This window comes from Diuraphis noxia, unplaced genomic scaffold (genome assembly GCF_037042655.1).
Source record: "Diuraphis noxia isolate RWA-SAM2 unplaced genomic scaffold, SU_Dnox_SAM2 contig0004, whole genome shotgun sequence".
In the NCBI taxonomy this organism is placed as follows: domain Eukaryota; kingdom Metazoa; phylum Arthropoda; class Insecta; order Hemiptera; family Aphididae; genus Diuraphis; species Diuraphis noxia.
Genome location: NW_028301714.1, coordinates 15,403,198 through 15,464,145, shown reverse-complemented (window position 1 = coordinate 15,464,145; position 60,948 = coordinate 15,403,198). Strand labels below are relative to the sequence as shown.

General features: G+C 36.7%; 1 protein-coding gene across 1 annotated transcript; it reads right to left on the bottom strand.

The window, feature by feature from the left end:
• Positions 1-412: 412 nt before the first annotated feature.
• Positions 413-54,324, bottom strand: heca (hdc homolog, cell cycle regulator). The gene is made up of 5 exons (XM_015510929.2): positions 52,822-54,324; positions 41,640-41,739; positions 10,748-10,936; positions 7,108-7,296; positions 413-6,342 (listed from the first exon to the last, which is right to left on the bottom strand). Exons 1-5 carry the CDS (start codon positions 53,712-53,714, stop codon positions 6,190-6,192), a joined length of 1,524 nt encoding a protein of 507 aa, XP_015366415.2. The 5' UTR covers positions 53,715-54,324; the 3' UTR covers positions 413-6,189.
• Positions 54,325-60,948: the final 6,624 nt, after the last annotated feature.

Below are 60,948 nucleotides of genomic sequence, written 5' to 3'. Positions count from 1 at the left end.
AAAAAATACATTAACTTTATGTGCTCATTACTCTCCTTCGAAATTGGAAAACTTATAATTAGACACTCATTGTTTTAGGCCCTCAAATGGTCTGATATCATAATCAAAATATTCATATTTATTATTTAAATAAAATATTTGTAGTAGGTGATGATTTTAACAAAAACAAATCAAAAAATTCAGGTGAAACCGGAAACTACATGCGCCAACTGATTCCCTCTATAGTGACGCAAATACTCACCTATACTCACCACCATTAGCGCTTGGAAGCACATCCTTTTTTTTTATTCGAGATGAAGAACTTAAAAATGAATAGTCGATTATTAAGGATGGTACAACATAAGGAAAGCCGAAAGGAGTCACACAATTAGTAACAATAACATCAAACACAAATTAATAAATACGACGGTCGTGAATAATAAACTGTTTTATTCTAACAATGTAATCATTCGACATAATATAATGATAGCATATATAATATTAATTATTATTATTATTGTGATATATAATATTAATGATTACAATTATTATTACACAACGTAGTGCGATCTCCAGTCCCCACGTAAATTATATTATAATCATCCACGCTCTAAGTCGACTAATAAAAAAAATATATAATAATAATAATCAAAACAAAATATGAAAAATAAAAAACATAATATTATCATAAACTGCATAATATAATATAATATTATTATGTTAGACATTAAAATCATTCGCGGGAAGAGAAATTGGAATTCCTGGGGCGAGGGTAGTGTGTATTATATATAATATTGTATGTATGTGTATAATAGTGCACACATGAGTCGAAAAACGATACTAAGACGACACAGACATAAGTCGCCTTATATAATATATAATACACAAATAATTGTCGGTTACAAATCGCGCGCGACTAATACAACAGTTCATAATAATCATAATATCATATTATTATCGGGGACCATGAAAAAAAAAAAAACAAAACCGCACACTTTAATATTATTCTTGTCAGGAAAGTAAAACAATTTAGGAACATTCTTTTTCAAGGTATTCACAGAGAGCACCGCAGTGAAAACCCAAACACCGGAAACATCAGGTTGCGCGGTTTTCGTCGTCGTGTCACAGACGCGCGAAAAACACAACGAATTATGTTTTATTTATTTTTTTATAATCATAATACATAAATAAAATGTATCTCATGTTTATTATATGAAAGCAAAAAAAAAAAAAATACATAATAATAATAAAAAATACTCCTCGAGAAAATCTCTACAATGAATTGGTAATCTAAAAACGAATGCGTAACAAATTATCTAAAATAATATTAATATAAATAATAATAATAATAATAATCATAAAAAAAAAAATTGAAAACAAATAATAAACATAGGATGTTTCCTGCCACTTCTTTGACTTCTTGTTAAAACATTACCGTTTATATATAAATATAAATATATGTATTTTTATAATGTATATAATAATAATTTGAAAAAAAAATCGTGAGGGAAAAATCTGAGACCTGACCTATATATATATATATATATGTATATATAAAAAAAACAATCCTTCAATATTAGGCCTCATATAGTTTATTAATTTGTATAACACTAATCTCCGTTCTACACCAACAGTTTTACACTTCGGAATAAAATTCAACATTTTTTTTTTTTTCATAATATATAATAATATAATATAAATTTAGGGTCTAAAAACATAGTGGACAGTTGATTATTGTAATTTTTTTTTTATATTTTAAGTTTTTGTACTTTGAACTGACGATTTTTCAATACACATAAATAATATTATATATAAATATAATTATATCGTAACTATTTTATTAGTTAAAAATTTTTAATTTTATATTTTTTTATTAATCAAATACATATATATATTTATACATATATATATACTTGTTATCTTTAAATACCGTACACAATATTATATTAAAGTTATTATGTTAAAGTATAAATTTATATAATATAATCGTTATGATACATAATTCACTCACTATAATCTAAACACCCTAATGTCTATCTACATTTATACATATATATTTTTGAAAAAAATCTAAAATCATATTTTACTACTTTTTGTTTAAAGACTATGTAATTAAATAAAAAAAAAAAACGATAAAATATACGATGCACGTTAACGTAAGAATTTGAAGCGAAGACTATTTGAAAAAGATTTCGCTAAACGAAGAGAAGCTGGATTGAAAATGGGACAAAAACAAAACTCCTCATTGTAAAAGGAGTCAGTGTCTGGGGAGGGAGGAGATAGGTCGCTGACAGAACGATTATCTTAATACATTTTTTTTAAGTATCATACGACACACGCCAAAAAAGGTTAGTAAAACGTTATAAAATTGCAGTCACATAATAAATGAAGAGAGGAGAGGTGATCGTGAGAGTCACCATAGTGCGTGTGGGGTTGCAAATATGTGGTTAACGATTACACGTGTAGTACTTACGCGGGTCATACGACTAGATTAAATCCGTAAACGCTGCTCGGCCGTTTATTAGTCGAGACGGATGAGTGGCATTTGACATAATCGTCTTTTTTTTTTTTTTAAATACCACAATATAATCACCCACGACAAAATGTTTTATTTGAAAAAATGTATCATTTAATTGTTTTCATAATATCATTGAGCATTTATACAACTCGCGGGCCTATCATCGAGGATCGATATGTTTTACCCTCTTCTCGCACAGTCGTGATACGTAAGTACATTTTACAATTATTAACATCAAAGTTTAGGAAATTACTTTAGTGCCCGTCAGTAGTTTACAATCTCCTCCATTATGGCTCCAGACCTGACATACTAATTAATAACATATAAAGAGCGAGTTAAAATAAAATTGTAAGGAAAATAAAAATGAAAACCGTGACACCGTCACCAAAAGTTCTAACTATTGCTATATAACACACACAAAGAAAAAAAAATTAACTAAAATCAAAAATGCTAACAAAAAAGTGCTAAAAATAAAAACAAAATGTGTAATAAAAACTATAAAATAGGTAGTTCGAGTTATTTGTTTTAAATATATGTATGCGTATTATATATTAAATGATTTTCGATTTTTATTAAAATTTCGACTGTGACTAGAATGCAAAACTAAAAATTTCGAGTTCTTTTCTCTCGTTCATAAAAGTTATAATAAAAATAATTAATAGTAATAGAATTTATGTAAATTATCAATATTGAAGATAAAACTACTTATTTTATAGAAGGTATCTGTTGTTCTCTCTTATTTAATCCCTAAGAAATATTACACAAAACGCAAACCACTCCAAAAAATCTACAAAATATTATATTAAAATAAAATTCTCAACGCGATTCGAGACTCGATGAAAAAAATTAAAAGAAATTCCTTTACACATACATCATAATAATAATAACTAATATAATAAATAAATAAAATAATGATGATGATGATGATGATAATAATAATAATAATACACAATATAATAACTGTACACGGGGGAATGGGGGGTTAATATCTAATACTATAGCGATTACATAATATAATAAACTATAATATCGTAATACATGTGGTGAAAAATATGATATTATCAAAAAGTGAGTTTTTTAAACTCTCCTTTTTCTATCTTCTTTTCTCACTCATGTACACTATCTATACACTAACAAATGCGCTGTAACGAGTTAAACAAAATAATGTTTTTTTTTGTTTTTATAATTTTTTTTTTTTTAATGAACAGGTACAGACAGAGTATGTCAAAAAGAAAAAGATATATAGAATAATAACATGACGACAATCCAAACGCGTCGAACAAACAAAAAACTCTCCTAGAAATACGATTTAATTTGTTTAAAATAGTCAAAAATGTACGCCGATAATACAAAAAATCCACGTAATATTATATATAAATATAATATTGCTAATAATATCAATTAATGAAGTATTTCCATTTGTACGATCCGTTCCGTTTTTTTTGTTTTTTTTTCTCCCTTACTTTTTTTTTAAATTTATAAACCTACGCATTTAGACTATATAAATAATCATTAATTAAAAACATAATTTGTTTAATGTTGTACTATTAGTGCATAATAACAAAACATAAAGCATAAAAAAATCACGATTTACAATATATGTATACATTAACAATATCAAATAATATAAATAAAGGAAAGAAGTATAATATAGAAATTAAAACAACTCAACTTGGGCTAAAATGAGTTAAAAAAAAATTAACTAAAGAGTATTCATTCCCGTAAGACAAATGAAACTCGAGGTAGCTTAGGTATTTTTAAACAACGATTTGTATTTGTATTTTTTTCTTTTTTTTGTATTTAAACTTGTGTCCCCCGAGTTACTCGAAATCGACAAAAAAAAAAATATAGTTATACAATAATAATAATAACAAAAATTATGATAGTGATGATGGCGATGGAATTGAAATCAAAACGAAACACCCAAAAACGAAAAAATAACCGTATACTATATATTATCAATTTTAAATCTCGAGAATTTTGTTTTAGTATATATAATAATTATTAAAACAAACGATAAAAACTGTTCCTTTCATTGTTGCTTTGTTAATTAACATATAGTACGATTGGTAAACAAAACAAGAGGTAGCGCGTAATTGAGCATCAGAGGAAGAATACATTATAATAATATGAATAGTAATAATAATAAATATAATGTCTATAACCACACACGCGTCATACAACAAATACGCACGCACAATTCACCCACACAATAATAATAATATTAATATCGTTAGGCGATACGGTCGTGTGTGCGTCTACGTTCAACATACAGATAGGTAAAATCATCGTATAGGTTTCAAATAGCTCAAACGTGATATTTTTTATTATATAATATTATCCATATATCGTTAATAATAATAAATTACTTTAAATAATTGTACTCTACGTATTTATCATTAATTAATCAATTATATAATATGTTGTACTGTTGTTCTAAGAATATTACCATACACATAATAATATAAATAATAATAATTAAACCCGCCGGACGTCGACGAATCGACAACACCAGAACGAATTAATATCACACACCACCGCAGACGGACACTTCTTTGTCTGCCGCCACCGCCAACGTTGATGGTTAGCGAAAAATTGTGTACGACAACAATATTATTTATTATTATGAGCTACTCTTCAGCAGGACAGACAGCGGTCCGTGAAAAAAAAATTAATCGATCGCTAAAATTATGTTTTTTAAAACATTTACAACACTACTAAGACTCTAATTATATAGGAGATCGAGAAATAAAGCTACTAATGTTTTGCGCACACAGTCGTGTAAAATTTACTATAAGAACCAAAATTAAAATTGCTAACTCTTTTGACTTATTTTTTAAAATTTTGGAACTATACCTACAAAAAGAAGTAAAAATAAATTTCATACATACGTACACCAAATGCTGCCGACAAATCGTCCTTTGAAATCGAAAAACGGATGGTGGTGTCTCGTCGTAGTGACGGGCGGGCGGATGAGAAAAAGCTGTCGATAGGGTCCCGCTCGAAGTCTTATATAGGTATATAATAATATCATCCCATTACATAATATTATTATTATTGTACATAATTAGTATTTTTTTGTTCAGAATTTTTTTTTTTTAATTTTTTTTAACGGGGACCGCTGTACAAAATATTTTAACAAGAAAAAAATTACATTACGACGTCTTTTCTTTGAAAATCACTAACACCTAATAATAATAATTAAAATCTTAAGAATAATGATTATTTCAATGTTTTTTTTTTCAATAAAAAAAAAACCACAAACGTAATAATAATAATAATAATAATAAAACAACTACGAACAAATAATAATAATAAAGAACACCTTGTTTTTTTTTTTTTTGTTTTTTGTTTTTTGAAAATATGAAAATGCCGTTTTGGTTTATTTATACACACGATTGCATTTAAATAGTTCAAACCAAACCCAAGTGGTTGATCGCCGCCATGATGTCGTTGACTTTGGTGTCCCATATGGAATGGAGCAACTTTTCAATGGCCACCGAAGTGTAATCGGGAGGCGCGAGCTGTTGCTGTTGCAACTGTTGGTGATTTTGTTGCTGTTGGAGCACGGCCGGCGGAGTGACGGAGACTGAAGATGAAGAGGAGCAGTTCACCGCTGTTGCTGCGGCGGCGGTAGCTGCCGGTAGGCGGCCACCGGCCCCGACCATCGTGGCCGGGACCGTGGCCGTATGTTATGGCCACTGTCGGGTGTAGTATACCGCAAGCGGCTTGACAAAGTGATAATCGACGGAAGTGCAGTGCGGACAGGTGACTTTGCGGCTATAATCGCTGTAGAAGTTCAGTCGTTGGTGTGACAACATCAGTGCTTTCTGACAGCCGTTGCACTGAGGAAACACAAGTACGAAAATAACAATTTAGAAAACAATATATGCAGATGTAAAAGCACGCCTGCAGAGTGGAGCAGGTGCAGGACTTTGAAGTGTTTTTCGCCAATATTTTTCGCGTATATATACTTTTAGCAACGCTGTTAAGCTAGCGCATTTTGGTTTTTGAAAGGGATTTTAATTTATTTAAGGCGCTCGTAAAAGTATCGTGTTAGGTTAACGTGTACGCTTAACGTAAAATCACACACGTCTAGTTAAAGGTGATGGCGGAGATGACGTGCGCAAATTATTTTTCGACTTCAAAGGCCGTAGTAAAATTTATCCGTCCTACTCCGTGCGTAGAATCGCTTGCAGGTTTATACACAGCATCATTTTGGTGACGCAAATTAATTAGCTGAACGACGCGGCGAGGGAATTATGAAAGTCTGCTTAAAACTGCATAATTACTTTCACTTACACGCGACAGCCAATCCGGCATTTACCCCTTTTATACCAACCCTGCCCGCCAACTCATTTTCTATATATACCCTCCAGCCGAAGAAGGGTTGTTGTTATTGACGAAAAGAAATCGCTCGGTCCAATTATTATATTCGTCGAACAACTACCTACTTACTACTGAATTAGGGGGTGCAGTGGATGACAGGTTACAGGACAAAGATTAATTCGCGAAAAACCTTATGAAAGTACGATACTAAATAAGATTGTCTGGAGCGACATAAGTAATAATCACATAAAATTAGCATTGTACAACGTGTAGGTACATACCTTGAGTCGTTCGTTGCAACATGGCATGGCGGCAAACACGTCGTACGCGTACATGGTGCCCATAATGAGCGACGAACCGTCCCACTGAGTTGCGCAGAATCGGCAACACAGCTTCCGGTCGGCGTCTTTTCCGTCCAGACATTTCATGCAGACGGCATTCAGGAACAGAGCTCGTCCCTCATTTTTCACCTGCGGGCAAAATACAAAATAACGGACGGGCGTGAGACAGGCGATAAAAAAAAAAAAAAAAAAAACACTGCAACCAAAATTATTTATGAGCGGCATAAAAACATTATGCTAAAAAGTCTTGGATCCACCGAACCACCACCCCCATGTCAAAGTATTAAACGCGTAGCGGAGTTTGTCGAAAAAACTACCCCTACGGCGTAGCTTCGGCGATATAATAATAAACGCCCTTTTCACGCACCACCGCGGCGGACGAAAGTTCTTTATAATAATGATTTCTGAGCTCGCTCGATTATTTCTGTACACGATTCTTCTCATTCTCCCGAGTGTACTTTTTCTTTTAAGCGCGCACGAGTGTGTGTGTGTGTGTTCGTGTAGTAATACGCACACCGCACACTACTCTGCCGCTGGCGAAATCATTAAAAACGTACCAACGGTAGAAGGTGAGCACGACGGTGACGTGGCGGAAAGAAAAAAACCGGATGATTTTCTATCGTTGTTTTCCTAAGAAACGCGTGGCGGCACGCACTGCGAAGCGGAAACATTACGACGTTTAATGGGAAATCCGAAATCGACATGTTCGGAGAGAATGGAGAAAAAAAACTCACCGCCGACCCTTTTTCGAAAACCTATAACAGCGACAGTGTATGCGTGCGCGTGTGTGTGTGGTAAGGGATTGGAGCGAGAGAAGTTCCATTAGACAAATAACGAAAGCGATTTTCAATGTTTAAAGGGCAAACGAGGTTCAGTCTTAACTGTAATTACACGATGACCGGGAATAGAACACACAAACACACATATACAGAATACGTTGTCCGCCAGAGTAAAGAAACCGGCTCCAGATTATATACATGGGCATAGGTATATATTATATTGTAGACATTATAAGATTATATTATATTTTATAATTATTATGAGTCACATCGTGATTCAAAATTTGATTTTAAAAAAAAGTATCCTGTAGTCTATGTTATTTTTGTGTAGCAATGGAAGGTCTGACGAAAATAGACGACAAACATAATTTTACGTAAAAACGTAAAAAACCTAAACTAATACAATAATATATACATTATTATGCTATTCGTTTATTTATTGTTTTTGTAGATTTTTAATTAGTCGGGATAAAGAAGAAGATATTATGATTTTAATATGATCCGAGGCGACTTTTCGAGAATACCATGCTGAGTCATATACTAATAGTCATGTACTTAAAGTATATCGAGCATTTCAGTAAGATTTGGATATAAACGGAAAAAAGATCGTTCAAAAAAAAACTGAAAAACGATCTGCTATTAACGTCATTACGGGACTACTGTTTCGGGCAAAGTAGTACCATTAAAAAATTCCTTCGGAAATCTCTTTGTCTGGATATCTATATACATCTCTCTCGTTGTCTTCCGCTTTCCTCTCAGTGTTGTCGTCGATAATTGATATTAACGAGGTGTACGCGTCCAAAATACGAAAATAATTTCTTGTGTGTTATAGCCGCGTGCAGTGGCCAACAAAATCGACGAAAACGTGCAGTAACAACACGTCGTCGACGAAATGGATACGAAAATAAAACGACAACGTTGCGGCGGTGGCGGCGGCACGAGGCGGAGAATAAGAATGTTCATTTCGAAATCGAAATCCAACCGGAGGAGCACAGTGTGCAAACAACACTAACTAAACTCTGAGGGGAGGGGGTAGGTTTTAATTATAAACCTGGTAAATGTTTGCCTTTTTACCTCGTGTTTACTCGTGTGCCAGCCACAGAACACCTGCACACGCACACACACACACACACACACACGCGCGCAAACTCACAGTGAGTAGGTGCCCCCGCCGCTGTCGGTATATAGTATTATACAGGAATAATATGACGTCTTCATTGAGCTCCCTCTACTCATACTCTCGTATCACTCTCTTTGCCGCCAACGTCTCTCTGTAAACACACCGAATAAGACATCCCAAAAAACACCGAAAATCTTATACTTGTATATGCACATATTTATGCAACGACGGTTTTTGATATTGTGTAGAAAGACGAACTTTTTAATTGGAACGCGGGCGATGCACGCACTCTATTGCCGAAACGAGACGGATACACCGACAATCACCACCACTACAACCAACACTGACGCGAAAGCGAAGGTCTTTGTTGGCGATGATGATGATGATGATGTCTCGTTATTTGCGTTTAAAAAAGCCAACCGAAGCGTAATTAATTAGGAAAGCGAGCGGCTTAAAAAGAAACAGCCCTCGCGGAGTAAAAACTTGTTTGTTCAACACACACCACTCTCAATAATATAACCGGGCACAAAGTCGATATCGTTACTCGCAATTCATGGGAGGGTAAAAAAACAATATTTTCGAATGCTCACGTGTATACTACGCGAGACCGATAAACATTTACTTTATCCAATGCGAGTGTTCAGCGATAACATATATACATACATCCAAACCAAAGACAATACCTCTATAGTATTATGGCAGCATCGCAGAAGCTTTGGGAATAAGTGACGGATCACCATTGTAATGCATAATACGACGCGTCGTCGAACACAGCATATTGTCGTACGAGCTTAAAATATATGTGAACCGAGAATATAATAATAATATATTATGTTGTTTTATGGCTTTTAGGGATTTGTATGCAATGCACCGAGCGAAAACACGTCGAGCGAGGATTATCCCGGCGCGCGGAAACGGCGGATTTTTAGTCGAAACTTTTTTTTTTTTTCCGAAGGATGTGTATGGGGGGCGACGACGGCGTTTGTGTTTACCGTCGTCGTTCGGGGACAGAATAACCGTAGGGGTCAAACGTCTGGACCACTTCACTCCTCATCCATTCGACGACGGATTTACCGCGGCGGAAAGACCGCCGACGATTTAAGGGAGGAATCGGACAACGCACGAGAAACGAAACCGTTGTGCACGCGCGTGAAATATGCTTTGACAAATATTAGCTCGTCGCCTCACGTGCATGTGTGCGAGTGTGTGTCAACATTCACGCAGAACGCACACAAAAAAGGTCCTTCTTTACGGTCAAACGATCACGCCAACGCACACACATGTTTATAAGTCTTATTTCTATCGGTCCTTTCGAGAGCAAAGGAAAAAAAATACACATAACAGCATGGGTATATTTTACGCTGAAACATTTTTCGAGATTCCGTTGAGTATAATATAAGAGCTGCAGCAGCGAGGGTGCAAATACATCGAAGGATAAGTATTCCAAACGAAAATATTCGACGAAAGATAATATAATATTGTCGTATATGTATGATAATATCATACGACATAATCGACGTCGCAATCACGTCAATTAAAAACGGCAAAAAGAAAGGGTTTAAATGTCCGAAATATATAAATATACACGAATCCATAATATTTTAACGCAAAAAAAAACTGTACAGTTTTAGTATGAATTAAATGAATATTATTATGATTATTAAAATATTAAAATATTCACCTCGACAGCGTTTTTGTTATATTGCTTGGGACTGAGGAAGAATGTACCGTCCACCAGCGGATATCGGTCGAACACCAACATGACGTCCGAGCACAGAACGCAGTTGACTCGCGATTGGTTTTGAGCGGCCAACGACGACAAAATGAACGATCTGGTCTCGTCGTTTCCGTGGTTGCCTTCGTCTTCGATCTGAAAAGAGAAATTAATCACAAACGTTAATGCATCTCAACATATACACGTCATAATACACTTTATGAGCGCTGTGGTGATAAAGAATTCGACCGGAGAGAGATCTGCGACCGCCGGGAAAAAAAAAGTTATTACACCGATCTTATCTACCCACCCGCACACTATAGACTGTACAATACTATATATTATATTATATTGTTATTATAGACACTATACGTTAATCAAAATTGGTTTGGATTTCAATCAAGACGGATTACACTCGTTCGGACGCGACTTTTTTTTTTGTTTCCTTTTATTGACGTATGTGGCGAGTGAACGTCTGCTAGCTATACAGCATATGAAACTTATACGAACAGCAGCGGCAGAAGCTACGCAGCAACAATGCGTCTTGGCGTACCATTGTGAAAAACTTTTCCCCGCGCGCAAACGTAGAGTTTTTTGATTAAACCGATTACTTTTACCTCTGACCTGCAGCCGCACACCCGCCGCAGCTGATGCGAAGCAGCCTACCGAATCGAATAAAAGCAGTCCATTACTCTTTGCCGATTTTTTTTTGTTCCCTCTCTGTACGAGATTTTTCGCAAAGTATATTTGTTCAGGAGCCAGCCCGCTCCGCCACCCCCCCACGCTGCGACGTGAGGCGCGCAATTAGTAGGCCAGTTAATGGACCCGACCGGGGAGGGGGCGCGAGAGTGCAGTGCGTATAAACTATAAATGGAAAAATAGATTGCCAGTGGCAGACCTATTATTACACACTCACACATGTGACGTATCTTTGTATGTATATATATATATAAGTGTAAACGGTGGGTTTACACGGGTCGCTTTTAGACGTTTTTCCCGTTTGACGGTGGAGAGATTATATATATCAAAACTTTAATATACCTACACTTTTGAATTAAAAAGCTTTCGTAAACGTCACTATGTGTGTAAATATATATATATATATATATATATATATATATATATACATATATATATATTATATATATAATAGAACGCGGTTGACTATATATATATATATATATATATATATATTGAAACGTCCATCGCAACACGATAAAAGAGATTAAACTTTAGAAACTAATATTTACTCTTTTATCGTGTACCTATATATATATAATATCGTTATATTGTGATAGCTACAGTTTCATTTATTAGATTAAAAAGGAACATAGGTATCAACCTCCTATATGACGAAACAAACAATGCGCGAAACAACGACGGAGTAGAAAATGAAGAAGCGCGGCTTGAAGTCATTTTTCAGTACTACTGCAGTATTGGTTAAAGTCGTTACGGATATATTAAACGAGGTACAGGTTTATGGATACACCGTTAAAAAAAAAAAAAAAAAACGTTTTCGTAAATTGCATCACAAGTAGTGTAAGTGGTGTTTCGCAACTCGGTAATCGTTGCCAATTACCGCGCGGGTGCAGGCTCGGCATTTATTTTGTCGCCTCGTATGCATGTAAAAGTAACGGCGGCGAAAATAAAAACGCTTTTGACGCGTGAAAATAAGGAAGAAAACGATATTACCCCGAGACGACGAGATGACGTCGTTCTCGATATTAAACTCCGAAGTTGTTTATTTTACAACCATCGTCGTACATACATACAGAAGAGAAGCAAATATGGGGTGTGTGCGCGAGTGTGTGGCGGCGGTCCAATTTCATAACTGCGGGCGATGAGGAACACATACACGACGAAGTGAAAACGAGTGCAACTCTTTAAAAGACGCTAATAAACAACGCCGTCGTCTCTTGCACCCGGAGACCCATAAACATGAGTTTCCAACGCCACCCCAGCATCCGAGTTATTATTGCCAAAGAATTCTTCTTCTCCACCTCCTCCTCCTACTCCTCCTGATCTTATATATTACATTTTCTCGGTTCTATTATTATTAACTCGGGAACTACGGCGGAAACGGCGGCTGTGCAGCACTACCTGTTCGCGTATTATATAACACCGGTGGGAATACACAATTTTTCGGATATTGGATTAACAACACTTTATATATATATATATATATATATATGCATGTGTGTGTCGTGTGTGTACACATATACCCCCCTCTCTAAAACACAACCGACACTGATGCACCGCGACCTATTGAACGGAAACGATGGACAAAAAGAAATTCGCATCACCACGCTCTATATATTGTATAGATATATTTGATTTATATATAAACACATATACACACGCCTGCGGATTCCCGCGTGTAGGCAAAATACGAGAGCTGTATAAAAGCGTGAAAACCTGGTGGCAAATCGACCGAAAGTCTGGAGCGCTCACAATGTCATGAATGCAAAACGACGTCGGCGATTAATACTCTGCAAACTCGCGTTCCTCGCGTCCGCCGCCTCCTTAACGAACGCGTATTGTCACCTCACCGGGTGACACACACACACACACACACAATGCATCACCGAAATCGAGAGGAAAGAGCACACGGGAAATACGCGAAATATCTCGGCAGGAGCGACGATGATTGTCTGCAGCCCGAGGAAAAAATAACCGTTCTTTTATCGTACAGCAGTGTGCTCGGCATATTTATACATACGGTTAGAGGGGATTGTGTCGCGCAGTGATCCGTCGCGCGCGTGACCACACATGTGCACGAGTGAGCGAACGCCACTGCTCGTCGGATGGTTTGTTTTCGATGAATATAAAAGAATGGCGAAAGTTAATTAAAACGCTATACACTAAAAGGGAATTAAACCCTTTTCACATCCTCTCCTCCCGGCATACCGAAACCACTCGAAACTTGTATATACATATAGTATATATCTATATGTACATAACACTCATCTCCAATTTAAATTCGTATATCATGTATATGGATATCGCACACCACTTAGTACGCATCATCCGCATAATATACATATTATGTATATATATGCGAGGACGAGGAGGCGTATACGCATACGGCGCGTATATATACGCACTATATATCCGTTCAATTTGTAAATTGAAAGTTTAAGCGTTCGCGTGTTGACTTTAAACTTTGCCATAGTGTTGTTTGCCAAAACATTTTATTAAATACGAGTTTGTGCGCAAAATTTTACCGACGAGATGAGACGACTTGAGTGCACCCCGACGACGATGACGACGACGCATGATGGGTTATGATGATGATTATGATGATGATGATACTACTCTCGGGCGCATAACATGTAAGCGAGAGACAAGAGATATGGTGGCACGGTAAAGCTACAGACGAAAACATTTGATTTTCACAAACAACGCTTTACGAAGAGGCCCAAAACTATACCCATTATGTATATTAAAATCTAAAACGTTAATGTACGCCACTCGCAACCGAGCGATCAAGGGTTTCCGCAATAATCCGACAGCGGTATGAGGCAAGGCAGTCCCTCGACGGACTGCAGTGTGTGTGTGTGTGTGTGTGTGTGTGTGTGTGTGTGTGTGTGTGTGTGTGTGTGTGTGTGTGTGTGTGTGTGTGTGTGTGTGTGTGTGTGTGTGTGTGTGTGTGTGTGTGTGTGTGTGTGTGTGTGTGTGTGTGTGTGTGTGTGTGTGTGTGTGTGTGTGTGTGTGTGTGTGTGTGTGTGTGTGTGTGTGTGTGTGTGTGTGTGTGTGTGTGTGTGTGTGTGTGTGTGTGTGTGTGTGTGTGTGTGTGTGTGTGTGTGTGTGTGTGTGTGTGTGTGTGTGTGTGTGTGCAAGTACGAATGTGTGTATAAAAGTACGATTGAGTGTATAAAAGTACGATTGTGTATGTGTATAATATAACCACTAATTTGACCGGCGAAAATTTATTCATTCGAACATCGTGCTAGCGTATACATGTACAACAAAGCGACGTCAAATTATTACCCGAAGCGCAAGAGACAGGGTAAAGGGAAATTATTCATGCACTGTCCGAAACTCCCTCCATCACGCAAGGCGACGCGCCGACCGTGGCCTTTGGGGTATTATGAATTTTGATCTCTGTTCCATTTTTAGTTTTTTTTTGCCCCATCCGCGTCCCACCCCCATCTCGACCTCACACCGTTTCTCATGCACATTTATTTTGAACTACGCGCTAAATCAACCTTTCGGCCGCCTCCATCATTATTGTTGTACACGGCATGGTCATTTAAATTGCAAAGGCTTTTCAAACCTTTTCACAAGAGAACAAAAAATTGTAGTGCGTACTGCACGGTGTAATTTATTTTTAAAAAGCGAACACAAAAAAAGTGTACAGCACGAGCACCTACCCACTTCCAGTCCAGCACACGTTTGAAATTTTAGACAGTCCGATAAATGGAGTGTACGCCGTGGATAATAATAATAATAATTATTATTATATTATCAAATATCAATAAAACCGCTCACACTTTAGTTGACTATATACACTATAGACGCGTACCTATACGTAATTTTAGAGTAGACTTTTTCAAAACGAAACCTTACACGCCCCTTTGGAGTCCGCACCTGCAGCACGTCGAGAGTTTCAAATTAAATCCGAAACTTTAATTGCAAAGTTATAGCAGTGCAGTATATATATTGGTACTCGATAAATGTGTATGTAGCGTGTACGTCATTAAACCGGCGGAAATCTCAAATTATTTATGGACTACTAATATATATATATATATATATATATATATATATATATATGTAGTATGTATATAGCACCGTATTTCCAGCCGCCAATATATAGAGGCGAAATCCGCAGAGCACTTTGGACGACGTTTAATATATTATTATATTGTACATAAATGTTCATAAAAACCGTTTACAGTAAATCAACCTATTCGGTGCACGGTAATCCCTTCTTCTTTTTACACGCAACCCCCGCCACCGCCGCCGCCGCTAATACACGTATAAGAAAAACGGTTTTTCTAATCCGGAAAATAAGCAAAAACCGGTCACAAATTACCGATCGTAAATACACACGGAAGAGGGGGAAAATTGGAAAGGAGAAAAAAGTTTAACTGCGTTTTTATCGGACCGGTCGGTTTTATCGCGTACCGACACACACACGACTAGCGGAAGAACGTCGCTATGAAAAGGGTATACAATATATTATATAATGGTAGCGCGGTAAGAGCCGATGAGGGCCGGCGAGTAGAAGAAAAGAGTAAATAAAAATCCCGAAAAACGCATAAAAATCCCGAAAACCGAATGTCGTGTATACGCGGCGTGGTTGCCCCCCCTCCCCCTCGGCGCAAAGTGGGCAATTGGGAGACATGTGTGGCAGCGGGAGGAGGGCACTTAAGAGAATGACCCTTTATGGCAATAATATGTGCCATTGTGCAACGCCGGCCGAATATATATTTAGTTTATGTCTCCTGTCCAGAGCGTATTTTACGGGCTCTACACCAATGACGTGTGTGTATGTAATATACGCAACTCACTTTCTCTCTCGGCCCAAAGCTTTCAATTTCTACGAAAGCCCTAATCCCGGAAATAGGCCTCGCCGACCGCTTTTCGACGACGACAGCAACAAATGACTGTCGAGGCTCGGAGAGTATAATGTATAGACGTATATTTATTATATAGAATGTACAAATCGAGATTATTAAAAACCGCAGCGACGACGACGATTTTTGCGAAAACTTTAGTCGAAAAAAAATATCTACAGTAGTATTGTTGTTGCCACCGTTGTCGGATTTAAATAAACAAAATATTATATTTTCAAACGGAAAGCGTTCAATTGGAGACAATTTGGTGTGTCGGCGGCGGACGGAGAAGACGAAAACCTTATTATCGGCAGCGTGCCCGCCGCCGCCGCCACAGCTCTCTCGTCTCATGAATTTCGGTGACCGAATCAATTAAACGTTATTAAACGTAATTAATGGGCAGCATGCGCAATTGATTGCGTGCGGGGGAACGACGACTGATGACCTCCGTGAAACGCGGCCATGCGTTTTAACGAAATTTGTCTATCGTAATTGACATAGTAATAATAATGACCGCGACGTCGGCGATTTGATTTTATCGATTAAGTGGTATACTTACAAGGGAGTTCGGGATACATTTTTTTATCCAATAATATCGTTAAATTTACCATCATAAAAAGGTAAAAAAAAATCGTAATTTTTCATAAATTTATTTAGTGTTTAAAGAAACGGCGGCGCCATCGTCACCACGTCAAACAACGTGCCGCGCGGAAATCACGAAGACGACAACGACTAAGTCAAAGGGATGAAAAGAATTTTATTAGTAACCCACAGAGCTGTGGAAGACAAAGAGTGCTATAAAGGGATTATAAATTAAATCAGTACTATACAGGTACTACTGGCCGGAATAAAATGCGATTGTCGAATGCCGAACGCAACTTCAAAAGAATTGGTCGAATTTGCGTTTAAATTTACAAAGTGGAAATGTAGGGACGCTTTTCCATTTGCAGATACTTTCGTGCAAGTAGAGACACGCCCAACCTCCCCACCCACAGCGCTACGACATGAGTCGAACGCTCAAAATTATTTCTAAATCGAATTATCGACCCCGTTGCACATGGAAGAAGATTCCTCTTTCACTTTTTCGAAAACACTCAACGGCGGCGGGTGATCTGCTTATAAAACACTTTACCGGTAAATAATGAAAGGCACGTACCTGCAGCAGCAGATAACAACCCTCGAATTGTTTTCGAGTGAAAAGGCTAAATTAAAAAAATGGTTCTCTTTTCAAAAGACGACGAATTTCGAATGAAACCTGCACCGGCTGCACCCCTTTCTGATACAAATGTAATAACGATAAATAAAATAAGTTTATATTATATTGTACAGGCACATATTTTATGGTACCTACCTATATAATAAGCATACAATATTGAAATAAAAGTCTGGAGAAATACCTATATTTGGGTAGGCACGCACTCCGGGACACATCCAAACCGACCGTTATCAGACTTTCGCAAGTTTTAAACTCGGTAAAATATAAATATAAAACAATAATAACATCTAAAACCGATAAAAAAAAAGTAGCGTGGAAGCGAAAAACCGAATCGGAAACGCCGTCAAAAACGATGACACGGGTCGTTAGTTCGAACAATGTTTCGCCGCATAGTCGGCCAGCAACCAAGCCTCTTTATATTATTTCTCTCCTCCTCCACCGCCACCGACGCCGTCACGTAATCTTGAGCGCAATATCAATACATATACACCCGTTATATATATATATAATATACACTCATATTCCGTATAAATATTTCGGCGAGACGGAAAGTAATAATATATAACCAGAGACGAGGCTCGCGCGCGCTCGGATTTAGCGGTTCATTCGGCACGAATATTGCTAGTGCCCGAAATCTGGTAAAGCCTTGTTGCATACACGTCGTATTCTCGCACGCCGCGCAAAAGGAGTTATTACGTACGTAATATTTTCCCCCCTAGTATATATATATATATATATATATATATTTATGCACGAGAAGAAAAAGCATCAAATTTGTTTCACCCGGACGGTTTTTATTCGATATACACCGCTGCTGCTTCCACCGCCTCTTCTTACACTATATATATAGAGACACGAAATATCTCATATTATTATCTAGTAAAATATACAGACACGGACGTACACGTATATAATCGCGAGAGCAACTCTACGCGCAGAAGGGTGCGCTGGATGGGACGGGTAAAAAAAATATTAAATCATTCGTGCGGGCCGAGGTTGCCGCCGAGGAACACGCCAACATGTTCTCTCGGCCGAATATACGAAATGAACATTATAATATTATATTCGACAAAATCGGCTTGGAGATGTATTTGGCGTCGGTGTCGTATGTACGCACTACGCACTAAAAAAACGATAACATTTACATAATATATATGATATCCCAAACGCGGTTTTGAAACGATAAATATCGTCTGACCGTATCTATAATAGGGTGGGATGCAGTTGACCCAGCCCCCGGCGGGGTAGAGGTCAAGCAGTTGTTTACTTTTCGTCTGACCTTTTTTTTTTTACAAGTCGAGTCGACAAAAAACGAAACCAGTACGCCTCGCCGTTATTAACCGATTGGATGTTTTGGATATTTCGTTAGTTTCACTATACGCGTGCGACAAAAACGCGCCTCCGTCTTAAGACAGAGAGCCAAACCGAGCATCACGCGTAAGAAACACACGCTAAGCGGCAGAATTTCGAAATAGAGTAAAAAAAATGCCCGAAAACCGGCGACGAAACTCTCCCTCGACTTTATTTCCCGGTCGTAAAAAACTCAACGCTAAGTGATTTTACGCGTAATCCGAAACTACTCCGTCGACTGTACGACGACACGAAAGATAAGCGATATACCCACCTTGCAAAAAACTATTCGCAAAAAGCGCCCCTAAAACGTACCCATAGAATATTTTCTTATCACCGAAAAACTATCAACTGCATTTTGAAACGAGACGATAGTATCTGACACAATACAGTCACATACGTACAACATGCGCTGCTGTATTGGCGTTCGGTTTACTGGCAAGTTGTATATCAGTAAACAGTAAACAATTTTAATGTATTTAAATATTTTAGTTCAAAATCAATATATAAAGAGATATTTAATAATAATGCATGAAAATAAAAGAGTATCAAAAAAATATGGCAACCCGACCAAAATTATAATTATATATCAGGATTATTTTAATCATTTAAAATTATATTACAATAATAATATATAAATCGTTAAAAACTAATTTAAAAACCTCTGCTTCATCACGATGATACTAACGTCCAAAAAATACTGTAATAACCTCTGCTCCGTCACAATACATATACATCACACTTACTGTGTGACAAAACGCATATATATTTCGTATTTCTCGTGGTTAGAATTGGTACTGTACGCGACACGCGAGTGCGATTGTCGAACCACGACGTGATGGTTAGAACCACCCTTATCCCACGCAGAGTGAAAACAGCCCTGGCTGGCGGGAGGGGAAACCCATACGGCAAAAACCGCAAAAGCTTGTTAGGAGCTTAAAAAAATAAAATAAAAATCGGTCGGAAGTCCCCATTGTCAAATCTAAACGCGTGTCCCGTGCAGGCTGCTGATGCTGCTGCACTACTCTCTCCTACGCTGATTGTCGTCGTCGTCGTAGCCGTAGTCGGGATTTTTTATTTTTTTTTTGTATATATATTTTATAGTTTGTTACCGTTTTCGGGCGAAGAGACATCACCCACCCACCGACCGATCACCACTCATATATTATGGTTCGCGGTCGACAATCAGCCAGCAAACACAGGCATGACAAAAAAATAAATACCATATCACATATATATATACAATAAAAATAAAAATAAACCACCCGCGGCGAACAAATCAAACAACCGGCTGGGATTGATATTCTGTCAGTTACACGTATATACGGCAGTGAGTGTGTACAACAAAAAATAATAATAATAACACACATACGACGACGACAACGACGACGAACGAGTGTGTTTTTTATTATCTGACTTAGTGCCTCGCCCCACTCGTCCGATCATCCTTCATCGGTTCTACTGTACGCTAACGCAGAGTGTCGCAGACGTTTCAGGTGAATTTCAATAGCTTATCTTCTCCTATACATGCGTGTGTTTGTGTGATGTACATATTATATTATAAGTGCGGCGCGACGGGTCTTTGAAGGTTTTAGAAGACCAAAAAAAAAAATAAAAAACCAACAGAACTATAATATTGTACAATACGCTGTTATACATGTGCGGGCGTACATAATCCGTCATACATCCGAAAAATAAAGACGTTATAGAAGAAATGCACTCAAACAAAAGACGCTCGATAATAATATAACATCGAAATGGCATCCGGTCTCTCGTCGTCAAGAAAACGGAAATTTGTAGAAAACGCGGTTGCTGACGATATATTAAATAGAACATCGAAGACATTTCAAAAAAAAAAAAAAAAAAACGTACATACCACACACTACAATGCAGAAACTGTAGGACGACGGGCACATATCGAATAGTGAGATAACGTAATAATAAAATTTTTTTTTTCATCTACTATACCTACTAAAAATTCGGTTGACGAGGACGACGATGAAGCAGTGGTCTCACCCGATGAACGTATAATAAACACGGAATAAAAATATTCCTGCTTCAGACGATCGTTTTATTATTGCAACAACAAGACGTGTCGTTCGGGTGGGCAGTAAGAAATGCGATCGTGAGAATTTCTTATTTTATTAACAGCTGACTAGAGCAAATAAAATAACACACACGAGCGCGAGCGTCCGTTTTCAGCGTTGAATTTCGAAAAAAAAATTTACGAAACAAACAACGCCATAATGATAGTAGGTAATAATAATAATATTAAAATATAAGAAAAACAACAGTAAATTAACTGGGTAAAAAAACTGCAAACGACTCGTTTAGTGAATACTTATAGCCATACGCAGTTGAGACTCTGTTTTCTATTATTAAATTACCGTGCAAAATGACGATTATTCCTAAAAACGATGTCCCGGAGGCGGGAAAAAATATAAAGATATTGAAAACAGGGACGAAAAACGTACCGGAGAGTAAGTAAGTTTGCCTATACAGCCCGGCACCTGCAGCGAAAGTCGTGAATGACGCGCAGGCGATGCGACGGTGAGGGAGAGGTATAAAAGACAAGTTTATGAAGTTTCACGAAGATTTGGCGATTATCCTCCACCCCCCCCCCCTGAATAGGTATGGCGAAAAAAATAAATATTTTTCTCCCAACGGCCGTCGATAGACGCCGGGGAATAATAGCGCGCGTTATCGACGTTATTTACACTCATTCCGTTATTATCATTATTATTTTTTCGCGAAAAGCATCTGGCAGAAGCATAATTTAATTGCGCGGTAATTCTATCAACGCCGCAGAGGGTCACGCACTATAAGATGATTTCCGTCCCGAAACCCATTTCAACCGCACCATCACCGACGTCCCTCTCCTTATCTCACGGGCAGAGTTCGTTTTTTATTCTACCTCCTTTTATTTTTTTGACGTTTATCGCGCGCACTAGTTATTATTTTATAATGTATATGATGTGTGTTTATGTGTGTGTGTGTAATATAGGGGGACCCCTCGGCTTCTCTCGCGGCCGACAACTTCTATTATTATTATTATTATTATTATTTTTATTATAACGACGACGACGATGACATTATTATATTATTTACTTTTATTACGAAACACCATTATTCGACGATGTAATGAAAACGCGAATGAAAGCAAAACGCTACGAATGTGCACATCGGAAGCGCGGGCAACTGCGAATATAAAGGGCACGCGTTTTTATCGGCAATTTTCACTCGGCCAGACGACAACGAAACTCGTCGTAAAATCTTCTTTCTCGTAGATAAGAGAAGAACCTTCAGGTCTCCATAAACATAATGATAATAATGATAATAGTAATAATAATAATAATAATACATGTATACAAAGGTGAACAGGTGTAAAAACACACACCACATCACTAGCGGTCGTCGTCGATAACTCGTATGATTTTTTTCGTTCCATCGACGGTTCATACTATTATCTCGAAGCCCGCCTTCGCCGCCGTTATCGTAAATAAACGACGATAACACCTTATCGCATTCACCCGTGTTACACAATATGTATGGACTATATAGACGATTACGAGCGAAGAAAACTGTTTTTTTTTTTCATTCTTTAATATTATAATATTTCGATTATGATATTTTATAGAGGATTTACGAGATCTGCCGGTATAGAAGCATGTATTATTTATAATATATTATGAAATCTTCCCCGTCGCACGAGTTTCACAACTCGCATGAGCATCGCAAGCAATCTAATGCTCTATCATAAACTAAAAACGCGTAGGAGATAATATCTACGACACCGAAGAGGGGGCCCGACATAATTACACAATATTCATAATGCGTACGAGTTAAAATTAAAAAAAAAAACACCTAAAGATCGAAAATAATAACAATAATAGGACGCCACACTGCCGTTCGAGTGCGTATAGATTGATTTTCTAAAAAATCAGTCGGCACACGCTGACAAAACAAAATTTGTGCACGTATATACATACGTGATATCCTTGTCCCACATCGGTGAGCGACCGGACGAAAGAGAAAAAAAATTGGCCGACGCACGCGACTACGACAATTATGTTGTACGCGCACATACGGCAAACGACAACGTCGAAGAGATGCGTTCGATCCTGTCGATCGCTGTGCAGTCACACGGTGCGGCGGGTGTGTCCGCGACTCCTAATAACGTAGTGGAATTCGAGCGAGACACACCGCACGCGCGCAAAGGAGTTCGAAAAAAGAATTCGTCCTCAGCCGCACTGCACGCGCGCAATATTATAAGGTGACGGAATTGGCACGAGCTGCATTTTGCTGCAAGTCGTAACAGTGGTATACTATAATAGCTATATAGTGGAGTAATAATAGCTCCGAGGAAAATGAATACGTAAATACGCACAGCGCGAAAAAAGAAACGGACTTCACTTTCTCCGAGGCCGGGTGGTACAGTGCACTACTCGCACTACTACTTTTTTCTTAATTTATTTATGCCAATAGGTGCCGTAGTTTTGCCCTTTGTCACTCTCGCTCCAAAGTCATCGCTTGCGAATTCCTCGGAACGCACATACCACAATATAATATCATAGGTGCTTTATACGACAGACACGACTGAACTATGCCTATACAATAATTATTGCGAACTTTTCAGCTCCAATTTCCAGCACCAACCAATACTTCATAACTACTTCATAGAGTATGTCTTATAAAAAATATTGGCACACAGACCATAAACGTGTTTTCTTATTCATAACCAGCCCCCCCCCCCCGCTCGCTAATCAGCTGGATATAAAAAATCACCTCTGGTTAATATATAGACACGAAAAAAACTGTTTCTTCTTCAGACATTAAATACGTCGTAGACACAAATATGCAGTTTCCGAGAGAGGACAAATTACGACGACTGAGGCGTTTTTTTTGTTTCTATTTTCATATTATATTTATCTGCCATAAATAGGTCTTCTTTTGTAAGCGTTTCTTTCAACCGCGAGATATTGCGATTATGTGATGCCGACGAGGATGTTTTTTTATATGTATCCCGATGACTCGATAATATTCGACCTACGTCGTAAATTGTTATTATAATATAATCTTTTTGTCGCAATTGACGAAACAGGAAACATTTGTAGATCAAGAAGATCGCAAAAAACAACCACCCGGTAGTCGGTACTCGGTACCAAACACGAGATAATTTATCGACTTTTATCACCACTGTTTATTTCAAACATATAATTACGTTGTTCGGAAATAATGAGCAATCACAATTTAAACTGACGTTATGACAGTATACATGTCGAGACGCGAATATTTAAATAACTAGAAAATAAGCGATACAAGCATATGTATATATAGTTTTTTTTATAAAATTAAGCATGTACATGTTTTAATATTTTCTTATGAATGACATAATATAAATCGTGTCAAAAATTATGTTTCCTGAATAACTAGCAAACATGATACCTACATAAGATGAATTACATCAAAATACTGTACTAATATTTCCAAAAGTAGTAGGGGATTATTTTTTTTACGGTCTATTTTTCGTCTAGTATATATTATGATATATAATTTATTATTAAGGTGTATAAAATATAATATTAGATGGTATATAAGGTATGTCGTCGTATCGAATACGATACCGAAGAGCGAACACTGTTGCGTATGATAAAGGATAAATGCGAACACAAATCTTTCGATTACATTACGCATAATCGAAAATTAGAATACGAGTGTCGGATTAAGGATAAAAAAATTCGATCGACTGCACAGGAAAATTCGGGTTTTAACGAGTTTCAGTACAATATAACAAAAAAAAAAAACCTGACGGAGGATGATAAAAATCGGATTTAGTCGTTATTTTATACGATATATATAGTCCACGATGCACGGAAGTGAGTGAGAGGAGAATCAGATTATCCTTTTTGCTTGACAGTCGCACGGGGATGAAACACAATCGGGGTGAATGGAGAAGAAAAAACCGTATAAATTGGAGCGGATTATTAAAACTTATTTTAACGAACAGGCAAACACCTGATATACACATAACTCCGGGGTTGAGGAAAAAAGTCACTTCCGGCGACCCGAAAACATTTTAATGCACGTCGCCCGCCTTATTTAGGGCATATTACTTATTATTATAATGTTTGTGTCGCAATCGACGTGGTCGCTTGCACTTGCAGCTGTCCTTTCCATTACGAAATCGCCAGATGGCCCAGTCAGAATGTTTTTTCTTTCTTTCCGTTGATACTCGCGTTTATGTACGGCGATATAAATGATTTAAATAAACAAGCAAAACACGCAAGCAGCACGACCCCATAGCCATAGTGTTTAAATAATACGAATTATTGGTGACAATCAGAGCGAGAGGATAAAGAATAAAATAGCAACGTCACGTGCAGCGACTTGACTAGGTTTGCTGATGTGTCGAAGACGTCCGCGGCAGAGAGTATAGGAACGGAAATTGTTTATTTCGATCATAAAACAACAAAGCATTATCTTTGTGTGGACACGCTTAATTTAATACAAGTCGTCGATATTGTATGAATTATAAACAATGTGTGGTCGAAGGAAAATAAAATAAATCGGGGAAAAAATATATGCTATATAAACCAACGACTCACGCGTATAAGAGCACTAGGCGGCAGAACGGTGTTGCTTACAAAAGACGAAAGAAGAGTTTTATCTTAAATGTAATTTTTTACTTCTCTGCAACAACAATCATCGTTTGTTGAGTGTGACGCGAATACAATGTTTATAATAAATTATTAAAAGAAAATCACTATATTATATTGCAGTGTGCATACATGTAGATATAATATATATTACTAATAAGTAATCTGATGGTTTCAAGAGAAAAAATGTTCATAAAAAAAAGTTAGTAAAGTAAAATCTTAGAAAAAAACTGTAAAATTAAATTAAACTAATCATTATTCAGTACATCTTCAATTCAAATATTACCATTTCTATTAATAAATTCTTATTTTTACAGATTTATATTCCTTGTCTAGACTGTGTGGTATAAAATAATAATGGACACCAATAATATTAACAAAAGTATTTGTTGAATAAGAAACAATGATTGCAAAAAGTTGAAAATGGCAGTGCATGGACGTCACGCCGCCAATCGTTATCGATAATACTAATTATTGCAATGGGTATATATAACACATTAAATCTTTTGTGGTGAACTCTGTATTAATTTTTAAAAAAACAAACTAAGTAGGATTATAAATCAATAAAAACAACCATTAAAGTATACGCACAAATAATGGATTTTCAATAAGAAAACAAACCATCAGATACGTTTTTTCTTACTGTTAACACTAAAACATACTAAACGTATCCCTGTATTTTCTTTAATATTTCAGACATCTCTAAAAATGTCGTACGCACCACTACAGTATACGACGAACGCCGTTGTGCAATTACGTTATGGAAAAAGTCGAACAGATATTCTGCTAGTTTCTCTATTTGACTGGTGCATGTGCGTGTGATATATTATAACAGGCATTGATTAACAATAATTCGACGGCGAGAGTGTGGTAACGCGCGCGGTTATATATAGTACATAATATACTATTATAGTATTATACACGTTGTTATTAAATTGATATTTTGTAACATAACCCGTTAACACAGTGTCGCACACTACACATGCAAGACCTATACTGTTTATTATTATTATTCGTAGAAACGGCCGCAATGTCGTTTTTCAGAGTCCTTGAAAATCCTATCGTCCGATTATAATTACACCGCGTCGTAAAAAAAGGACGACAACCGAGAACAACAAATCCGACGTTTGTTATTCGAACGATACTATAAACTACTACCTTATATTATATTGGTGTACGGCAATAAATTGGTTTTCACTTTTACATGAGCCCCGCAGGCGGTTTTGTATTATTAATAATATTGCTATTCATTTTTATTTATCATGATAATAATAATATTCCCCGCTAAAGCGGTACGCACTTTCAGGTGTTGGCGTTTGTGCTGGACATTATATTATTACTATCTATAATACTACTATCGAATTGCGATATTTTTGACTCGAGCGTTATTATATCCCACTGAGAATTTACTTTATTATTTTTCACCCAATGTGTGATAAAAACGAACGATCATATATATATTATATAAATCGTTCTCCCCTCCCATCGTAATAACAACAACACGCGTCTCTCGAACACTCTATAGATCACCTAATTGACGGTATAACTACCGGACATTAAAAATGTAAGAAAAAAAGTTGTGACCGTAAAAAATATCGACCCCGGCGTACGTATCAATTTCAAAGAAATTTCAAAATGTTATTTTAAAAATTATAAGCTTTACATATGAACACCCTATGCACCGTTAAAAAGTATGCGATGTACATATACAATAAACCTTTACCGTTTACGATATATTAACAGACGTGTACCATTTTTTACAAGAAGGTGTATATAGTGAGTTTAAATCGATTTCAGACAAAAACTAACACGATGAGATATACAAAAATAGGAGGGGAGGGGGGAATCGGTCGAAATAATTTTCAAAATTATATGATTATCATCATTGTATATACTGTTACAGTGAGCGGAACAAAGAGAAACTCGCGGGATTTAGAGCGACGATTCGGATGCAGATTTGACGACGGTCGTTACCGAATTATTGTTTTAATCTTCCTCGGCAAACAATTGGCTTAGTGTGTAGTAGTGACAAAAGGGGGGCAAAAAAAAAAGGAAAAACAGAAAATAATATAATAACGAAATTAAAACAGCGACAAAAAATATAAAATATATATAAGAAAATAATCGAATCCGCGAGAGGAGTGTATAATAACCGTGGGGGTAACGAGGAGGTGGTGCTCGGTTAATTTTTATGATTCGGTATAATATCATCTTAGCGTCTGGAATTAAAAAACGCCTTATACAATTAAACCAACCCCTCGATTGGCGGGACCTACGAAACCCCTTCAAAGGCAAAAAAACATCCGCCGCTGATGTCGTAAAACCCCAAAAAGTTAAAACGACGAAGCAACAATTAAGCTTTTGATGAGACGACGGCGGCGACTTAACGACCGTGAACGCCTCTGCCAGCTCAGCTTTTCGGCCGTTGTAATTAAAGAAAAACGGTTCAAATTGTCACATTCCGCGACGCGACAAACGGTCCGAGAAATTTGTCCATAAAATCTTTTGTTATTCTACAGAAATCGTATTCATTGTCGTAGCACTATTATAGGATAGAGTGAGAGACGTCAATAACGCGAAACTTCCAACTACGACGTTGCATATTATTATAATTATAATTATTATAATCTGCAGTTATTTTAACGAAAAAGTCTTATCCACATCACCCTTACTCGCAATTCTTGTAAATTTCGAGAAAAAAAATTAACTCCCACGAATAGTCCAGTTATACTTAACAACGCCCCGTGTCGCAACAATATACATGGAAATATATCGCGTCTTAACTGTGTAGAACCGTACACTTAAATGCATTTCAAAACAATTTCGGGAAACAGCAAAAAGTCGTAAGACATAGCGCAGAGTTCTAATTTACTGAATTTGACTTAGGGTTATCTGGGAATAAAAAAAAATGTCATTCTGCTACAAATATGAGGTATATAGGTTAGGTTATAGGTTTCATTAAAATAAATTATAGCATAGTTTCGTGTATAGATAAATAAATTATCAGGAATGTTCAGGGACACGTACGATGTTATCGTAAATCACGTCGCGGTCTGTGGAGAGACCGGAGAAAATCACTTGGACCCGGCACAGAATTTCTGGTATTTGTCGTTCTCTCTGAGAAGCGTTAAGGAAAAAAAATACGTCGCAAAAAACAGATCGTCGTTTTTGTATATTAGTGGCGTGCTTTTTTTTTTTTTTACTCTTTTTTATTAATTTCTAAAAACGAATCTCGGTCACACTTTATTGTGACTATCGCGCGACCCAAGGTTATAATATATTAACTCACACACTAAGTACATATCGTTAGTAAATCATACACGTGGTGTCTAGCAACAGTTTTACACACACCGTCGACATCACATCACTGGTATATACGCGTTGACTCAACGTATCACAAACGCTGACGGAAATAAAAATCGGTTGGAAAATATACTGTTAGAAACGACTAAGTGTCCCGTCTAATTTTAATAGAACATATTAATATTCAGCCGATTTTACAAGCGTAAATCACACGAATAAATTTCACAGGGCGAATCTTAAATATTAGATTGTACAACCTACACTAGAAAAAAGACAAAGAATTTTGTAAGTGCATAATTACGTTTTGGAATATAAAATCAGATACTTTATTACATTTTTTTGTCTATGATTATTGTCTTTATTTATTGAAAAATATCTACACACAAAAAAAAAAATGATTTTAAGATTACGTTTAAAATTTAAAGATATTTCCCAGTCGAATATACACATGCGAACCACTCTGTACATGTAAATACGTTAAATAACACGAGGAGACGCAATAATATACCACAATTTAAGTATTTTATTCCGGTATCGTAAGAATTAATGCTAAACATTCAAATACCGAAATATTGCCGAACGCAATATCCGACGCATTTGTAAACATTACGTGAACAAATGACGCGTACTCGATATGTGTATAACGCTTGTACGCAATTTGCATTGTTATAACGCAATCGTATTTTTTTTTCATCACACAAAAACGTGTATTGGATTAATATTAAGGTGTGAGTGATCGTAGCCCGTAGGTAGTTATAACGATATAATATTGACTGATTGCGAGAAGTCTTCTTTAAACACAAATTATCGTTATTTTTATTTTTATTTAAAAAAATTATCATTAATATACCGTCCGGTATATAAAAGTAAAAGTAAAGTAAAATAGCGTATTATACACACTACCACTGTAGTCGAACAAGCAATTTCAAACTATAAACTACGAACTAAAAAAACATTTCGACCGATTTTCTCGTTGGCGCGACTTGCACAGAAATCGAAATGGTCGAGGGACTTTTCACACGATCAATCACACACCCAAAATGAATGTCATCATCGTCGTCGCCGCCGCCGCCGTCCTTCGAATAAAAACAAAATTATAGTAACGAAACGTACTTCAGCCCATTGCCGTTGCTAAGCAGAGTGATTTAATATTGGCATTTTTTTTTTCTAGTCACTTGGTTGGCATGTGTTAAGAGAAGAAAGAGAGATGCAGGCCGTGAGAACGAGTGACAAATAATATATCGCACGCACATGGCCTGGCAGCGCGTTTAAATTAAACTCCGCCGTCGCGCCAAAGAACCGAGATGGTCCAGGAACGAGAAAGAAAGAGCGGAGTGGGGGGAGAGGTCAAGAAGTAGCTTTTGGCGAATTTTCTTCGCTTTTCTCCTCCTGTGACAACGACGACTACGATGACTATAATAATAATAACAATAATAATGGTAATAGTAATAGTAATAATAATAATAATAACAACAACAACACGCACGTCTCGACACGGCACGTCCCTCGATCCGCGTCTTTCCGTCAGAAATAATAAAATCTCTGGTTATCGTTGTTTGTTTTTAATAACACGAGAGAAACGCGCGCGTATATACCACCCTTTCACGACCATATAATAAAACGACCCCATACACACGCGCTCGTCATAATCCGACGTTACAGCCGGTTCACGTACCACCTATACACGTATATTATACAGCCGGCCGTGTAAACGAGGACTGCTGCTGCAGCTACGGACGAAATATATATATTATTATTATTATTATTATATGTATATTGCCCCCGGAAAACTCATATCGCCCGAAACAATCGTAAATTGGACTTTCAAAATGGAACGCGTGCACACTACGGAATTCACAATGCGTCCGTCCGTCGTACGACGAAAACGAATCTCAACACTATATATCGGGCAAACCTATATACATATTATAATAATAAATTATAGTTTTCTTTTCGTCGCATTGCGGTACGTTCGCTATAACACATGGCAGCAACTTTAATGCGCGTAACCATTGTTCACCTGTGGTACACCTCCATCACCTTTACACTCCGATATTGGTTGTATTACAAACTAAGTCGAAGACGACGATTATTAATTTACAGAAAACGCACACGGGAGTAATGAAAAAAAAAAAAAAAAATTAAAATGGTCCAAGCCTTTTTGAGGTGTGACGCAACAACAAACGTCGACTCGATAATGTTGACAATATTGTTGAGTATTCATAACTCACTATTATACGCACCACAGCACGCGTGTATAAATGTTAATACAAGACGTTATTAATACCTGCATAATATTATAGGTACATTTAGTTATATTATATACGAGTATTCACCGAATGCAAAACTGTTTAATGTTAATATTATATTATATTGTGCTGTCGAGAGAAAATATATAAATCATCGCCACCTACATATTGGTAGGTACGAAGTAGAAACTTGAAAAAAAAACACCACGCCCCAGTGGAGAATTATATGTGATCGAAAAAAACGCTCCTTCGACGGTGGCGTGAAATTCGTTATTGTTTCCGAGAAAGGATTCTCCAAGTGAGTGCGTGCAACGACTGGTCTAGACGACAGTGCAGTCGTCCCAGCATCACAGCGGTCGCCGTCTCGTGGTACGCGAACAAAAGCTTTCGTCGAAGCTATATAAATACACACACGTGGAAAACCGGTTTCGGTTACCTGGTCAACAGTATGATAGTATATAGTACGTCGTATTAATAATATATATTACATGGATTTGGGCCTCGCGCGAAATTCGCTAAAATCCATCGCCGGGAAATATCGTCCGATCGGGTTACCCGAGGGAGAGAGAGAGAGACGGAAAAAAAATCTCAGCAACAGTAAACCGGTCTCCAGACGATGACGATAGTGGGCGTAGTTAAACTGGTTGGGCGCGCGTATTTAATACGTGTCGTGCGCAGTGTTATCTTTGCAAGCTATAAGAACCGAAAATAAAAAGTACTGTCACCGCGTATAAGGTTTCCACGTTGTGGCCTAAAAAAATAATAAAAAAATTTAACTAAAGAGTATTGGAAGGAGACGACGTTTTTAGTGTTCTTTACAAAACAACATTTAAATACAATGGTATACTCTAGTAGACTGCAGCGCACTGATCGAAAACGATTTTTTTTAGTGTTTTGGAAAAATAAACACGTATGCGAGAGTATAAACGTATTTTGCGCGTTCGTAGTTTTATCGAAATAAGAGCGAATTCCAATATACACGAGGAAAACGCGGCCTCGATACAATCACCAAAATTACAGAAACATGCATTTTTCAACAGGTGCTCGGAAAAAGCGATTCTATACATAAGTACACAAGACGGGAGTCGGGAATACAGAGCGAGTGCAGTACTCGAGCTGTAGTAAACCATCATCGTCGTAATAATAATAATAATGCGTAATTACGCGCGTCCCATTTTAGTTTTCGTTTAAGATAGCAACTGCGAAGAAAAAATGAATTCGACGGATTAACGATGAAGTGTATATTACGATGTACACGGCAATAGAGGTGCAGGTGCACGTTTCGCACATCCAATTATATTTTTATGCCTATTATTCCCGCGAAAACGATGCGGATTTCGCGCGCGTCTATATTCCAAATGTAAATATATACGAAAACATTTGAAAGTGCCGCACGTACGCTCTATCCTTCCTCCCAACGATTCTCCCTATCCACTCGCCTACACAAGAGCGAGTTCGAAAACGATTGGCACGTCTTCAATTTTCCGTAACCACTATTATTATTTCCGTCGTCATCGCCGCGTAAAAAGCGATTCTCTACGACAAAAACTACGGCTATACATACCAAAATAAAAACTAACAACGAGAGGCTATTTTCGCTCGACGACCACAACGAGCGTGGCACATGCATCGCCCTACACCACTACTACTTACTCCATGAACATAAAACACAATACTATACATATATTATTTATACTCAATACTGGCAGTATAACGAAATTTCCAAGTCAAAAAAAAAAGAAAGATAATGTACCACGTTTATTGCAGCTAAGGGTGAGTGGGCTATATGGCATGTGTGTATAGTGTAGTGTGTGTGTGTGTGTATGTGTATTAAATATTATATAGTGGCGGTAGCGCGTGAAAAAAAATAATAATACGGACTGACTCGTTTTAACGCTTTCGGAACGCAAGAGACGATCATTAAGTTTAAACAGGGAGGCGATTTTATTTTTCCCCAAACGATATATTATATTATACATTCTCGTGCGCGTATACAAATATATATTATTTAAAAGATCTGAAACCGAGGAAATGCCGTCTCACACTCTCGCGACCCCGCGACCCCGCGACCTATTGAGCGTCGAAGGGGAAAACTTTCTTTGGAATTCTTTCTCACTTCCGCGACACCCTTTGCCACGGTACAACTCTGTTTGGTTGGTGGTGGTGTGGGTAGTATGCGAGGAGGTCTACCGCCACCAACTCCACCAACGGCTGTGGGTTTTTAATGTTGACACGTTCTCGGAAGAAGAAAATGCGCGAGCGACGTATTTATTTTTTACTCTATACATAAGGAAATGAAGACTTAAAAACCCGCGGGGGTGGCGTGTCTAAGAGCTGCGCGTTTAAGGGAAAAAAATAAAAAAAGTGTTCACGCATATCTGATGACGATTATACACAACGGTGACAAATATTTGCTTACGAACGTTAAAAATGTGACATCGCCAGATTGAAATCTGTGACACGTACGGTGTGAAATTATTCACAAAACCCTCGGGGTTTTCGTCAAAAAGAAATAAAAATAATATATTCTCCGAAGTAGAAGATCTGTGCGCGAAAAACTTTTTATATACCTATATATAAATTTGAAAAACACCGGGCTGACGCTTACTCCATCACGGGTAGGTAAATTAACCATAAATTATTAATTGTTTAACAACTATGACCACAGATTAATTCGTGTTAATTTGAAAGAACAGCTGTACGGCTAGAGTGAGAAGTGATAAGAAGTGAGAAATAACACACAAAAGATTGAACAGTGTTTAAAAAAAATGTCTAATGGACTGAATTTATAAAACTATAATCAACACACTGAAATTTATTTAAGTGTAAAAAACTCCAGTAATTCATGCTATACTATATTATATCGTTGACGTGTTTAAGATTCAGATCAAAATGAACGATAACGTATAAAATCACTAATTAAACGATATGTATTGTTGTTTCCAATGTAAATAACTGAGCTATATTTTTAATGTACTTACATAATACAAAATACTATTAACACCTTTTTTACACGAAACACAACGATGCTTATTAGCGATATATATAGTTTATAAGTATATATAAATTAAGTATTAAAACGATTATGTAAGTCATAAATTCATACTCGTACAATTCGTGTAAAAATCGATAAGCAAGGAAACCACTATAGATCCTAAAAAAATAGTGCATGATATCATGTTTAAAAGTACGTAAAATTCAAATCGTCTTGTTGATGATCTATAAAACAGCGCTCATTACATTCAAAATCGTTATGGACTCGCTTTATAAAAACAATATTATTTCGATTTCAGTTTGACAGTGAAAAAACACGGGCGGGTGCAGTTGGCACACACGAAAAATTGCAATCGACGTCGTCGCGTTAGGAGAGGTCACACTGCCGCAGCGCTGCACCGCGGCATGCGCACCGCAATGATATATTATGACGAAAGCGATCATATTAATATTTTAATACAACTAGTATAATATTACACCAGTTTGTGTATTATTTAGGTACAATAACTCTAAAAGTATTTAAATAACTAAAAATGATGCAGTATTATTATACGTGTTAACTTTTAAAAACATAAAACTTGAATAACAATATACCATACCGACATGTATGGAAAAATGTTAATATAACATGTATGTATTATTAAAATATTTTAAATTTTAACAATTCTCATCTGTTTCGAGCAGAATAAAAAACAGCAAAAGATACAAATAAAATATCATATGATTGTCGTCGTATGACTCAAGTCTATATAATAATAACAATAATATTTTATTTATTGCTAGTAGGAGACATACATACAAAGTATAATGGATGAATATATTATGAAGTTACTAGCTTTGCTCTACACTGAGATAATATCTTTTATATAGCAAGAAAACAAACACAAATAATGAAAATAATTTTTTATAGGAGTATGCAATAACGACCATCGAACGTATAGCCACCAATATTTGTGGTAAAGTGTAATTCACAACACAATATCATCAATATCGTACGCATTATTCATTCCACGACAATGCGAAACGCGATTGTCAGTGGGGCTGGGTCGAGGAAACGAGGTACGATTGTATACGATTTTTACGAGGGTCGTTGTGCGTGGCTGTCACGTGGCCAGCGTGCCGAGCGGGTCCAAAACGCCGACGTCGCCGTGCAGTAGTGCACACCACGAAAAAAAAACGTTCCGTCTGGGCTACAGGCGCCGCCGGACGCGCGCGCCGAACCGACGACAACCGCAGCGCGCGATCGATAACGCACGGTGACGCCGGCCGGTGCGCGGAACCGACGCGTACACCGATGCGAAAATGCACCGCCACCGAAAACACTGCACCACCCCGCCGGCAAAACACGAGAGCCTCTCTCACTCTTTCTCACTCTCTCTCACTCTCACTCCTCTCTTTCTCATGCATTACACACCGATGCCGAAATATTAATTCACGACGTTATTTGTACCCACCAAAATGATTCAAAATTTCCCGCGTTGGGATCGCTGGCACACGAATATTGTACAGAGTGTATCATTAAGGAGTATTATTTTAATTGATCTTACGATGTGCTGCACCGACACGAGGTTTGGAAGACTTTTGATTGAAACATCAACGTGATTCAAGAGGTGTCAGCACAAATGTAGTTAAGGGGTTTGGTGTAGGCAATTTTAACAAAAAAAAACTTAATTCAGAATATAATAATTATGAAATAATATTGAATAAAAAGCAAAAACATGATCTCTCTGATTGGTCAAATATTGGTTCAGAACTATTTTAAACCAAAATCGACTACTATACTACTATATTATAAAAAGGATATGGATACCTAGTTAATATTACCTAGGACTGGATATATTAATTATCAGTTTTGAATTGTTTTGAAATAGATATTCAAGATTTAAGTATTGCGTTTTTACATCAAATAAAATATAATATTTTATCAAACTCTATAGTTCTGGTCTTTAATTTTCTTAATTATTACAGTAATTATACTTATTTTCAATTAAATCGATTCTACGACACTAGGTTTTAATGAAGGTGCCAAGGTTACGTACGTCCCCCTAAAAAAGAAGTTATTCGTTTATCCGAGTAAATAGTAAATGTTTAATCTTTATTTCTTATTAGTATGTTACTGATATTATACGCGCACGTTCAATTTTGAGCGATATTTATTATAGTGAGACAAGAGCACATTAGGGTTTTAAGGAAACATTTGTTTTGACGGGCGTATACCCGAAAGAAAGAATACGTTTTTCGCCGCAGTCTCCCCCTAACCTGCCTTAACGGCGAACCGTCTCGACGAGCTAATGGGAAAGCGACCGAATAATACACCCTCCTAAAACGACTACCCGGTACCAAAAATACATTCATTCAAAACCTCTACAACCCACTTTGCGCACTTTCATCTAAAAGACAATTCATTCTCGCACAACTTACTATACGACTTGTTTGCCAAACCTTTTTTTTTTTTTTTAAATAGCTCATTGTGGACATCCCAGAAACAAAAATTAATAATAGTACAGGGTCTATGGTGTAATCATAAAACCCCAAATACCTAGGTGTTCAATTATGATTAAAATTAATCACACATAACATTTTAATTCCCCCTTTATATAAGGTATTGTCTATTGTCTAATCATATTCAATAAATTCAGGTAAGTCTAACCTGAGAATAATGACTTGATAACAATACTGTTCATGCGAATTTTTAAGTACCTACCCGAAAATAGTTATTTTTATTTTTTAACTTTCTTAAGAGGGCACCACACCCTCATGTGTTTTCTCTATCTTACAAGTACATAACACCGAACAAATAAAAACGATATTGCACAGACAAAATTCTCCTTTTTATGTGGTGAAATTTCGTTTTTTATTTATGACTGTAGCTTTCTGGGTTGTTTCCCGCGTGAAATAGTTTTTGCTATGTTACGAACTTGTTAGACGGTGACAACACATGCGGGTGAGGCGTCCTCTTAATTCATGATATTTTAAATCGTTTAATACTTCAAAACGGATTTTTCGTAGCACAATTTTGTAACCGTGACGTCCAACGTTGACGTTTTGCGTCATTATTTATATTGTTTATCAACCAGGTGATATATAGAACACCCTGTATACGCGTCATTTCTTATACTTAACTATACTAATCGTAGATAGACAAATGAGTCTATGCACCCAACGACCGACAAGCACCGCAGTAAAAGACAGATAAATATTACACGAGTGTTTTATAATTTATAGGCAGTGCAATAATTAACGTGTCTCGCGCGTTGCTGTAGATGCGCCATTAAGCATCGCGATTCGACCGTGTATTGGATCGATATTTTAATTATCCAACACAATAACGACAACAACAGTGCGAATCCGTTAATGACCGAACGAAACGCGCGACGGGATGCATTTATACGCGTGCGAAGAATCACATTGCCGAAACTGTTTTTCAACGACATGCAATGATTTCTCGCGCATATAATATTAATATTATGTCTACACAAAAAGCGCTGTCGGCGAGCCACACCTATGCGACATTTACGTGATGTGTTTAGTTTATAGGCACGGTACGTGTTATCGCGAATAGTTCAAGGTCTTGTTGAATGAGTCGCGGTGATTATAATATTAATTGTAATTACTTCGGGTCGCGATCATCTATCGTCGTTTACGCGGCGGCGCGTCCGGAAATTCGGCACAAAAAAAATGTTCAAAACGCTTCGCCTGCATAATCGGGTCACGTCGTCGGGTACCGTCGAGTAGAGGGATGCACCCGCTATTGATCGGCGGGCGCGCGCGGTCGGGTTGACGGGAACTCGCGCAGCACACAATCCAAGTGCGGCAGCGGCGGCGGTGGGAACGCTCAACCGGCAGACAAGTGCGTGGGTCCCGGCGACGGGGCATCGATGCACATTTCAGTCGAGCGCACTCGGCGAGCGGATGGTGGGAAGGGGCGTGAGAGACGGGCCAAAGAGCCGGCCGGCCGGCGATCAATATTTTGGTCATATAGCAGCGCGACGGCGGCGTGCAACGTTGTATACATAGCGCGATGCGACGGCATGCAACGTTGTATAACGACGGCTGTGGAGGTATAGCGCACCCACATGAGTATTGGATGGGTGGATGAGTAGGTGGGTGTGCACGAAGCGAGGAATAGGGGTGAAAAGGAATGGAAAAAAAAATTTCCGATGAAAAATTTCTCTGATAGTGACCGATCCTCGCAGCCCGCAGCAATATGGCGACAATCGGCAACCATGTGTTAAGGGCAGGAGGTTGGGGTTTGAATTCAAATGCCAAAACATTAAAAGGATTTTAAAAAAAAAATCTTAATCGGTTTTGAAGAGGAACAGAATGGTTCGAGCGAATGAGTATTCTGGTGCGGGAGAGGGGATGAGGACGCTTTTCGTGGTTGGCGTAGTCGGGCGGGCGGGCTGGCGCGAGAGCTTTGGGTGCCAAGCACGCAACTCCGGGCGACCGCGGGGGGGCCGGCGGGCGGTACCCTAAACACGCCCGACTGGGCGTCATTTTGTTAGCCGAAAACGGAGCGCGCACACTCGATTGACGACACTACACACGCCGGCGCCGCCCGGCCCACCGAAAATAAAAACGCTCGAGGACCAGTTAAAACCCCCCCAAAAAAAAATTTGACGCTTCAGCCCAGGTTTATTTCGCAGCATGCGACGGCATTTAAAGCTGAGTAAAAACACGTTCGATTTTCAGGACAAATCGACACATGAAGCGAGAAGAGGTTTTGTCTTTCCACAACTATAGGAAATACAACACTAACGAAACAAAATTCAATTTAATATGTTTATTATATTTCTAATATTCGTGTCTTATACAATAAATAACAATAAATATCGATCTGTGGACGCGGTATTATTCTTTATTCGTAAGATATAAAAATATAATGAATTCGATGCATTCTATGAACGGAAAATCGATATCCAAACACATTGCCATTGTCGCGTCGGCAAAACGTTACACACGTAATAATAAAAATTTCATATTATTATTATCATATCGCTGTCGTCAATTTAAACAAACGCACTCGCGCGCGCGCACACACACACGCACACACACACACGGGAGAGACTTATATTATTATTATTGACCTTCGTCGTGTTCTCGTTTGGCACATACACGGCACATACAAGCACGTTGCCATCGATAAACGCGCGTCTGCAGTGTATTTTTGTTTATGATATCAATAAAATATTACACTCATAATATTAATTTCGTAGTCTCATAACTATTATTATGATTTTATGCAATCAAACCGATATTTTTTGTCGAAATCCAATATTGTTATATTATATTAGAGTCCAGCGCACAATAAGAATGACACAATGCATATCTATTCTATCGTTATTATATATCATATAATATAATGTTGTATAATTTGTGGTTGAAACAGTCGCATATGCAACGTAACACGAATTTCGTATGACCAACAACACTTTCATTGAAATCTGGTCGATTACTAGTATAGTACAGGGTTCAGGGTACTAAGTAAAATCTAGAAGACGCCTCGTTGAAGACGCGACGAAGGTTAAAACAACGAAAGGAAAAGTCAAGTTTTAAATTTTGTATGATAATTTTGTCGGTTTAACCTACAAAAGGGACAGCCGTCAAAACCGACCAAAACACGAAACTAACATCACCCAATTAGAGACGTGTTTAAATAATAAAACTACCAGTCTAAATAGAACAATAAAGTTGACCAATTAAAAGCATAGGTACTTAACGAGTTATGGCTGCGGGACAGACTAAACACAAAAATTTAATATTTCAAAAGCAATAGAAAAACGTAATAAAAACGTAATAGCGAATAAAAATAAAAAGTATAATATATTTTTATAGGCGAATTCCATTGTTTCGTCGAAACCCGATTAATTGATATTTCGTGTCTCAATAATCTCAAAACGCAGTTGGTAAGAATTGACTACTACCATTAACTCTAATTATGGCAATGCATGTCCTCGACCGAATGGAAAGTAAATCTACATAAGGTCATTAAATATTTATTATCAAATAAGGCAAAAATACATTTAATTCCATCAAGAGTAGACATTTATTAAAACAATTATAAATGTGTTAGAATTATTAACAAATTATATTTTAATTTAAAATTATTCGGAGTGAAAATAAATTTATAGTATTTATTCATTCTAAAACTCTGTTATCATCAGCATTTGATAAATAGTATAAAAAACATGAAATAACAACCAGTTCCGTTAAAAGATAAAATGAAAACTTATCGCAAAACATAATTTAATTTGCATACCTACCTACTTGTATCAATGAATCGCTAAAAAATTATGTACCGTAGTATTGCATAACAATTGTACATAATAAAATGAATTAATGACTGACGTTCAATGATAATTCACTATATACCGCGCAAATATTATTTGACTAAAGGAAAAATTAATTTTTAAATAATAATTGAAGAGAACAAGAAGACTATCTACAGTCGGAAATCAAAATTGTAAGCCGAGTAATTTAACTTTAAACTGATAATCATTGTGCATGAATTAATCTATTAGGTATTGAGTACGTTACAACGAAAATCACATTATCATAATAAATATTTATCAACGTATTAAGCACAATATCGTTTCGAATATTATATCAAACGAAGAATTGTTTTTAAACACCAAAAGTAATTAGATCAATAATAATAATTGCTAGTCCTTGTATACCGAAATTGTATTACTGTCGAAAACATAATAATATACAAATGGACGACGGCAGGGCAGGAAATGTCAAAAACAAAACAATCTTTACATACATCCTGTGCAGAGGATTACGACGTGTACTTAAATAAATTATTCTATAAATACACACGACCTTGGGTAAATTTTTTTATCAATTTGTGGTCGAGTAACGTATATATCATATATATATATTAGGTGGCGGCGGTAAGATATGGAGGGTTTAGGAAAAAAAAAATACAACGAAATGGAAGTGAGCACTAACGTTTGTTGTTGTTGTTCTTATTGTTATTATGCCAGTTTATGCCTAATCGAAATATTAATATTCTATTCGTCTAACCAGCCAGTCGAACAGAGTTGGTCGATGAAAGTTTAACTACACAAACCTACTGACCGATCCGAATAATATTTCGATTTGATTCTTAATGCGACCATTGTACAAATAAATAAAAAACTAACCTTCTCTTTTTCGCAAGACGAGAACGAGACAAATAAAAACACAGAAGTGTATTGATATGATATTATATTAATTAATAATTATTGTTGCGTGTAGCGTACTAGCATGATTGATATTTTATAAGTGGCAGAATTTTTGATGGGACTCGATCCGTCAAGTGCTTTGGTGTAATAATATATGCGCGTTTTCGATCGTCGGGAGGAAAAGAAACCGACGCACCGGAAACGGTTCATCAACGGAAACACATCAACAACACGACGACGGTATTACACGAAAGGACGGTGGGCAAACATTTTTGATGCGCTTCCCCACGCGTTCAATTATTAATAAAATATATTTAAAAAATTTCTCTGAATCATTATGAATCATAAGCGTGTACGTTACCTTTACGTGATAGGAGTTGAGCATGTGCCGAGGTAGCCGATTGAATGTGCTGAAGTCCAGACGGCGGCAAAATATTCCATTGCCATTCATGGATGACTGCCTGCGTGACAAAAAAACGGTTCAAAATTATTACATATTTGTATTATTATTTTTATTATTATTATTATTATTATGTTACAATAAACATTAGACAGTCGTAGTTAAAAAAAAAAAAATAGTAGCAATAATAATGTTATAACGAGACGGATAACAGGACAAAAAAAAAACCGTACGCGCCACGCAATGACTTGCACACGCAAGCGCGCGCGTTGTCGATTATCGGAATGGATAATAATAATAAAATATCATAGGGAAATGGCAGACCGGGGGAAAAGGAAGAGGTCTTAACCTAGCCCAACGGACGGCGCGTTGTCAGGTGCGCGATCGCCGCCGGACGTGCGTTTTCGTTTTCACGGTGTCTATCATATTATACATAGGGAGTAGGAGGAAGACGAGGAATATAGACAGCGGCCGTAGCAGCGGTGTTAGTCTTTTATTATTATTATAATTTTTATAATAATTACCACACACGACGCGCGGCTGACCCTCCCCCTTACGACCGATGAACGGAGGTTTTTATTTTAATTACCGTAGCCGATATTCATAAAAAGATAATAATAATAATATTCAATTACTATTCAATTAACGCGTGATTTACCTCTCGCGGTATTCTCGACTACGTCCACGACACGACGACTATTTTTATAGTAAACCGCTTCGTCGAGGTTTCGGTGTGTATCGTCGATTCAGCGTTCTATTATTTACGTCGTAAAAATAAAACTCGCGCCACACACTGTGATGTGGACGACACAGCGATTTTTATCGTCCGCGGTAGTCCTGTTTTGAGTCCTCTTGGAACGTTTGTAGGTCATCGGTCGGTCTCTCTCACTCACACAAGCAAAATCTCGATAAAAAATAATCATTACGTAATAAAAGTATATAATACCTATACACAATGATTATTATAAAAAAAATTTAAATTAATAATATGACAGCCACCACGGACACGGTGAGGACGGGCCGACCCTACCACTCAATCTATTACATGTTCTCTGGGAAAATCTGGCATACCAAGTGTGTTCAGTTAGTAGTTATAGCGTCAAACGAGAGAATTCAAACCAACGTAATATTTTGTGCGTTGACGACACTATCGTGTTTTGAATTACCACCGGCCATAAGCCCGCGTCGTCATTCATTTGGCTTTCGTTTGTTTTTCAACCGGCGACACACCAGCATTTCGTAAGAATAATTTATAATAATAATAGTGATTATCGTCGAAAATCATATTTTATTCACAGTGGTTATCGAGACGTGCGAATCGTAAACAGATTTATAATAATTAATACGTAATTAGAAGAAAATTAAAATTCTTGATTTATTTAAAACGCAAAACGTTTTACCGCACGCGATTTCTGTGTCGTGCTGCACTGGCACTATTATTGCAGTTAATACTGCAGTTCCGTTTCTATTCCCTTCGATATTTTTCATTAGGTAGGTACATATGAAATCGTTTGAACACGTGTGACATTATGCAGATTTTTCAATATTTAATGGCATTTTCAATTTCCAAACAATGCGATGGCGTAATAATATTTATACATTAATATCGTATACCATGATATTATATGTTACTAAAAATTCGTTTTCTGTGCCGCGATCGAAACGAATGAGAGACAGAGACTACGCGAGACGCGAACGGCGCACACTGTAGACAAACGGGTGTGGTCAGCGCGAACGTTATTATCATTAATGTATAACATAATATCCGTACAGAGTACGAGTACGGTTACAACATGGATGGAATATTATATTATTACAGTCTGTCAGTCAAACGATTCTCTCGTTAATATTGATTTTGAAGTGCGCGCCGTCGCCGACCGAGATACATTTTACGCTGTACAGTGTACACACACACACACATACACACACACACACATACACACACACATACACACATACATACATACATACATACATACATACATACATACATACATACATACATACATACATACATACATACATACGATTATCGAGCTGGTAATAATATATTTCGTCGATCGGAAGGGAGGTGAAGCCTTTTCGGAACACTATTCTCACTCGAGAGACGCGCAACGTCCGATTGCCCAATCGAAACGTGTGGCATTAAGTTTTTTTTTTCTTAAGTGGCATAATTTTATGGATGTACACGTCTTGTTAATCTGTCAAGCGTTTCAAGGATGACGTACTACACATCGACGGGTCTCGGTAATTTAAAGAAACCTCATCGGCGTACATCAAAATTTGAAATAAAAATATTTAAAGAGTAGCCCCCGCGCGGCCGACCGTCGGCGGTCGAACAAGAAAATATAAAACGAATGTTACAAACGTTGCTGCAGTCGTCGACGCGGTAGTCTTCTCGTTTTAGTACAACGCATATAATTTTTAGTATATTATTATTATAGAGCTCAGTGGTGCTGCAGCGGACAGGGTAGAAGAGGCAACAGTAGCAGCACACATGCACATTGTTACACAAAAAAGATACCACCGCAACCACCCGAACGGTGGTCGTCGTCATCGTCATGTTCGTGGTCGTTTATCGACGACAGCCAAAAAGACTTGTGTGGGCTTCACACGGTAAAAAATATGCGTTTAAAAATAAAAGACCCTACAATTTCGTCTGATCGCAACATGGGACACGCCGCTGTTCGTAAAAATAATAATAATAATAATGATAATGGATCCAAAATAATATGTATAACACAAGAACATAACCTAACCCAACTAGTGTGACGGCAGCAGCCAGCAGTGCACCGACGGCAAACTCTTGTGGCGCATTGGAATAATAACCAAGTGTGCTGCCAACGAAGAACCGGATATGCACACAACAGCTGGCACGGCCCGCATACGTTTGAAAAAAAGAAATGCAATCCAGTATTACCTCTGACGTCCATGATTACAAATCGTACGAAAACCGCGTTTTGACGACAATTTTTAAAAATTTAATAATTTTTACTTTTTTTGCCACCCGTTTTATCGATTTCGGTCTTTCATTTTCTTATACAGCCGAACAGCGAAGGTATGGCAATCGGTAACATTGCATTCGATTCCTTTTGGTATTCTTTTTTCAACAGGATATAGGGGTGGACGAAACAAATGTAATATATTACACACGCACTCAACAGCACGCCGGGTGAGTCACATGGACGGCTGAGTGGGTTCACACACGAAAACAAAAATAATAACAATATTATATCGTAGGTCAGAATTCAGATCGCTTGTGTAGCGGAGCATTTACGTTTGTCCTGAGCCCACGTGGCCAAGGGGCCTACCAGAGACTAACACTGACTATGTAATATATTACATTTGGACATATGACTCAATTTTCATTTTTTCATGGACCACATATTTAGTAAATCAGGCTATGGTAGTAAGTAGAGTGACGTCCGTTGGAATTTAGTAAAAAATGGGATTTAAAACAAAGGTAGTCACCTTTACTCAAACGCGCAGTACGCCAGTATTTACTACCAAAAAGTGTATGTTAATAAACCAGCTACATACAACAAAGGTGGACCAAGGGTTGGACAATCACTGCGAAAAAAACCTAAATATGTAGAAGTGGTAAGGGAGAACGGTGTGATTTGTTATTGTTCAGTGCGTATTATTATTCAATTTTTGAAAATAAATATTGACTTCGCAAAACTATTGCATGCACGATTATAAAGTAAATCGCAAAATGGCACTCAGAAAATTTTGATTACGACACACAATTGCATTCCAAAGCGTTTATACGTTTATAGTTTTATACCCATTATAAAGCTGAAATACGAATAAAAAAATCTACTGATTAAACAAAGATTATCTTAGTTAGATACGTCGGTAGAACCTATATCATAATATAGCTGATATCTAATATTGTTTTTGCCGTTTTCGTAACAAAAATACATTTTTTTCAAAGTAATTTTTTAATAACCGAAGTTTCTCGTTATTTAATTAATAATCCAAGCATATTCACTTACTCAGTTGTAATTTATCGTAACATAAAGTTATGAAACTTGAAATTATATTAGGCACTCATTTTATTATGTAAATTGCGAATATAAAATAAAGCGTAGAGAATACATTATCATCAGAAGGATAACACGCCATATACACAAACATACACGCCCACAGTAATAAATCATAGAAATACATTTATAGTTTTTACAACATATTGTCATATTGATGACCCTTATTAATGTTCCAATGCTTATGAATTATGATTGATAATCATAAATTGATAAATGTATATAATATAACTTAAAAAACGTCCTTACCAAGTGTCCCATTCCAATGGGTCAACTGGTTTTATAATAGCAACTTGGCACCAATCGTAAAATTGTCAATTAAAAATATCATATAATATTTAACATTATTATTATAAGTAACAAGTAATAGTATAAGTAACTACACCTCGTACCGCCGAGTCGACTGTAAATACCGACTACCAACAATGGCTAATATTAAAAGGTAGTGGGTGGATACAACGACTAGGATTTAGGTAGGGGTCAGTATTCCACAGATAACATTAGGCATTTTTAAACTCAAAACTCATTACGAGATCTTTACGTCGTCCTAGCTTTCGGATTTAGACCTGAATACCTGATTCGGTTGCGATCACGAGCGAATCTCAGACCAGTCACTGCAACACATACAATTTACATTATAATAACAATATTGTTATCGACAGGCTGTGGGGACTTGGAATAACGATATCGGTGCACTGCAAGAACACACATTGAAAACGGCGTGCGCCCAAAAGGTTAAAATTAGCATACGCGGGTCGGGGTCCCCCGACATTAAAACGTAGGCAGCGAAGGCGAGAAAACGAGCCTTGAAAAAATAAAAACAAGCTTCGCGCGCGATGCGTTTCATTTGTTCGAAATTAACTGATATTCGTACACGATAATATAATATTATGATAATAACAACGGATAGGCACAGAGTGCGATACACGATTACCCGCGCCGACCGCGTCGTCACCGTAATAACTATTAAAATAATACACTGGTAATAATACAAATAATAATATGTGGTATCCGTATCGGCTCGTTTAACACGCGTTTTAATTGGCCCGCGGATAACACTAACCTAAAAAATAATAATAAATAATGAAAAATAAAATAAAAATATAGACCAACAGAATAAACAATATGCCGATGTACACACATACATACCAAAGTCAAGGACAACCGGTTGGCGGACAATGCAGTGGCCCGCCGTCGCGGTGATTCGAAGAAAAATACGTATACACAACACTCACTCGGCTAACAGTATAATAAATAATAATATTAATAATATCATAACCGGCGACCACCACTTATTATTATTATTATTATTATATTGAAGACGAACCGGCTGTTGTAGTCTTCGCCGGGTCACTCTCTTAGCACACCCCCTCGTATAGCGTGTAGGAGTAGTTTTAAGAGAGGGTAGAGATCGTTTGGTTATTGTCGGCATTTCCCGTTTTCCGAGAATAACGACGAATAAATACTACGTAAGTTAGGTACGCGACGAAAATAAATAAATAATATTATTATCATAAACGTCACCAACACGAGGTGTTTTTGAAGACGACGAAATAGCCATACCAAGTCGGTTTGTGGGTAGAGAGGAGGTAGGGAGTCACGACATCTGTGCATTCCGAAAAATTCTTTCAAATGTACGACCCAGTTTTATTATCATCGTTGATATAATACCCGCGATGTGTCCGTTCGTGTACGGTTGTTTATGGCGATCGGCGCGAGTTCAAAGACGGTGGGTCCGAGAAAAAGTGTCTCCTTCGGTGTAACACAACCGTACGGAGACAATAACGAACGAACGGTTTTCGAGAAATTTCCGAAAAACGGTATCATTTGTTATTGTCGTTGTTACCGGCGCCAACGCCTCCAACACTATAGTAGGTAGCAGTGATTCATAAATCTAAATAATATTTAAAAGATTCCAACTCAACACCACGCCGAATTCAAAACATTAAAACGGTCATGAGGTTTTTATAAGGCAGGTAAAGACGGCGGCGGCGCCAAGAATAATCGCGAGCATGTGATGTTATGACGGAAACGAGTAGGGTGAGCTCGTAATTCAACGCACGTCTTTTGGAGTTCGTCTATAGAAAATGCTGCACAAAAAAACAAAAAAAAAAAACCAGTCGTATCCAAATTCGTATCAAAATTAGATCCAGACGACGACGATTGAAACACAACAGTACGAGTACGTATCGGCGTGCAACAAACCACTGTAATTATCGCGACTCGTGTACGACGATTAATCCTAATATGGAAATCGGTATTGCACGCGCGAGCGATTATAGAATATTATGACTTGTATAATATTATTTCTATACAACCGACTCGGGAGAGAGAAAATTTAACGAAAATATATTATTTTATTATTATTCATCGAACCTAGGTAGGTTAGGTCTGTAGTCTGCGTTTTCGTGTTGTACGCATCTACAAGTACAGCTGTTAAAACTATATATACATATTATATAGCACACACAGTGTACATAATATTATAACACTTGGGTGTCGGAAGCACTGGCAAAGCGGTGCACGGTAGCGTGACGGATATTTCAAGGTTAGTCGTTGGAGGCGCGTTCGGATTTTTTTATTATTATTCAAAATAATGTGTATAATATACAAACAAACGTAGGGTAATAATGTAATGTATTATTAATTTCATCTAGTGAGTAGTGGTCAATTACCAACAAAAAACCACCGTTACTTTTTAATTATACAATAACAACAATTAAACCGAACGTGATAGACGCACTAAACATACACACACACTTTTGAACCAGCGATAGTTTTGAGTAAAAACTGAAAATTATAACACCGTGACGGTTGTCGAAAACGACGAGCCTAAAAACAAAAATAACACGACTGCCGAATACGTGAAAAAATGGTATAGATACCTATAACAACAGCAGTGTTGTTGATATTTAATAATAATTATGAAACATTCTATTACTCGGGAAGAGATACACACACCCAGTCATGGAGAGCAGGCCCCCATAGTAATAATAAAAATAATAAACACATATGCCACCACCACGCCACGCACTGGTATTACATGAATTTTAAATTAAATTTACTATTTGTTGTCGAGATAATGTAAAAATAATACTACAATAATATTAATAACCATATTTTTTATGCTTCGTCGATGGTTCACATATTATATAATAGTCTACAAAATGGTAGTAATAAACCATAAACGTATATATAGTAAGTAAACTCTTGATAGTTATTGAGCTTGTTGTGCGTCATCGTCGACATCGTCGACATCTCCCCCCCCCCCACAATGATCACGAACCTCACCAAGAGGGTGGAAAAAATTCGGGTTTTTAATTAGATCGCAATATTTTACGCGAAACACCCCACAGACTTCATCATCACGATGCTCGACCACGGTAAAGAGAAGGCTGGGGGGAAATGATGACAACTCGTCGACATGCACGTATACCCTTCCACCCACGGCGAAAGGGTTTGTATACCAAGCGCATAACGGACCCGTATTTAAAAAAAGGATGTATACATATATATTAAGCATACGACGGGAATGCGAACACGCCGACCTAGCGACCCTCCTTCCCATTCCTCGCTGCTCGTAGATTTTTTGACCCTCATTTTTGGGCAAAAAAAAAAAATTAGTAAAAAAAGCACATCGGGTGTGCGACATACCAATATTAATATAATATACTCGTACTACACTGTTTCCGAATACGATGTCAACACGACGTTCCGCAAGTGTTTATGAACGCGCGCGTAATTAAATATTTTAAAAGGGTTTCGTTTTTTTATTATTTCCTCCCAGTTTTCGTTTTAATGACATTGCGATCATGTCCGCACGATTTTCTCGCCACTAGTCGTTGGCGACTAATAAAAAAAAAACCGTAGCTTTGCTTACAAACTGAACTTCAACGCCGGCACGCCGCCACTGGGATCCAAATAAAGGGAGGTACTTAAAATAAATGCTCACCGAAATTCCATTGCGATTTGCGACACACCGTTCTACCATGCGGTAAACACTGTGTTGAATTTGAACAAAAAATATTCTACGATTTTAATGATAATTATATATTATATAAGCACATAGCTAAATCAGTACCTACATTTTGAAGTGTTAAATTTAACCTTACCTAACTAATGCGAATTATTACATTTTTAAATTATTAGCAGTTTGAGTTATTAATATTTATGATGTTTGTAAATATTTTTAAGTAAACAGAATGGGCGTTGGAAAGCACCCAATTACACTATTTAATCATATAATTGTATTCATTATATATTATAAATGTAACACAAATAAGAAGATGCATACAATATTATTTTTGTATGTTGATAACTTGGGATGTAAGAGTTTTTTTGCCCAAAATAAGTAGCCGATAATTCAGTCGAGTTGAAAATGTACGCCCACCACCCACTTCAGTACTCTTTAACTTGTGGTTACAAGCAGATGGAACGCACGACGCCGACACTCGGGGAAAACCAACTTAATTACTAACTACGACGATTTCAACAGGAACGGATTGTAACGTCGAACGAATACCAACCGGAAATACAAATACAAATAAATTCAAACTATTCGGGTCGTGTAAATCGAAACGATAATAATAATAATCGTCTAATAGGATTCTGGCAAAATACTGAAAAATAATGATCAATTGATGAATATTGTTTACATGATTGTATTACGATAAACCGTTATCGCGTAGAATAATAAACATTATTATTGTAGAATACTGCTCTAGTGTTTACAGAAATGCGATAATATTAAATTGTCATTATTATTATAAAGGAATATTTGTAAACATTTTATTTACTTGTCGTTTCTATACTTCTAAAAATTCAACGCAAGCAAAAAAAAAATACCCCGAGATGTGTGGTTGGTGATCCGTGGTAAGCACGTAGTTTTTCGACTCCGATTGTTCTAATCGGAGTCGAAAAACGACGAAGTATTTAAATAACTTAATCCGTGGGATTTTTTGAGAGATACGCAGGTTTTGTAACCGAAAAAAAATATATAAACAATCGGTATTTATGAAATACTACGACTACGCACGAGACTAAGATGATGACAAAATAATATAGTCGTTTGTAATCGTTTCCAGGAATACATCGAAGCAATTTCTTCGGTCACGCGCGCAGAGAGCTGCTCGAGACGTCTACGCGAATATCGCGAACCACCATCGACATCGGACCGTAGGAACACTGAAGATTTGAGTGTATACAACACAACTTAAAAACACGTTTAACTAGACACATTTTATTGCCCAGTTTAAAGTAAAGGACAATAAAACCCGACGAGCAGCACTAACTACCGCCGTTGTAGTGGACGTCCTTCGACCAAGTTCTCAACGCGAACGCAATACAAACGCGCTAGTCCACACAAAAAAAAACCCACGTGGTGCACCGAAATATATTGTTTTCCCCGCCAACGAAAATTGCGATCCCTTTTGAACGCCTTAACACGAATGATGTCTCTGATAATTTATCTTTTTAATTCTATGCGATTTCCCGTTGTTAGCGGAGAAACGTATGTAAGGGGCGGGAAAGGAGATATGAGAAATGGATCACCGTTGAGCTTTTTTTTTTCAAATAATATTATATAGGTATTCCAAAAAATTACTTGTTTATAGATGTGTATTTTTAGAGTGCAAAAATTTTTATACGCATCCATATTGGAACGGTGGCGTTCAAGTGATTTGATGACGAGTATCAAAATACACAGTTATAATATTTAAGCACAAATGTCCGATGTCAGTAAATACAGTTCCGATAAATTAAGCATGGATCAGATACCTATTCTAAATGAATGCACAAAATATACACAATACAAAATAATATAATATGCATTGGAGATAAGGTAACTATATTACTATAATTATAATAATAATAGCCTAAACAGCCGAATGATCTCGCACGGTTAATAATAGACTAAATGGGTAACGTACTAACGTTATTGTCTTATTGACATGTCAACGTAAAGTAAAAATAATATGCCGATTAGTTTTGGTGAGTGAAGTCTAAACATTTTTGAGTATGATCGATTTTGTATTATTATAGTCAGAGTTATTATTTTTAAAACATTGTTTAAATTCCAAAAAATATATAGTATATTTATAGTTATTGATATCTATAAGTATAATTAATTTAAACTATTCTTAAGTACCTACTAAACATATTATTAATTAATATACATAAATATATTATATATATATACCTATGAGTTAATGGTATCAAATATTAAATAAGTAGGTATTATATTATTTTGATTTAGCAAAACATATTTAACATAATATCAGAAACAAGAGCTATATAGTATTATTTAGGCGAATTTTATTATACTTTAGTAAACTTTTTTGATTACACAACGTATTATTATTAATTTGCAATTTTAAAGCAACAGATTTGGTGTAATTATAGACAGATAAATTGCATATCGTAAAAAAAACCTTAATATACATCACCAAGTCGGCCGTTGCACGTTAGCGGGTTATACAGTTGTATCGACCTTTATCAATTTAGCGCTATCAAATACACGAAAGTTTTATTTTCCCAAAAAAATCAACAAAAAGTTTACTCGACATTTTCTCCGGACGTATTTGGATTCTTCTCACACACAAAAAGAAACCGATTAATTTTCTCCAGACGGTCTCGGGGGCGCGACAACAACACTCAGACGATGCACGGAGACAGGGTGACGAGGTACCAGACGGGAACTTTCGAAAGAGGGTCGAAATCCCAATCCCCCAAACAGAGAGGAAAAAGGCCACGTTTTTCGCCCTCTTCATACCCCAAAATGTACGACAGACACGCTGGGAAAAGGGAAGGAAGGCGTCGGCGGCGGTTACTCACGCACGCTGCCGACAGTCTGACTAGGGCAACAATAATAAATTCGTGTGTTTACGGACGCGACGCCGAGACTTGTACACAATACCAAGCGGCGGCGATGTTTACACACGCGAGCCGCATACCAACTTAATCTTAAAACCCTCACACGAAAAACGTACACACGACTCAACGATGATAGTTATTTTTATAAAATTAAACACAAAAAACATAGTAGACAACAATAATAATAACCTGAAAACAATGTAAGAGTATAACAATATATAATTTACCTTTCGAAAACATCTTTGAAACAGGCCCCACGCTTCTTGGACGACGAAGACCCGGAACCGGCGCCGGTGCTGGTACTCGAACCGAACGACCCAGAGTGAGCGGGTGAAACGCTGCTGGCGGAATTGGTGACGGGCGAACTGGAACCGTTGGACGAACCGGACATGCTACCGGTGCGGAGCCGCAGTTCGGAGTAGTCGACCATCATTGTGGACGCAGCGACAGCCGGTTGTTTGGCGGCAGGCTGCCGGCGCTTCTTCTTTTTGCCGGCTGTTGGTGGAACGGCCGACGCTCTGCCGCTGTCCGTGTCGTCCACGGCGACGGCGCTTCCACCGGACGATCGTCGCCGGATAACGGAAACGGACGACGACTGCGGCCACTCGGAGTCCTTCTTCAAGTAACCGCGGCCACAGCGGCAGCCACAGGCCTTGAACGCCATTTCGTAACCTTTCTTGTTGAGGTTCACCACGTTGTTGTTGTTGACGTTGACCGTCCACAAATCTTTGATGCGCCGGCCGTTGGACTGCGGCGCGTTACCGTTGGCGTACGTCGCCGCCGCGTTCTTCATGTAGACCAGCACCAACCGTTCCCAAGCGTCGAAACACTCGCGGTGCATGTACCGGCCGGCCGAACACCCGCCGTCGCTGCACACCACGCGGGCGTACAGTTCGGCGGCGCGTGGATCTTCTGGCCTGATGGGCGAGGACCGCATGATGCAGTCGCCGGTGGGCACGCAACACTCTTCGAAGAGCTGTTGCTGTTGGTGGACGAGTTGGAAGGGCTGCTGTTGCTGCTGCTGGAACAACTGTTCCATGGCCGTTGTGGTTGACGGGCCGAACAAGTCGGCGAAGTGTCCGATACCGTTGAAACCCATTGCGTTCCGTCGAGGAGCCATTCAACGACGACTATGACAGGCGACGTTAGTCGACGACGACCACGGCGACGGCAATCGCATGCCGCGCGCCGGCCAAGACGACGGACTCCGGTGTCTCGTCAGTCGATTGCGTTCAAGATTTGTTTTTTTTTCTCGATTTATAGTTTTAGTAAAAAAAAATTACTCGGCGTGCGCCAATAGCACTCGAAAAATCGGCGTTCGCGGTGACGAAGGATTGATAGATTGAGAAGTTTTTTTTTTCGTTCAAATTATTATACCGACAATACGTACGTGATACGAAGTGGAAAAGGAAACGATCGTCAAATTTGCCGATACGAAACCCACAAAATCGTCTCGAGACGAAACGAAAAAATAATAATCAAAAATCAAAAATGATGGCAAACAAAAAAAATGTATTATTATTATTAATAACGATTTGTACTTCGTCACAGGTGTGCGAGGAGTGCGTGTGTGTTTGAGTTATGTATGTGTGTTTGTGTGTTTTGTGTGTCGCGGCGCGTGCGGCACGGACGACGTACGGCCACTTTCTGTTTCGTTGACCGACTGTGCGGAGATATCCGAACGCGAAACACCCGCGCGACAACAGCGGCGGCGGCGGCGGTCACGATACACATACCCGGTCTCGCGCGCGCGCTCTCTCACAGATCTCGATTGTGCCCGCCCGGTTTTGCGTCGTTTCGTGTACGCGACCGTCAATGTGCATTTGTGTGCGTGCGCGCGCCACCCAAAACCGTGTACCGGTGTGTGCGTGTATGCGTGTGACGGTCACAGTCAAGGGCAGCGGCGGCGGTGGTGCGGCGGCTGCCGCGACGGCGTCAGTGGCGCCCACTGGTGCGGAGTAACGATATCACTCCCCTCCACCGCCGCGGCCGCCGCCACTAACAAAGTCGCCGGCAGGGTAGTATCGCGGCGTGCACGTCACGTGACCGCTAGGCGAGTATTTCGGGGCGGCGATAGTGCGCAGTGAATTCGGCGACGCCGTCGGGGGGTCGCGAGGGCGGCGTCCCTCTAGAATTTTCGGCAATTTTTCGGAAACCGGGTGGGCCACGGCCGCATCCACCCACCACCGGCAACGTCACGGGTGTACCGTTACCGCAAGCGTGCCTCACGACTGATTCATTACTATTATTATTATTATTATCATATTTACCGGCTTCGTTGTTTTTTTCCCACCCCGCCGACGAAACTATACCGTATTACGCCAACCGTTAAAATTTTTTTTTTGGTTTGCGTGTTCCGCGTCGGAAATCATATTATTCCCGCACCATGCACGATCGACGATCGAATTTCTCGAATATTCCACACTGGCCATTCTGGTAAAATTAATGAAATAACGTTACAAACCACCGTTTGACCGACTGCCCGAGTACTCATTATTATGCGAGTTTATAAGAAAAAAATTCAAAGTTTTAAATTTCACCGCCTATATTAAATTGTGTTTTGATTACGTAAGCAGAAACGCCGTTCTTTTTTAATTCAAAACAATTTTAATAATAAAATAATAATAATAAAAAAAAAAAAAAAAACACTGATTAACCGATTCATGTGTATACACAACTGTAACAAGAGATTATTTACGTTTAATTAACTCCAAGAAAACATATTATATAATACATACCTAATATATGTAAAAAAAGATAAACTTTTGATAAACATTTAAGATTTAAGGTAACTTGAAATGACAATAAAATCGTTAGAAATAACACCAAATACGTTTGATGTACTCCGTGCAATGAGAGCTCTATAATAGGTACAAGGTACACCTATTCTGGGTTGCGTGAAAAATTTATTAATTTATGGGTTCAATAAAATTTAATGGACTTATCACGAGCCACTAAATCATGTTTAAGGGACGATACTATTAGTTAACAACTGGTCGGTAAATATTTACAATTTAGAGATTGTCCGTGAAACCCGGCATTATTATGTTGATATAATGTATATACCTATGTATATGTATATATATATTTATTTATAGTCCTATGAAATCGATTTAAAATCGAAGAATCCAATTCTAAATACGTATATCACATCAAGTACAACGAAAATAAAAACACTAGGTATTGAGTTCTATTTCTAGATATTTTGTTCAGATAATATTAGCACAATTATTTTCCTCTGACATCCAAACACGGGAAATCCAATTTTAATTTGTATGCATATGATTTACTTTGTTCAATATTATAATATGGTTCTATTATATTATACGTCTCGGTGTGTTGTATGTTTAACAATAAATCATATAGAATGATATAATAATTAATATTATACTGGTATGAAAAAAGTTTAACATGTTGAATAATAATAATAATGAAATGTAAATAATAACGCAATATTGTGTGATAATAATAATATATTAGTTCATAAATTAATAGCTAATAGGAAAAAAAATTATCAAATAGAATAATATAATTATAATATTACGATCATTGATCAGTGATCAACAACATTAATTAATTATTCATATTAATATTTAAATTGTTGATGACCCCTATAAGCGGTGTAACAATATTTATGAGTATATATATTATGTAATATACCTTATATACCTACTAATATGTATAATGTATATCGTTTATGTTATGTATATGCGTGCTTAGGTTTTTACTCGTAAATATTATAGCCTTAATTATTTGTATATTATAAATGTGATTTTTTTCTACAATAGACGTTTGAAACATTTGATTGATAAAAATACGAAGAGTTTCTAACATTCAAGAATTGGTTGAATTTTGAGTGAATTTGTTTTTAAAACGATGATTATTACGCGACAACAAATTATTAAAATTAAATAAATAAATAATTTTTCAAATATTTTAAAAACAACTTTTATTAAATATAACTATAATATTATAATTTATCATTGGAAAATAACGCTATCGGTGACCTATGCGTATAGAAAGGTTAGCCATAGGAATTGATAATTCAAAAATGTAGTAACAATATGGAAAAAGTAATTTTATTTACGCCAGAATAACAGGTAAAGTATTGAGTATATTCCTGTAAAAATGTGTGTATATTCAATGTTGGTTACTACCTACTGAATAATCATAACATTTTAACATTTTATTATTGCTAGATTTAAAAACGAAACGTAAATTTTTTTAAGTACCCAAATACCTCCACTATGCGACTGTGCCGTACTCATTTTTCGTAGTCTTTTTTTCTTTTATATGATATTTGGGTATACCGTAGAATTTTACAAGTGAGAACAGCATAAAATGATTAGAAATAATATCATAAAGGTTTTAAAAATGTCATTATGCATAGAATATAATAATATACGTAAATTCCTACTCCATAATGACATTAAGTTTCAAATATCAAGTCTATACGATTAATGATTAACTATTAGTTACAATAAAATAATTCAAACCAGTGAAATCGTTATGTTTCGTTTTAACATCTAATTTCATCAAAATGTTGATTACAAATAAATGTTCAAGATTATTGTGGCCATGAATTTTCAATATTTTCATTTATTTATCAATTTCTTGACGAAGTAACAAAAATGTTATCAACAAAAAAATCAAAAGATGAATTATAATAAAATGTGAATAGATTAAATATTAGACTAAACAGAAAGACAAAATATTTTTTAATTGAATTCATTTACAGCTCTTAGTTTTTGAATTCTAACAAAATAAAGCAGAAAAATGCTTCAATTTAATTTTGATTGTTATTTCTGTTGGATAATAATATTGAGTTCTAAGTAAAAATTCCATTTCTTTTCAAAATAATCGAGGGGAAAAAATGAAAAAAAATGTTATGTTACCTAATTCATTGTTTGACAGTCAATTTCATAATTAATGTCATAGACCTTATATTAACCTTGCACTACTCGTAGAAGTCTATTATTGATGTAAATATTTTCTTAACATTTATTTCAGTACTTAATAGATATGTTATAATTTTCAAAATATGTTATCTCTTATTGTCTCATTCCTCTGTTCATGGGTATTAACTTATAAGTTAATAACGTTAGTGATATTATACGAAATGTCAAATATTATGTTATATTTAAAACATGTGATTTTATTTTAGAAAAATATGTTCATCCTACCGTAAAATAATTAATAATAAAAGAATAAATTACTAATGGCAATATAAAATATATAATATATTAATATGATAAAATATTCTTAGAAACATAGGTGACACTAGCATAGCGGCGATGACAAATACTTCCTCGGTTTTTTTTCATGGGTAGTATTTGGAATTCGGTTTCGTTAAAATATGTTAAAAACATATGTTAAAAACATATTTTCTAAAACATAATATTACCTTTTACGTGAAAATCTTGTTGGTATTACCATTATCATATCGAATTATCGTTATTGTTAAAAATAACTAGAACAATGTCACAAAATATATTTAATTATAAATTAATGTTTCTATTAAGTGATGACTAATGATGTTTTTATCTTTATTAAAATAATAAAACATATCTTGTTTATTATCACCTGTTCCATAACAATGACATCAAACCGTTAAATCAATAGGTACCTAGCTATATTTACGTTTGAAATCACGGGACGCAAATAATTAACCTCAACCAAATGTATTATCTGAGACGCAATTATCGCAGGGAAAAAATTAAGTAGCTACTCCTTCATACATACATTTTCGTTAAATCATCATAAAATGTATGTTTATTTTTATTTTTTTGATAAAATTACATATTCTTAGTTAATTTTGTCAGCATAAATAACACATGATATAACTAGTAACTGCCCCATTGGATCCGTGTTTATTGAAATTCCATTACATTTCTCTTGCACAATAATACTGTTTAATCTGATTAGAAATGATACATAAATATAAATTCACACGTTGACAACAAAATAAAATAATCAATCTGTTTGAAATGTGTCAAATGCAATAATCGGAATATTACCTAACGTAACTGTTAGAATATATTAATACTGGAGTATCGTGTTTATTTCATGTCATGGAATAAATAACTTAAAAATTAACAATTATTTATAGAATTGAATATTAAATCTGTGCAAAGTTTGTATCTTGTATGGTATAGTTTTGACATTTTGTTAAAAATGTCGAATGAAAAATAGATAAACCATAATAATAATGTGACAATCAATGTGAAGCAATACATTTTATAATATTGTCAGAACATTCAGAACAGAAAACTACAAGTACGATAGCTGATGATTGTTTCAACCCAGCCAAACGTCCAAACCCTAACAACTAACCACCCGAAAAATCAGATCATAATCAGATGTTCTGTAGATTGTAAGTTATACAGCTGATAAATGATAATATAATATAAGTAGTGTAACTATGTTAGGTGGTTACCGTTCTTCGATGCATTTTTAAGAATCAATTATATTATTGCTATTATTATCAATGGCTGAAAAGAGGGTTTAAACCATTGGGATCGTTCCAATTATCAAACTTAAACCAGCCAAGACTGCCGGCAGGATTCCAATATTATTCAGTTGCATGCGGTTTATTAAGGATGAAGTTATGTAATCATACGGTAATAACCGTTAACCACAAGCAGATTTCGTACAATGAAATAATATTGTATATAAAATTAAAATGTTCGTATTAATTATCGTTCTAACCAGCCGTAAATCGAATAATATTCGACTTAACACTTAGCGAAATATTATTATATTCGTATCACTGCAGTTAGCTATGAAAAAGTATGACAATTAATTTCCTTACGATGGTACCTACCTATCCACTATAATAGATACACTGTAAATGCAGTTTACGTAGTTTATTATGTCAGTATGGAAATTATTAAGTATAATTGAAACAGACATACTCAATCTAAATAAAATAAAAACTGAAATTCTATATTTTATATATATATGGTCGGGATTGAAAGGATGCTATTTAGGGTTTTTTTTAACACAGATTTGTATTTGTTGCCTACACAATTACCCCTGGTCCGAAACTCCTTTACTCTCAACGATAATAATTAAAAAATGAAACAGTAAATAATGATAATATGTAAATAATATATATATATATATATATTTTTCGTCAGACTTATTTCTCGAAATCAGTGATTTAGAACTGGACGTGAAGAGAGGGAGTGCAAAGTAGGTACGATACTAATATAATATTATGTATCCAAAAAATACGTATTATGCTTTTTTGAATTCCAACGCTACCATAAATTTATTATTGTTTATTATTGTAAATAATTGATATTGAAAAATTATGATGAATTAAATTTAGGATTTATTTTTATACAAGCATATCGGAAAAAATATCAAAATGCTGTAATAAACATATGTAATATTATATACTAACATTTTATACACGTGCCGTTGTGACAAGCGTAAGCTTCCCGAAGAGCATGTTTAAAATGTTGCCTAAACGTTGCTCCTTAAATAATAAATGCTCGCAAATGTATAATAATTGGACAGCATTTCATTTCCCTGGTGATTTTTTCGTTTAAATTGTTTCCCGAATCGGATAAGTCGGCTGTCTAAGTTCCGACAAGACGGTAACACTGTATTAAAACGTTTTGGATTAATCTGGCAGTTGACAAATTGTTTTTCAATTCAAAGTCGTTTGTTATTAAAGTTACTAGTTACTACTTTATACGTATATACCTACTTTTATATTATTTTGTTTTTTATCATTTAATAATAATTGTGTTTGTGTGGAAGAAAAACATTTTTCTCCGGAAGTATTTACGATGGGATTGAATCGATAATAAGTGATTGGACAAGGGACAATGGTCGGAAATTTATAAAATAAATAATAACGCTATGTCGCTCTTTCAAAATACGTGCTCACGTCCGGCATATTTTATATTATTATGTTATGAAATAATGTAATGACAAATGCTATTAAATATTTATTTACTATTTCAGGTATTTTTCATTCGAACTTAGTTGAAAAATTAATTCGTTTCGGAAAGTAATTAAATATTATGTTTTCATCAATATTCCTCACTATAGCCAGTCATTACCTATCTGGTCACATTACCTATAAATCATAGCAGATGCAAATTATACTCGAATTTAAAGCCCAAAGTATTAGACAAAACCATTTAATATATATTATTATGTAGTGACTAATGTCAACAAATGTTCCACTTATCTGTGCGTATTCTCCAGGTATGTATAATCACTGTTCAATACATACCTACTCAATATATTAAGCTGAATGCAAAATTTTTAGTGAAATAATGCCTCGAGACCTACAGCCTTACAGAATATCTATTCGTTCGTGGACCTCATGTAGACGC

What these genes read in the sequence shown, in the direction of transcription:
- heca (XM_015510929.2), bottom strand. Translation starts at nt 53,714, where the DNA reads ATGGCTCCTCGACGGAACGCAATGGGTTTCAACGGTATCGGACACTTC. An exon ending in TTCAAAGATGTTTTCGAAAG is followed by an intron (nt 41,740 to 52,821) that starts GTAAATTATATA and finishes TTTGTCACGCAG; the next exon opens with GCAGTCATCCATGAATGGCA. An exon ending in ATAACAAAAACGCTGTCGAG is followed by an intron (nt 7,297 to 10,747) that starts GTGAATATTTTA and finishes TTTTGCCCGCAG; the next exon opens with GTGAAAAATGAGGGACGAGC.